A 72,089-nucleotide genomic window follows, 5' to 3' on the forward strand; every position below is an offset into this window, starting at 1 on the left:
TCCTAAAGATGTTAAGGAGGGTGAATTAATTGTCTGTAAGAAATAAGGAAGATGTGGAGTTTTGATCTTAGATTACAGTCTTACGTAGCTACATAAACAAAGGTGACTTTCACTGAAATAAGGATATAGTAAAAGGACCATGTTGTTGTGAAAATGTATAAGAAGGAGAGAAAATATTATGTGTTAAGATTCTAACATATTGAGTCTGAACTGTCCAGTATGTGTGTTCTTTCCACACCACCAAGCAAGTAACTCAGTTCTCTGTGGACACCAACCAGTCATTTCACAAATTTAGCTCAATTCTGACACTATCTATCTGGAGTTAACCATCAAATCCCACAGGTTAAGGGCTCAGTCCCACAAGACTGCCCCTCTCCCCCGCTCCCAATTCAGCACCAATCCCAAATCCAGGTTGTCACCTGTGCTTCTAATTCACAGGCTATAGATCAGAGGTTCCAACACCTGCCTCCTGGGGTTCCATTAATTTACTACAGCAGCTCACAGAATTCAGAGAGACATTTACTTAATAAATCACCAGTTCATTATAAAGGGTATTATAAAGGATACAGATGAACAGCCAGATGGAAGAGATGTATAGGGTTGGGTCTAGGGAAAGGGGTGGGGAGCTTCCATGCTCTCCCAGTGTACCACTCTCTCCAGATCTCCATGTGTTCACCAGTCTGGAAACTCTCTGAAGCTCATCCTTTTGGGCTTTTCTTGGAGGCTTCATTTCTTAGGCATGACTGATTAAATCATTGGCCATTAGTGATTGGACTCAATCTCCAGCCTCTCTCCCCTCCCCAGATGTGGGGCTGGGGTAGGAGTAGGCAGGAGTACTGAAAGTTCCAACCCTCTAATCACATGGTTGGCTCCACTAGCAACCAGCCCTCAGCCTTGGGTTACCTAGGGGCTTTTCAAAAGTCACTTCATGAGCATAACAGAATACACCCATTGCTCTCATCACTTAGGAAATCCCAAGGACTCAGGATTTCTGTGCCACAAATAGGGACAAAGACCAAATATATATTTCTCTTTATAAACCACACTATGGCAGCTGTCTGTTGGATCCAGAACTTGAGATGTTCAGGGGGCATTTAAATATATGTATCTGAATATTCTGGACAGAGATATAGGTTGGAAGTTTAAATGGGGAATCTTTGGTATATACAGAGATTGTACTAAAAACCATAGAAAGAAAGGAAATAAGCCAGAGAGCTTTAATAGAAATAAAAGACACGAAGGTCAAGGACAAAATCTGAAGGTGTACATGCAAATAGGCACTCACAGAAACACATGCAACCTCATGCATCGAGGGGTGGCTGGCTTAGCATTCATGAAAGGGATAAAAATTTCCACTGCACCTGGCTAAAACGATTGCCCATAACAGCATAATTATAAAGTAGAACAGTCCCCTTGGGAAGGCCATGTGCTGAATGAAAGACTTGGAATAAAGCCAGAAACTACTATCTTGCTAATATACTAGGTACCAATGTATCATAGCCTTTTGTAACTGTTACCCTTTAAGGAAAAACAAAAACAAAAAACACCTGACATTTACCAAAAATATAAAATTCTTTCCTTAGAGAAGTCTGAATTGTTGACATAATTTTGTGAGCCAAAAATATAGAAAATAAGATGATACAAGTTTTAACTCAGTCTGCTAATGTGTATCTCATCCTCCTCCTCCCAAAGGAGTCCGCTCTTTCTATAAATGTGTACACCTGAGCTATGAAACTTATAAGGCTAACATGTTTACCAAGTATGTGCAAATTTAAAAGTCCCGTAATTAAAGCATCATAGTTTTTAATATCCACTAAAGGCTTTTGTCTCACCCCACCACCCTGCTCTATTCTAAAGCATCACATGAGGGATATGGATATTCCTACTGATGGTTTGAAATGAAAGCTGGAATTACTTCTTAAAAGGGAATTGGTGAATGAGAGCAAAACTTAAAATTTTTAATTAAAAAATTTAAAAGCAGCAAGTTGTTTTACTGCATAGAAAACTACACATTTAATGACGTTTTACTTCAGTGAATGTGTCTTAATAGACTTTTGAACCTCTGTACAACTTAGCTTGTATACTCTCCTTCTTTCTTCCATCTGTCTTTTCTAATCAAATAACCAAGTCCATTAATGAACACCTAACTAACCCTGTGTTAGATTGTGAGAGTCTAGCAATGCTCCTGCTTTTATATGGCTCACTGTCAAGTTTATACAGTACCGCTCCAGCTGGATTTCCGTGCTACTTCAGTCCCTTCTGACTTTGACAGATCCTTGATTAGGGCTCTCACCTAGTCGACTTCTACCAAAACAGCCCTATCCTAATCCAGGACACTAAACCACCTGCCCTACCCACCCTCAAAAGCAGGCAAACCTACATGTCTACTGGCCTGTTCTGGTTCTAGAACTAGCTCTGCTTAGCATTTAGCTCCTTCTTCACCATTTGAGTTTTTCTCCATTAATTCTGGCTCCAGTGAGGAAAAAGCCTTTCTAGAGAAAGTAGCATTTGAGCTGGAACTTGAAAGAAAAAAAAGTATATGGATTCATTTCCAGCTGAGAAAAGAGAATGAAGAAAGGTATGGAAGTCTGTCCTGATGAGGCAGAGCAGAATTACACAGATAATTTTTAAATACTAACAATGTCTGGGGCCCCAAAAGGAATGGGATACAATAAAGACAGTATAAATACAGTGAGAGCATTGATTTTTGTAGGCTTTATTGTAATGGGAGAAACAATGTCTCCATTTTTGAGCAATATTTGCTTGGAAGCATGCACTGCACTTAATAATCTACCACGTCATTTAACCCACATAGACACAATTAAGTGAATGTTATAATTAGCACCATTTTACAGAGAAGGAAACTATCACTTAGAGAGGTGGAATTTGAATCCAGCTCTTTCTTACCCCAGAGCACTTGCTTTTACATTAAATTGCTTGGACAAGTCATGACACCTTCTGGCACCTTGAGAATCTAAGTCCTATTTCTCACATTGCTTCCTCAGGAAAATAGGTTATAACTTCTAAAAAATTAACTTTCAAATGAACTTCTAGAACACAATCTATTTATAACTAGATATAATTGTTTATGTAGTTTAAAATGCCCTCTCTACTCATGTAAGATGATGTTTCCTACAGAAATAGCAAACTCACTAGATACGTGAAGACTTGAGGGAGAATATATGTCCTTATATAACATATTTTCTAATTCTAACCTGTTTTGAAAATGTTTACTTATCATTTTTTTTCTGTTCCACTAATTCATATTTATCTAAGATATATCTTGAGTTAACAGTCAATGCCTCTAAAATAAAGTATACAAAAAGAGGACAGTAAAAGATAGCTACACTGTATGAACTTACCATTCACACCCAAGTTTGGATTCTGAATTTTTAATAAACTTTTACTTTCAAAGCCTTTGCCATTAAAACCTTTGCTTTACAAACTTTTTTCCACTTGTTATGCAGGAATGAATTAACCTCTCCCATCTAAAGACCACCCCTCCCCCCAACACACACACACAAAATCACATTTCTAGTGTTTCCATTGATCAGTCAGAATTTACCCATCCAACAAATATTAAGATCACCTATGTGCTCGACACTGGGTCAACTGCTGGGGTCCAGGGCTGGGTCCAGGGCTGGGTCCAGGAGGCAAGATGTATGTAATCCACACACATTTCAATAGATTCACATGCTGTCTTTAAATTAAGGTAGTCCTCTGAACAAGACAATTGTCTTTTAAGGCACAGACCTTCCTGGGATACAGCTACACTACTTAGACTGTGAAAGACTTCATGTTTCTCCTGTTTTCCTATGGGTGCTTTACAGTTATTGATTTAAATACACACCCCAACACAGTAAATGTTGGTATGTATATTTAAATGCTGGTAATGAGAATTAAAAATTGTGAACACCAACTACTTCAAGAAAAATAATAACATTGCCAGGGATGTTGTCCAAAGAATTAGTCAAGCATAAGTCTACAACCTTTAAAGGGAAAAATACATACATCCAATATTGTCCCCTAAATTATTATCAGTATAACACCTTGTTTTTAATTATCTACAATTCATATAAGAGCTTTACTGAAATTTTAATTGCAGGATTTTTTAAATATATACTTGCTATTTTATAGCACTGGACATAAGTACTAAATTTTGAGATCTGTACATTAATAAAATCAGAGGGATTCTGATTGTTTCATTCAAAACACTCCTAATTTTGTGAAATTTTCCACCAGATCAAGAGTCCTTATTGCAGCCATGAAGGGAAAAGAGTAATTGACCTCTATACTGTTAAGTAAAAAATGTTTAACATTTATATCCAGAATATTTCAAATTGCGTTTATTGATACCTGACAGAGCTTTTATTATTGATAACATAAATATAAACATAATTCTAATTTAAATTTGGAACTCTCAGTGATTTCAATATTAATGTGACATCTCTCCTTGTTGATTTATTGTAGAAGGACTTCACTCAAGTTAACTCAAAGGACCTAAGCTTTTGCTACATCTGGAAATCCTGTTGAAAAATATGGCAGAACTGCACTTGCTGCACATCAAGGAAAAATAAGAGTAAGTTACAGGTGTCCAGACTGAGAAGTATCATGGTTAAGAATTGGGAAACTAGAATAAGACTACCTAGGGTCAAATATTGCCATTAGCATTTACTGGCTCTGAGACCATGGACCCCATCTTCCAAGTAAGAGTGATAAGATAAAAAGACATAACTCACCAAAGGCACTTAGGCACGTGCCAGGCAAAAATAAGAGTTCAGTATAAACAACCTATCACAAAATAAACTGACATTGCTGGGAACATGCTAAGCACCTTATATGGATTGTTTCATTTAATCCTCACAACACCACCAAAAAGTATGTGCTATTATTATCCTCATTTTATATGTAGCTGATATTATGTTAAAGAAAGAGAGAAAGAGAAGGGTGGGGGGAGAAAGGAAGGAAGATTAAACTTCTTAAAATGAAAAGATTAGATTAACAGATAACTTGTTTATGGACGGTGTTTAACAATTCTGGATGTTATAAATTTATAACTAATGAGCTGAATATTTATAAGCAACTACATTTAACTACAGACATTTAGCTATTACTCAGTGCCTAATTATAAAGTCTACTTATTACCTGGGATTTTTATTGCTTCTCTTTTCCATCCATTTCATGGCGTATATAGTTGCTGTCAGGAAAACAAAGCTAAGTCAGACTTTAGATCAATTACACATACTTAGTTGGTATCTCTTATGTGCATAGCACTGTGAATATCCCTGTTTGGGGAGGAGGGGAGAAGTGAACCAGGGAATGATATTGTTAGGGATTAGGGAGAGACTGAACAAACAAAACCTGGTGGGGGAAATTAAAGACACCCATCATTATGAATAATCAAGATAGGTTTTTAAAAACTTAGTTAAAGCTTCAAAGCAAAAGAAAAGTTCCATTTAAATAACCATTCGCAGATTAAATACATTTGTTCTATTAACATTTCCTTGGGCATTTTTCTTCCCTAGCACTCATCTGACCTCCTTAAAATTTGTCTGCATCTTTTGTTTCTCAAAATTCCTCCTCAGGCAAAGTTCCTGTGCTACATCTCCAAAGACAAATAGAGGTGAAGAATGTTTCATGGTAAAATAATAATTTCCCCAGCATTATTAGTTCATCTCTGCTCACACTGGCTGTACTTAACATTGTAGATTGCTTTGTCACCTGCATGCACTTGATTTATCAATATAGATGTAGAAAATAATTTGTATATTTACATAGTGTATACTTCATTCTTTTGTCATTCCAATGGACCTCGTTTTGTGTCCTCCTCATAAAGCTGACTTTATATGTTTTATTAAAGTATATCTGGGATTCATTGTAAGGTTTAAGAAAAATCGGTAGCCTTAGAACTGGAAATATCTAGGTTTGCACCTTAGGGTTCCCCTCCCTAACTATGTGGCCTTAAGCAAATCATTTAACCATCTTAGATTCAGTTTCCTCTTTTCTAAAATTACAATAATTATCCTTGCCATAATTATCCCACAAAATGTCTGGAAAACCCAGATGTAATATATGTGAATTAAAAACAAATTTGGTATTACTAGAGTATCTCTGGTCCTGATGTAGTTTATTTTGTCTCTGACTTTAGTCCTAGAAATAAAAGATCTTTTCAGATAATTAAACAAAATGTGTTGCTGGTCATACTGTTGATAGAAGTCTCAGATGTTTGAACACTTATCCCACTAAGTGCTTAGCAATGACCCTGACAACTGGGAGAGAAGTCTTCAGTAGAATAAGTACCATCATACTCTTATTTATTTATTCCTTCTTCTCTTGATTGGGTTGAACCATAATCTTAAAGGCATACTTACCTTATTTGCAAAGGCACAGAGCGCCCACTGGTGCCAGCTCACTTTACCAGTGTTTGGACAAATGCACCCAGAGATTCAGACCACCCTCCAACGCCCTCTCCAGTCCATCCTCCAGGACCACTTCTCTGTAGGATCTTAGCTTCCAAGATCAGCTAATGTTATTTTCTGTGGTTAAATCCTCATGGCCAACCAACCATGAGCTGTCAGATCTGCCAGAATTATTCCACCAAAGTGAAAACCGCCATCAACTATCTGGTCCACCTGCAAATGCAGGCATCCTACACCTATCTCTCTGTGTTTCCATTTCCACCATGAAGATGTGGTCCTGGAGGGTGTAAACCACCTCTGGGCAACCACGTGATCAACCTCCAGAGGCCTGACAGCCCCAGAACGGACTGGGCAAAAGGCTCACCTTCAAGCCCGACAAGGAGCCTTCCAAGCCCAGCGGCCTTCCTCATTCCAGAGTCCCCTCTCAGGTGTGGACTAAATGGAAACAATAAACAATAAACTTTCCTTTTACATAAAAAAAACCCCACCCTTTGGAGGTGATTCATTTAGTTATTCATTCATTTATTTTTATCTCTCCAGTGGGAAGAATTTATTCCAACTTAAAAAATTGTACAAGGCTTCCCACAATTCGTTGGATTGAATTCTTCATTGCTTCCAGGATGAATTCCAAACTCCTTGCGGTGGCATTTAGAGAATTCATCACTTTTCCCAAAATATATTTCCAATCTTTATTTCTCATTTTTCTAAACTCTTATGCCACAACAATATCAAGCCACTGGATTTTCTGCAAACACAATATATATTTCAATCCCTTTCTCATTTCATCATGCAATTCCTCTACCTAGGGATGTCCTTCCTTTGCTTCTCCATCTGCTGCTTTCTTACCCCACTTCTAAGACATAATTCTCAAATACTTTCTTCATGGGGAATCCTCTCCTAGACGGCCCACCTTAACCCATCCTCCAGATTGACCCTGAGGAAGGTCAATGGCTGTTTATCAAGCACTTTATGGAAGAGATTTCTGCACTGAGCTAAAAATTGAACTAGATAATTTCAAAAGTCCTTTGTGATAACTCAATAAAATGCTTCCAAGCTTGGGAGGAGCAAATTGTCAGCATACAACTGACTTTTATACTGATACAAAGGCACAACACAACTAGAGTCTAGTCTATTTTGAATTTAGTATATTTCCAAAGTTGACAGCCACTTTTCAGTCCAGGACCAAAAGTTTTCATTTCAGGATTTCTTAAGACAAATTGTTCTAAAATGTTATCTAGAATTCTCTTTTTTGTTTGTTTGATTTTAATATCCATTCCATTTTAGCAGCAAAATGTTTCTTTTCATAATTTTAAGTGTCTAGGTCTAGGGAGTTTAATAATCATGGTTCCATTTTGTTTTGTGTAAACTAGAAAGTGTTAATTTGTTCCTAGAATTCACACCTCTGTAAGGAAGGTATGATGGGTTGTCATAATTTCTTATCGTGATGGGGAAAAAAATGTTAATGCATGAATGGTCACATCTTCCTTCACTCTCCTATCCTTGCTGGGCTTCTGAGATATTTATTATACTGATTCTTGTGTTGGCCAGATTATGGTGTAGGTATCAAGCGGCAAAGTAAAAACAAACAAACAAACCCAACTAGGTTACTTACTTTAAGGTAGGCAAAGTCTATTCTTGAAAGAAAAGAGTAGATTTGAAACAAAGGAGGGAAAGGAGAAAGAAATAGAGAAGACCAAGAGTGGTGTGAATTTTGAGAGAGAGAATTTGAAGAAGGACAGACAACGAAAGAGGAAGTGGGGAAAGAGCAAATAAACCAAAAGTTGGGGAAGGGGTGAAGAGAAAATTGAGGGCAGCAGCCTTACTGTGTTTATCAGCTGGGGGGATGGTTGGGAACGCAGATTTTTAGGATATTTTGCTGTGCTTCATGGGACAACCACTCTTGGCATTTTTCAAGAATACACACAAAAATAATTTAATTTTCAATTTTTAGATTGAGATTCTCATGCATGTCATACCCCATAGGACACCATGCTGTTGAAATGGGCTACATGGTAGTTCAGCTGTATTCAGGTTACCTACTATAATACTTACCATTATTGTAGTTGCCTCTTTAGTGGCTTGTTTTTCTTACTATACTACAATCTCTATGAGGATAGGGATTCTGTCTTAATCATTTTTGTAACCCTATCCTCTAGGACAATATCTAGCAAGTACTAGGTTCTCAATAAACATTCACTGAATGAATGAATGAATGAACATGATGCCAGAAGCCTTGACCAATTGCAGTCACAATACCATGGAAGAAGAGTCTTAAGATAGAAAATTTCTTCAAAGTTTCGGACGAGTTATGAAACAATATTTTTTCCCCAAAGGTAAGAACAGACACTGCCTACAGTTTTCTCCAGCAGTGATTTTCCTTTTTGCATGGGCAAATTACACAGCAGAGCACCCACACACAGTGTCTTGCAAAAGAGAACAAATATGATATACAAAGCATTCTGCTGATCATAAGGAGGAAAAGACACAAAGTAGACAGAGATAATAAATGTGTTGGTGTCTATAATTTACAGCACTTATGTGAGAATCCACTGTAGCTGCAAACTATATTTTCCCCAAAAGGTCAACATATTCAAATCAGATAGTTTTATTCTTAAAATATTCTGATTGATTATGAGTGAAGCCAGTAGAAGATTCAATGTATTCGTAACTCCAAAATTTGTAAGTCAAATTTTGTTGCATAGTAAATTATATTTTGATTGCTTTTGTTGAGGGTTCTAATCAGGGGGGTGCATTCATTCATTAGCCAGATATTTACTGAGAATTATAATGTACCAGGCACTGTGCAATGTACTACAGCCTGAACAAAGAACAGACGCAATCCATACTCTCAAGGAACCTAGGAACAATAAATGCAATAAAATGGGGATGTAATGGAAGTCTGTGTGGAGTAAATGGGCAGTGAGCCTCAGTCTGTGTGGAAAAGCCAAGAAGCGGTTCACATATAAAGGTAAATCTGGAGCTTCGTCATGTAAGGACAAGGAGCTCAGGATCAATTCAGTGCATTTAGTGAAAGACATCTTGTTCAGTATAGCTAAACACGAAAAAGTGAAGCATGACAGGACTTCAGGCCAGAAAGGTGACCAGGGGTCTTGCAGGCCTTGTTATGAAGCATGGATTTCATTCAGAGGGAAATCTTTGTATCCTTCTGATTGCATTGTGAAGGCTAAGTAGAGAGCAGTGAGACTGGAGGCAGGTAAGAAGACCCTTGGAATTGTCCAGATGAGGAGTGATGAGGATCTGAAATAAGACAGAATTGGTAGGGGAAGAAATGAATGGTGAGAAGGAAACATCTTTAGGAATTTTCAACACCTGGTAACTGACTGGATATGGGAAGGAAAGTATGGATGTAAAAAATGACTCCCAACTTTCCAGACGGGAGACTGTGTAAACAGCTGTGCCAATCCATGGATTTGGGAACACTGAAAAGGACAGGAGGCTAATGAGTCCAGTTTGGGGCATGTGGAGTTTGAGCATATTTGGGACATCCAGGTGGTGATCAGGAGCAAACTCCTGGCTGTAGAAAGAAACCTGAGAGTTTTTTAGGTACACATGGCCATTGAACATGTGAAGAACATGAGAAGTGTTTGGAATATCTTAAAGCTGTTACCTCCAATTTGTCTATTGTCTAAATCCAGATTTTCACATATGAAGGTCTGTTGAAACAGTAGTTTACAAACTTTAGTTCCCTTCTCACATTTGGAAAAGTGAAACACACTTAACAGGTACCAAAAGCTTAGTACAGCAGGATTTCCAACCTAGCTGACAAGTTCAGTGATGGTGTAGTCTCAAAACTTTGGGGAGATACAAGGTATGAAAGGCCCTCCAGATAACTGACTTCTTTTTTTTTTTTTTTTGCGGTATGCAGGCCTCTCACTGTTGTGGCCTCTCCCGTTGCGGAGCACAGGCTCCGGACGTGCAGGCCCAGCGGCCATGGCTCACGGGCCCAGCCGCTCCGCGGCATATGGGATCCTCCCAGACCGGGGCACGAACCCGTATCCCCTGCATCAGCAGGCGGACTCTCAAACACTGCGCCACCAGGGAGGCCCCAGATAACTGACTTCTTAATCCATGGCTTATCACTGATTAAAAGTAAGGCATATCCTTGTATACGTAACTATCAAAATGTATATTTTAGCAACAGAAAATTCCATGATTCCCTACTGATGTACTGTTTCATTTTTTTTTTTTCATTCAAATGTAAGAAATTGAGAAACTATGGACCACTTTGCTTTGTTCTTCTTCTGGGGTTTATCTTATTCCTTCATTTGGAACATATTCCTCTGTTGTCTCATTTTGCCTAATTCTCTGTTTTTATTTCTATGTATTAGGTGAGTTAGTTACATTTCCTGATCTGGGAGAAGAGGCCTGATGTAGGAGATTCCCTATGGGGCGCAGCAGTCCATTCCTCTCTGATGACCAGAACAATATTCTCCTGCGATGCCTCCTATGTCAACCGCATTGGCCCTTCTGTTAAGGTGGGACTGACAACTGTGGTAGACGGGGCTAACCCCTGGCGCAGTTGACTGCCAGGCCCTGTCTCCCGTAGAGGCTGCCAGCCACTGGTGGAAGGGGCCCTGTCCTGGCTCAGCTGGATGCATGGCCCGGGGAATCCCAGGGCTGGTGCCAGCCCACTGGTAGGTGGGGCTGGGTCTCATTGTGACTAGCTACTTGGACTGGAGTGTCCCAGGACTGGTGCAGACTAGTTGCAGGGGGGTAAGTCTCCGGCACTAATAAGTAGAGGGAGGACTCCAAAATGGTGCTTGTCAGCATCAGTGTCCTCATTGTAGAACCAGCTCCCCAAAATTGTTACGGCCAAGAGCTGGGTCCCCAGAGGATGTTCCAGTTGCTTCCTGCCTCCCTGGGAGGCTCTCTAATATCAGCATGTGAGTCTGACCCAGGTTCCTTTCAAATTACTGCCTCTGTGGTGGGCCTCAGAGTATGTGAGATTTTGTATGTGCCTTTTAAGACTGGGATCTTTGTTTCCTACGGCCCTCCAGCTCTCCTGTATGCAAGCCCTGCTGGCCTTCAAAGCCAGATGTTCCAAGGGCTCGTCTTTACAGTGCAGGACCCACAGGCCCCCCCGGAAATGAAAGCTTTTGCTCTGCTTTGAATGTTGTATTAAGAGAAGCCCTCTGATTTCTGCCACCATTCCACCCACTCACCATGACGCCCACACTCACCACAAGCCTACATCCACCTCCACACTCAGTCCCATCATTCCTCCTCATACCTTATTTCTTATTCCTTTACTCCAAGGACTTCATCTTCAGACATTGATTTTTTGTTCCTTTATCTTTATCTACCACCCGAAGGAAAAAACTATATTCAGCTAAGGAAACATGGGGAAAGATATAACCAAAGTGGAATCATGTCACATTTGGGTCACATGTTTGCTCAAAAGAAGTTTCTCTTAGGCTTCCTTTCCATAGCACTGTCAAACTATAAGTGTCTTTAGATTTACTGTAGGATTTGGGATGCCAGTTGAGCAGCTACAGTCTCCTTATCTAGATTCGGATTTCAACCAGTGAAACCGTTCCAAATAGCTAACATGTTTCTCTACAATGGCCAAAAAAGCTTTTTCTGGTAAACACTGCCAGATACACAAAACAGAGTCACCTAAATTGTCACTTCGAATATACAGCCATCTTTTATGCAAGAAGAGATCATCTCCCAAAGATGATCTGTTTCACTGGCACAGAAAGGACAGGTAAGGTCAGTATCATTAATGAAAAATATGAAGAACTATTTTATGGGGAAAAGAATAGTAGAAGAAACAAGTAAATGGAGAAAGGAAAGCGAGGCAAAAGGAAGCGCTAAATAATAAGGGCAATTGATTTGACCAAGAGCATAAGACGACTCACATGGTAAAGACAGGCTTGGAATTTAGATTTTTAGACCCCTAGTCAAGAGTGATTTTCTCTACCCACAGTTTCCTAATCAGCCTGGCAAGAATGGTCTATAGGTATACAAATATTGATTCCTTTTACACAGGCACATGGAGAAATGGATGGGAGGAATACATAAGCCAGTTGCCGCTGATTAAAAATAGACCCTTCCTAAGCTGTGAAAAAGCCAGAGAGAGGCATGGACATATATACACTACCAAACGTAAGGTAGATAGCTAGTCGGAAGCAGCTGCATAGCACAGGGAGATCAGATCGGTGCTTTGTGACTGCCTGGAGGGGTGGGATAGGGAGGGTGGGAGGGAGGTAGACGCAAGAGGGAAGGGATATGGGAACATATGTATATGTATAACTGATTCACTTTGTTATAAAGCAGAAACTAACACACCATTGTGAAACAATTATACTCCAATAAAGTTGTAAAAAAAAAAAAAAGTCAAAAGAAGAAACAAGCATTGTAACACTATTAATTTTCTGAGAAATCACTACCAATGGAACTTTTTGTACTTTAAAGTGTACTATTCTAGCCAAGTAAATCTCTAATAATTAAAAAAAAATAGACCCTTCCTATTTAAAAGAGGATGCTGAGTAAATATAAATTTCTTTGGGCTCTGTGATATAAAAAAATGTTTGGAAGCACTGTGGAGTCCACACCACAGTGAGACTTGGACGGCCAGTGTTTGACTGGGATAATCAGCTCCTTCTCAAAAATGTCTTGGGGGCTTCCCTGGTGGCGCAGTGGTTGAGAGTCCGCCTGCCGATGCAGGGGACACGGGTTCGTGCCCCGGTCTGGGAGGATCCCACATGCCGTGGAGCGGCTGGGCCCGTGAGCCATGGCCGCTGGGCCTGTGCGTCCAGAGCCTGTGCTCCGCAAGGGGAAGAGGCCACAACAGTGAGAGGCCCGTGTAACGCAAAAAAAAAAAAAAAAAAAAAAAAAAAAATGTCTTGTCTCATGAGTCTGAGAGGACATGGAGTCTGTGTCGGGAATCGTGAAACCAAGTCCCGCCAAGGTTCTGTGGTAGGTATGAGGACAGGCATTACTCCTGGAAGACAATATTATATTGAGGAGCTCTATATTAAGGAAGGAGATTCCTTGAAATTGTACTAAAAATAGTGTTGAAACCTGAAAAACCTTTTCATACATCTGGGAGTGAGTAATTTAACACTGAATACTTTAAGTAGGCTGACATGATGAAGTGGCCGTTTTTTGCTACTCCCTCCTAGTGGGTAACAGAGACCAATTAATGTGGCTGAGGCTAGGGGTCCTCACTGTCCATGCTAATCTAATGTTAGTGTGGAGGGCTTCCTGAAAGTAGACGTGTGAGAACCTCAGAGTAATTACTAAAGCCACACTTGGATAGCTGGCAGCAGCCACAGCTTAATTAGAGCTGAACCTTCCACAGGCAGCCTGATCTGGGTAAAGAGGGCAGAGTTTCTCACCATTTTCCTTTTGTTGTCCTCTTTTTTTTGATTTTAGAGGCCTTCAAGTCATGTAGCCTATGTCAGTTTTTTTTTGTTTTTTGTTTTTTAATTTTTATTGGAGTATAGCTGCTTTACAATGTTGTCTTAGTTTCTGCTGTACAGCAAAGTGAATCAGCTATAGGTATACATATATTCCCCTCTTTTTTGGATTTCCTTCTCATTTAGGTGCCTATATCAGTTTTAAAACATGATTCCAGGGCCTCCCTGGTGGCGCAGTGGTTGAGAGTCAGCCTGCTGATGCAGGGGACACGAGTTCGTGCTCCGGTCCGGGAAGATCCCACATGCTGCGGAGCAGCTGGGCCCGTGAGCCATGGCCGCTGAGCCTGTGTGTCTGCAGCCTGTGCTCCGCAACGGGAGAGGCCACAACAGTGAGAGGCCCGCGTACAGCAAAAACCAAAAACAAAAACAAAACATGATTCCAAATTATTTTTATATTCCTGTCATCAGGAAGAGGGGTCTCTGCCTCCTTCTCTTGATTCTTGGTAGGTTTATAACTGGTCACAATGGAAGTGATGCTATGGGACTTCTGAGACTAAGTCAGAAAAGGCCATGCAGCCTCCAACAGTTCTTTTTAGACACTCCCTTATGGAACCCTGAGCCATCACATAAAAAGTCCAACCACTCTAAGTCTTCTATGCTGTGAGGAGGCCCAGGTCACATAGAAAGGCCAAGTGCATGTAGTCTAGTCAGCTAGCTCCAGCTGAGATCCCAGCCAACAGCTGGCATCAACTGCCAGACATGTGAGTAAAGGTGGCTCCAGATGACCCCAGAATGTAGGTGTTGAGTCACTCCCAGAACTTGAGTTTTACCAGGTGAAACCCCGGGCATAGTGGAGCAGAAACAAACCACTTCTGCAACAGGCCTTTGTAACCTCCAAAGCATATCATGTAAGCTGTCATACTGCTCACTGCAGAAGGTCCAAATTAAATGTTTTGTTACTTTCCCCTATGTCCAATGCCTCTCTGCTGCAGATGTTTTAACATTTTCAAACAGTCAAACATTAATACTGAAGCCCTGTGAATGGTTATATTTAATAAGAATTAATTAATACCTTCTCACACTGTATCCCTGGATTTAGCATTAAAATCCATTTCCAGGGGCTTCCCCGGTGGTGCAGTGGTTGAGAATCTGCCTGACAATGCATGGGACACGGGTTCGAGCCCTGGTCTGGGAAGATCTCACATGCCGCGGAGCAACTAGGCCCGTGAGCCACAACTACTGAGCCTGCGCGTCTGGAGCTTGTGCTCTGCAACAAGAGAGGCCACGATAGTGAGAGGTCCGTGCACTGTGATGAAGAGTGGCCCCCACTCACCGCAACTAGAGAAAGCCCTCACATAGAAACGAAGACCCAACACAGCCAAAAATAAATTTAAAAAAATACGGGAGTCCACGTATTTAAAAAATAAAAATCCATTTCCAGATGGAGAAATGACATATGGCAAATAACTGATAAAGGTGGACTTATCAGAATAGCAAGAATCCAGTTCCTGATACCCAGCTCTTTGCTCCCTCCCCAGGGAATGCTTAGTGACTATAAACATAGGACAAAGAAGATAGGTACAATAAATGACCTCCATTCCCTGTCACTTGTTTTAATGCTTCCATGTTCAGTATTTTTCCCCAAGGAAACAATTCCTTTGCTAAAAATACAACCCCTTCTCCACAAAATCTATGTAGTTCTACAAAATATTTGACAACACTAAAAATGGTGTCTAGTCACAGTCTATTTATCTAGATTGTCAAGAAAAGATAAGACAATCTGGAATCTAATATAAGCATTGAACACTTTGTTTTTTTTACTAACTAGAGTTGAAAATAAACAATATATTTTTCTTTTAATCCAAAAGATTGCTAGTTAATACACATACCAGCAGAACTCTCAAACAACTGATCTTTTGGTGTGACAGCAGCACACCTGTACTACTACTTTAAGCCTGGCTTGGCAAACAGAGATAGGTCAATAAGTCATTGATTTTGTACTGCAAAAAAATCCTAAAAGCTAATTATTACTTGAGTCTCAAGCTTGATGCCAACTGGGAGATTCTCACATGGAAGTAAATTGTATCATCTCAGAGTTACTCTGGGCTTCCTACTATTAATACATCAAAATGCCTTTCACTATAGAAAGAACTAGGAGAATATAAAATAAAGGGAATCTATGAAATACAGCTCACAACATGATCTACCTTATGAAGCCAAAGTACAAATCATGAGTTGTACACTAATGACCTATTTGTGGCAATTTAGGAAGAACATGGGACAGGACTCAGAACGCTTGGATTCTAGACCCAGCTTTACATCAATATACATGGGACCTTGGGCAAATCTCTAAACTTCTCTGGCTTACAGGCATACCTCATTTTATTGAGATTTGACTTTTTTGCACTTCACAGTGTTTTTTGTTGTTTTTGCACACTGAATGTTTGTGACAACCCTGTGTTGAGCAAGTCTATCGGTGCAATTTTTCCAACAGCGTTTGTTCACTTCCTGTCTCTATATCACATTTTGGTAATTATTGCAATATTTCAAATTTTTCATTGTTATTGTATTTGTTATGGAGATGTGTGATCAGTGATCTTTGATGTTACTATTGTAATTGTTTAGGGGTGCCACAAACTGCACTCATTTAAGACAGTGGTTCTCTCTCCCTCTCCTCTGGCCTCTCTAATCCCTAGACACAACAATCTTGAAATTAGGCCAATTAACAACCATACAATGACCTCTAACCGTCAGAGTAAAAGAAAAGCCACATGTCTCTCACTTTAAATCAAAAGCTAGAAATGACTAAGCTTAGTGAGGAAAGCATGTTGAAAGCCAAGATAGGTCTTGCACAAAACAGTTAGCCAAGTTGTGAATGCAAAGGAAAAGTTCTCGAAGGAAATGAAAAGTGCTACCCAAGGAACACACAAATGACAGGAAAGCAAAACAGCCTTATGGCTGACATGGAGGAAGCTTTAGTGGTCTGGATAGAAGATCAAACCAGCCAGAACATTTCTTTAAGCCAAAGCCTAATCCACGGAGAGGCTCTCTCTGCAATTCTGTGAAGGCTGAGAGAGGTGAGGAAGCTGCAGAACAAAAGTCTGAAGCTAGTAGAGGTTGGTTCATGAGGTTGAAGGAAAGAAGCCATCTCCATAACATAAAAGTGCAGAGTGAAGCAGCAAGTGCTGGTGTAGAGGCTGCAGCAAGTTATCCAGAAGATGCAGCTACGATCATTAACGAAGGTGGCTACACTAAACAAGAGATTTTCAGTGTAGACAAAACAGCCTTATATTGGAAGAAGATGCCATCTAGGACTTTCATAGCTAGAGAGGGGAAGTCAATGCCTGCCTTCAAAGCTTCAAAGGACAGGCTGACTCTCTGATTAGAGGCTAATGCAGCTGGTGACTTTAAGTTGAAGTCAATGCTCATTTACTATTCCAAAAATCCTAGGGCCCTTAAGAACTATGCTCAATCTACTCCGCAATCTAGAAATGGAACAACAAAGACTGGATGATTATATTTACAACACTGCTTACTGGATATCTTAAGCCCACTATTGAGACATACTGCTCAGAAAAAAAAATACTTTTTTGCTAAAAATATGCTAAACTATTTTTTAACTAAGGTGCATACATTATTTTTTAGACATAACGCTATTGTACAGACTACAGTATAGTATAAACTTAACTTTTATATGCACCGAGAAACCAAGAAATTCGTGACTCACATTATTGCGATGGTCTGGAACCAAACCCGCAATATATCTGAGGTATGCCTGTACTTTAAAACCAGAAAATTGTACTAGATTGTCATATGGGAATGTGGATTCTCAAATAAGTTTGTGCATTTAAGCCAGTTTCTTATTCCTAGGATTCTCCATGCTTATACTACTCAGAAGTTTGTCCTGCCTTTCCTTTGTCTATGTTTTTCACACACACACACACACACACACACACACACAGCTTTTGTTATATACATGTTATATTTATTTTTATTTTTATAAATGTAGTGTAAGCCCTGAATGGGTGTTTTTTTTCTCTTTTGTAATGCAAGTGCCTGACTTAAGCTTTGATTGCTGTCATCCACTACAAAGAGTCATCCCCCTCAAAGAAAGCTATCTCAAATGAACACATTGCCAGTCACAGAAATAGAGCCAGGACATCACTGCCACCCCCCTGTAGTCTCCTTTGTTTTAGAGATCTTTGTTGATTTCTGTAACTGACCACTTGGGCTGCTTTTTTTTCTCTTTCTGTGCTTAAAATTTCCACTTATATTTAAATTCACCAATAAAGAGTGAGCCCGTGAAATCCTAGGCCCCCAGCCTCGATCCCCCAAAAAACAGAACCCCAGCCTCGTGCTCTCTCTCTACCAGCAACCTTGCTGTGTGGCCCCAGGTGTGCCATGTAATTTCCAGGACCTTTAAGTAATAAAACTTTTTTTTTTCCAAGTTTGGTGATGGTTATTGCTGAGGGCATCTTGCAGTCATAATAAGAACCATAAGGGCTGGTCCAGCCACAACACTGGTTATAAATAGACTGAGACCAGCATAAAACAATACATTTACATAAATTTTATAACATATATATATTTCAAGCATTCAGAAAACTTAGAAAATATTGAATGAAAACCAATATATCCATCATTCAATCTTAACAAATACTATTATTTTACCATACTTATTCCTGATCCTCCTTTTCTAAAATAAATAAAATGTTGCAAACATAACTAAAATAGCCAAACGGAACCACCAAACATAACCACCACCCCACTCCAATGCTATTCCACTTCCTCCCTCATCATACTGTAATATCCAGAAGTATGTACAGAGCTTCCAGTTTATATTTTTATATTTTACTACACCTGTATAGCATTACCAATGTAATATTCTCTGGACTTTTAAAACTTACATAGATGGGATGATACTGGCCATATCTTTCAACAACTTGCTTTTTCCCCCAACTTTGTTTTCCAGATTCGTTCATGTTCATTCATTTAAACACTAGTATGTTCATATGAACATATAACAACTGATATATCTATTCCTTTATTGCTAGACATTCGGTGCTTTGTGACTACCTAGAGGGGTGGGATAGGGAGGGTGAGAGGGGAACGCAGAGGGAGGGGTTATGGGGATATATGTATGTGTATAGCTGATTCCCTTTGTTATACAGCAGAAACAGCAGAAACACACCATTGTAAAGCAATTATACTCCAATAAAGATGTTAAAAAAAACCAAAAAAGAACACAACTTATTATTGGAGGAGGCTTTTAGAGTTCAGAAATCCTGTTCCTAGAGCTCAGAGTTTCTTTTGTTTTTGTTTTGTTTTGTTTTTTTAAACTACAGTGGACCCTGGAACAATGCAGATTTGAATTGCATAGATCCATGTATATGCCGATTTTTTTCACTAAATACATACTACAGTACTACTGGATCCACAGTTGGTTGAATCCACAGATGCAGAACCATGTATGCAAAGGGCCAACTGTAGAGTTATACTCAGATTTTGGACTGTGCAGAAGGCTGGCACCCCTAAGCCCCCCATCTTGTTCAAGGGTCAACTGTACCCGTGTTGGTTTACTAGGGTTGCCAAAACAAACTACCACAAACTAGGTGATTTAAAACAACAGAAGTTTATTATCTCACAGTTCTGGAGGCTAGGGGTCCAAAATCAGGGTGTTGGCAAAGAGGGCAGATGTTCCTCTGAAACCTGTAGGAGGGAATCCTTCTTTGCTTCTTCCTAGTTTCTGGTGGTTTACTGGTAATCTTTGGCATTCTTTGGCTTGTGGCTGCAACACTTCAATCTGCCTTTGTTGTCACATGGTTTTTCCCTCCTGCATCTTTTTCTTGTAAGGACACCAGTCATATCAGATAAAGAGCCCGCCCTACCCCAGTCTGACCTCCTCTTAACAGATTACATCTGTAGTGACTCTTTCCAAATAAGCTCACACACTGAAGTACTAGGAGTTAGGACTTCAGTATAATTTGGCGGGGGGGCACAATTCAACACATAACACTATACATGTTGATAATTTGTTAAAAAGCTTAATGATGATAGACTTATTAAAATAGGATGTTCCCAAACGATCAATGAGAACTTGTGCCTGGTCCTACAAGATAGTGTATGACTAATTGAGTACTTATCCATTTCATCATTTTAAGTAGTTTTATAGTATTTGTCATGGGTTGAAGTGTATCCCCCCAAACTCATGTCCACCTGGAAGCTGAGAATGTCAACTTACTTGGAAATAATGGTCTTTGAAGATGTAATTAGTTAAGGATCTTGAGATGAAATCATTCTGGATTTAGTGTTCACCTTAAATCCAATCACTGGCATCCTTGTGAGAAAAGGAGAGAACACACACAGACACTGGGAAGAAAACCATGTGAAGACAAAGCAGAAATTGGAGCTATGCTGACATAAACCAAGGAATGCCAGGAGCCACCAGAAGCTTGAAGAGACAAGGAAAGATTCTCCCCTAAAGCTTTCAGAAGGAACATGACTGCCAAACCTTGACCTTGGACTTCTGGCCTCCAAAAGTGTGAAAGAATAAATTTCTGTCATTTTAAGCCACCAAATATGTGGTTATTTGTTATGGCAACTCCAGGAAACTAATGCAGTACTCCTTTTATGTAGACTTGGAAAAATTTATTTCAGCAATCCCTTATTGTTGAACAGTTAGGTTGTTTCCAATTAAAAGAACATAGTAAGACAGGGACTTCCCTGGTGGTGCTGTGGTTGAGACTCTGTGCTCCCAATGCAGGGGGCCCGGCTGGGTTCAATCCCTGGTTGCGGACCTGGATCCCACATGCATGCCGCAACTAAGACTTCACATGCCACAGCTAGGACCTGGTGCAACCAAATAAATAAAATAAATATTTTTTTAAAAAGAGAACATAGTAAGATGCTAAAAAATGTACTTGATGAAAAGAAATGGAGAAGATATCCAAATAACCTTGAGATAGGCAATTATAAATAGGAAGAAGCTACCAGAAAAGAGATTTCAACTCAAAATAAACTTTGTCTAGTAATCAGTACAGTACAAACTGGGAAAATGGCAGCCTTGGGAGGTAATAAATCTTCAATCTTCAGGCACAGAGGGGAGTATTTGGTGCAAATGTTTTAGAGGATATTTGAGCACTGAATCGTGGGTTGAATTTGATGGCCATTAAATTTCCTTTTATTCTAAAAGTTTATGAGTCTATCCCTTAGGGGATAGTGCCATGGGGGAAAATGTATTAAAGAAAAATATCACAACTGAAGAAATTTAGTGAAAGGGCAAGCTGAACCCCACACAACTCTCCAGCTCTCAAGAACATTACCATTTTGTCATTTGGAAACAGGAGGTTTAAAAAAGAAATTAAAAAAAATAATGTTAATGGCAAATCACATCTGCTGTGACAGGCTTAGAAGGAATGATTCATCGCACATTAGAGTTAGGAGGGATTTTGAAGATCTTCCTGTTCTATCCCCTCAATTTATTATATGAAGGAACTGAATTCAAGAAAAACTGAGTGGTCTTAAGTCACTTAGCTAGTTAATGATAGAAGCAAGACTTCAATCTAGATTTTTAGATCCAACTGTCAAACCGATTTTAAAACTTGTTTACATTTTCAGGTAACATGAGACCTAGAATTCTCTGGCATTTGTTCTTTTAAATGACATTTAAAATCCTAGTTCTGAAGGTTGCAACAAATTACACTTTACCAGAGGATAATTGTATAGATATTTTTTTCTTCCTTTAGGGCTTTCCAAATACACAGATCCTTTATTTTTCCAATTATGAATCACACCAAGGTGGTGAGATATGGAAATCTTGCAAATATACTGAAAGGATATAATCATCTGCATACTTGTGAACTAGTCCAACATTAAATATATTTATGCCCACATTAGCTAATCTTAAAGAATTATCATGTTCAAGTTTTTTACAATTGAAAAAATTATGATTCTTTTTCCCTCGTAAATGAATGTGAACTTAATATTGTGGAAATTTCATGTTTAATTATTTCTCCTTCAGTGTATAATACTGTTACTATTCAATCACCTTTCAAAATACCCCCAAAAGACTATTCATAGAATATAGAAACTTACAGTAATTTGATTATGAAATAAAAACATAAAACATTTTGTCAACAAAAATGCATAGATATAAGGCAACAGTCCAAAATGTTAACAGTATGAGATTATTTTTCCCACTTCTCTGTGTTTTTCAAATTTTCTATAATGATTACATATTTCACATCGACAACAAAAATAATCTTATATTCTACAGATTAAAATGAAGCTAAAAAACAAAACAATATGAAAATCTGATTTTCTAAACTAAATCAAAAGCCTATCCATTCTCTACCTAAGTGGATAAAATTAATACATAGGATATGATTTGATATAAACAAAGTCATAAACCTTACTGGATGCTTCTACATAGGGATGTTAAAATATTTATCTATATGTCCCTTGGGTAGTGCATGATAAGAAACTAAACAATGTCATCGAGTTTCAAATGAATATGGGTGTTGAAGGTTGACTGATTTCATGTTAATATAGTACCTGGAATTAAGAAGTTTATTCGCCATGTTTTCCTTTTTCTTCTTAGCTTCCTTTGCATCTAGTCAAATTATGAAGAAAGTTTCTGGATTTTATTCAGTATGAATCTAGCTCGAGATCATTTTCAAACTAACATGCAACTGATAGGACCATTAAATTTATGAATTCTTAAAAAGGAGAAATAATATAATGACTTACATTATAGAGGCCTTTGCTTATCAAAGGTTACAGTAACTTGGTTTTCCAAATTACTATTTCCTCTCCAATTTTGCCAGGTGAAATTGGTCTTTCAGACATATTAATGGTTTATTCTAAAGAAATTCTGTTAACATTAAAGCGTTTTTCCATTATAACTAAGCTGAACAAAGACAGAACACCTATGAGATAAACTAAAACTGGTTCTTAACCTACAGTTGTCATGTTGGGTGTTTTTGGATATTTAAAGAATTTATTTATGGAAATGCATGCTAATTTGAAATATATTTACAAATATCACCTCCCATGAGATAATGGCCAATTAAAAAATAAACACCTATTTTAAAAAATTGTATACTTCTCAGAAATATGATGTTTGCACCTTGAAAAATCCTGTGCAGAAAGAAAATGAGCAAGATAAAATATGTGCTATGGCTAGTAGTTTATAGACACACGTTTCTATTGATTATCCACTGCATGTTATTAATCAACATCAAAAATATCAACTAAGCCACAAATTATGTATAGCTCATTACAAAGAGTACTACAGATGGGGTACCCACTGGCATCCAGAACAAGAAAAAATGGGATTCCTAAAAACCTAGCTTGATCCTTCATTTCCTTCCCTAATAGTCTCCTTATTTCTAAGCTCCTGTATTCAATTAACATATATCCTTATTTATCCTCTCTCTACACTACTTCCATTCTTCTGGGCATGGGTAAATATCAACCCTTCTTTATTGGTAATGGCAGAGTAAAAAAGTTTATGAAGACAACATTCATTATGGATATTTTATTCTGACTTTCCAATTCAGGAATTCTCTCTTCAGTGGTATTTATAATCTTTGGTAGGCAGACTCTAAGAATCATTTGTCTCCAATGATTCACACCTCCTATTCATGACCTTGTGCAATCCCCTCCCCTTGGTTATGGACTGGACACAGTGACTTGGCCTTCTGACCAACAATCTTGTTAGCAGACTCGCTCTATATGCTCTTTCTATTGTAAGCTGCTCTAGTGGAGAGGCCCATATGGCAAGGAACTGAAGGATGTCCCTACCCAATGGCCAGTAAGGAACTGAGGACTTCAGTCCAACAACCTGCTTGCAACCACACAAATTTGAAGCAGATCTTTCCCTAGCTGAGCCTTCAGATGACACCCTTCCCCTGACCGATACTTTGATTGCAGCCTTGTGAGACTCTGAATCAGAGAACCCAATTAAGCCATGGCTGAACTCCAGATCCACAGAAACTGTGATAATAAATGTATGTTGTTTTAAGAAGCTAAGTCTGCAGTTATATGTTATGCAGAATAGACAACTAATACAATGTTTTGTGTCCTTAATTTTTTTTACTGTTTTGTTTTTCTAGTTCTTGAATATTTGGCTCTTTTACAAATCTGCAATGACATTTTTTATAGTTTCCAGTTCTATACTGAAATTTTCAATCTTTTATTCTATCTCCTTGAACATAGTAAACATTAATTTTAAAGTCTATTTCACAATCCAAATATTTGATGCCCCTTTGGGTCTGTTTCTATTGTCTATTGTTTCTGCTGATTTTCATTCTGACCGTCTTTCTCCTCTTGTGCCCAATTATTATATGAATATATTGTATTTGAAAAAGTTTTGTAGAAATAATTTGAGACCTAGGAACCTATTCTCCTTCTCCAAACTTGCATCTTCCAGATTCCCAGGGCACTAAAAATCTCAGATCATGTTAATCTACTTTCAAAACTTCAGATTTTTCTAAGCTATCTAGTTGACTCAATTCTAAGCTATATTCTATGTGAATGGTTTGCTTCTAGTTCACCTTTATACCTTGAATGTGATCCTTCAGGGTCTCAAACCAAGGAATTCTACCCAAGTCCCAAACTTGGAGGTGCTGTGCTATAACTTCTGTCCTTCTAATCTCACAAGACTATTAAAATTCTACTCAACCTTTCAGCCTCCTCTTCTTGGTTAACAAATTCCCCCTCCAGAGCAAAAGCAGACCCAAGATTAGGTTCACTTTTCTGGATTTCCATTTTCTTCCTGATATCAGTCTAGCAATTACTCACTACCTTGTTACCTCTCTAATTGCCTTCAAGTGGATATTTGTTATATTTAGTCAGATATTATAGCAGGAAGATTGAACCAAATAATCTAGTTTACCATTTTGGGACACAGAAGTCAAAGGTTTCTTTTCTTTCTGTTTTTGTTTTTTAATAGGTTACTTCACAGCCTTCTAACCAGTCTGTGTTTGACCACCATTTGGGCATCTTCTCTAGTCTGATAAGGGCTCAACCCTGTAAGAGCATCCTAACCATTCTGCCACAACTGGGGAGGGTGATACTGTAGACAACCCAACACAGACTATAAAGGGAAACAAAATACTCCATATAGTGTCCAAATATTCTCTGGTTGCCAACTTTGGTTCTGTGAAAATAGACAAAATTTCTCCCAACCTCATGATTAATAAACTGTCAAAACAAAACAAATCAGGTTTCACTTTGCCTTTCATTCAGCAAAAGAGGTAGGGAACAGAAGTTCATGTATTTTGCCAGGTAACTAATATATCTTCTTTCACTCAAAGACCAGGTTTCACTTAATTATCTCAAATGAAATTGAACTCTTCATTTGAATTCAATTTATCATTCATGTATGTTGATAGAAAACTGAGATCCTAAAGCCTGAAAAGTAATCATAAAGGTTGAATTTTACCACTAGTAATACAAGTTTTTAACGGTAATCTGGACCTCAGGGGTCATAAACTCAATGCCTTAGAGACAAAACATTTAACAGAAATTAGTGAAGCATAACAGATGATGTTGGTCAAGAGAGTAAAAATGACGAGTGGGTGGTGGGGGGACTGGGACAAACTGGAGAGAGTATGTCCCCTCTAAAGGGACCCAGAGCAGACAAGTTCCAGAGTCTGTCTATTGTTAACACAAAAGAATGTAAACCTAGAGTCATCAGATTTTACTATTTTTCAAAAGAACTTGAAACCTGGATGTTTTAAAACCTCTCTCCCTTTTAATGTTGCCAATTAAGACAAAAAACCTGCACCGTCTGTGGTAAAGATGAATGACATAAACAGAACTCAGCTGCCAAACTAAATGATCCCTGATGTACATTCTGGCTTTAAATCCTGCCCACCTTCTTTATTAATGATTAATGATTAATTACTGATTAAGAGAGGAAACTTATTGGAATGCTTCAGAAGATCCTAATAAAGTGCTTATAACAAAAGTACTGTTAGTTTGCAAATAAAAGTCAAGTTTTACATGAACTGAAGACCCAGAGAAATACTTTCCAAGTGGCTAAACATCATGTAAGCTTTCATTTTCCTAAGATCATGACAGGTTCTAGTAATTCAAACCTAGAATTAAAATGATAAAAAGTACAGGTAGCTCATTTATAACGCTATTTGGTTACATATTTCTGCAGTATATACCTCTACAAGATGAATAAGGCCATAAGGCCACAGCAAAAATGACTATGACAATTCCCATTTTATATATATATTTATCACATCTAAAAAATGCTACAGGTGTGAATATCTTATCTTTATATCAATACAAAACTTTTTTTTTTTTTTTTTTTTTTTTTTGGCAGTATGCAGGCCTCTCACTGTTGTGGCCTCTCCCGTTGCAGAGCACAGGCTCCGGACGCGCAGGCTCAGCGGCCATGGCTCATGGGCCCAGCCGCTCCGCGGCATGTGGGATCTTCCCGGATCGGGGCACGAACCTGCGTCCCCTGCATCGGCAGGCAGACTCTCAACCACTGCGCCACGAGGGAAGCCCAATACACAACTTTTATAAAAACATTCTGAGGGTGTTTGTTTGAATTAAAATATTAAAGCATCAAGTTTATAATCATTTACACAGTTATCCATTCAAAAATAAAAGATGGGGGCTTCCCTGGTGGTGCAGTGGTTAAGAATCTGCCTGCCAATGCAGGGGACACAGGCTCGAGCCCTGGTCCGGGAAGATCCCACATGCCACGGAGCAACTGAGCCTGCGAGCCACAACTACTTAAGTCCACGTGCCACAACTACTGAAGCCCACATGCCACAACTACTGAAGTCCATGCACCTAAAACCCATGCTCCACAACGAGAAGCCACCGCAATGAGAAGTCTGCGCACTGCAAAGAAGAGTGGCCCGTGCTCGCCGCAACTAGAGAAAGCCCGCTCGCCGCAACTAGAGAAAGCCCGCGCGCAGCAACAAAGACCCAACGTAGCCAAAACAAAATAATAAATTAATTAAACATTAAAAAGAATAAACAAAAATAAAAGATGGTTACTTTCTTCTGTCTTCAGCTTTTCTAAACTGGTTAATATATAAGTTTTTGCTATATGTCACCGATTTAAAACTTCATTTATTTTGTCCAAAAACTAAAAAGGTAAAAAAAAGTGATATCCCATTTGCATGCATCAACTTGGACTTCCCATTAATTCAATTCATTTCTAGAGAACATTACTTGTGTTTTAAATCCAATGGCAGTTCCTTTACATAATTTTAAAAATAAATCACCTTATAACCATAACTTTCTTTTAAAGATGCAAAAAGCCAAAAATACAACCTACATATTAAACCCCAAACTTATGTCCAAACTACTATAAAGGTTTCAAAAGCCAATTTCAAGCATCAAAAGTTAATTACAAAAATTTCCAGAGTGAAATGCAGAATTCTGTAGGGTGACAAAGAACACAAAATGTAATCAAGACCTGAGACAGAATTCCATATTTTTACATAGAGGGAAAGAAACAAAGAAATGTGATTGAGCTTAATTTTGTTCTAAGGATGACATCCAGAACATTATTTAAAGCAGGCTAATTATGAGAATACTCTTAAAGCTACATAGTCTTATAAGCTATATTTAATGAAGAGATAAGCTTATTTGGATAGTAACTATTGCTGAATTTTAGTCAACAGTGTGCTTATTACACACCAAGACAGTGATCACGTCTGTACATTTGGAATATTATTACCTGTAATTCTCACCCTTTGTGGAGTCTTATTAGTCCCTGCTTTTTATTTTGTACTATTATTGTTGTTTGTCTTACAAAAAGTTTTTTACCAAACTTTGGAATACTAAGACCTTTCATGAGAAATTCAACCTTGTCCAATCAAATATTGTCCAATGTCAATGTTGTTTACCCATGGGTCTTTGATTTCTATTCTCAATATTGTCTGTAGCATTTTTTCCCTTTTATTTTTTATTTTTTCCTGCCTCTGTCCAAAGCAACGATTTTTTCCGATTTCTGTAACAGTAAATGAGTAATTAAAAAATTATTGTGTGGTGGGAATGTGAATTGGTACAGCCGCTATGGAGAACAGTATGGAGGTTCCTTAAAAAACTAAAAATTGAACTACCATATGACCCAGCAATCCCACTACTAGGCATATACCCTGAGAAAACCATAATTCAAAAAGAGACATGTACCAAAATGTTCATTGCAGCTCTATTCACAATAGCCCAGAGATGGAAACAACCTAAGTGTCCATCGGATGAATGGATAAAGAAGATGTGGCACATATATACAATGGAATATTACTCAGCCATAAAAAGAAACGAAACTGAGCTATTTGTAATGAGGTGGATAGACCTAGAGTCTGTCATACGGAGTGAAGTAAGTCAGAAAGAGAAAGACAAATACCATATGCTAACACATATATATGGAATTTAAGAAAAAAAAATGTCATGAAGAACCTAGGGGTAAAACAGGAATAAAGACACAGACCTACTGAGAATGGACTTGAGGATATGGGGAGGGGGAAGGGTAAGCTGTGACAAAGCGAAAGAGAGGCATGGACATATATACACTACCAAACGTAAGGTAGATAGATAGTGGGAAGCAGCCGCATAGCACAGGGAGATCAGCTCGGTGCTTTGTGACCGCCTGGAGGGGTGGGATAGGGAGGGTGGGAGGGAGGGAGACGCAAGAGGGAAGGGATGGGGGAAGAGATGTATATGTATGACTGATTCACTTTGTTATAAAGCAGAAACTAATAAAAAAAAATTATTGTGCCTTACATTTTATGTGAATTAACCATACCTAAAATTTAATTTAAGCATTATCCAAAATGTGCTAGAATTTAATATAAAATGCAATATGCATAGCAATTAACTTGACTGGTCTATTAAAATATCTCAAGAAAAAAATCTAAGGTCTTTGCATCTAATAAATAAGTTTTTAGTTTATAGGGATCAACTATTTAGAATAAGTTAAATATCCTTATGATGAAACTTATGTGAATTTTACTGAACAAATTTTTCTTAAATAACAAATGTACTCAAGAAATGCTTTTCCAAATACAATTTCACAATAAAGTTGTTTATGATGGAGTACAATTTGACATAAGACGGTGGTTCCATGTTGGAGTCCGTTCAGGAAAGAGAACTAGGTTCTTTAATTAAAGTGAATTTTTTATTATAAAAATAATATGTATTTTCTGGGAAATTTATGAAACTGAAAAATTAATGAAAAATCACCCTAATTTTAATCACTCAGACCTATTCAGTTACAATGGTGATGTTAACAGTTCAGATATGAAACACAAAATTGAAACAGAATTGCAATTTTGAATGTGCTTATAAATATATTTAAATCCATGAAACTTGGTAAGGTCATCTAAGGAAAGATGGTGGATAAAAAAAGATGGAGTCTAGAGCAGAACCCTGAGGTATACCAGTATTTAAAGAAAGATTAGAGGAAGAACAGCAAAGGGGAATGTGAAAGAATGGTCAAAGAGATAGGAGGAAAATGGAGTATGTTTCATTGAAGGCAATAAAAGACACCACTTCAAGAATGAAGGGGTGGTCATCCACACCAAATGTGACAAATGTACTGAGTGAAGTAGTCAGAGACTGTCCAATGATTTTACTACATGGAGGTTGATGATTAGCTGTGCTGATAAGCAGTTTCAGAAGAACCCAAGACAGACTGGAGCTATATACCTCATGAGACTCAACTAAAAAATTCCTGATTTAATGAGCTAATTAAACGGCCTTTTACAAAATATATATAGCAGTCAACAACAGCTATTACAAAGCCTTTTTTGAAGCTATAAAAAATAACTGAAATGAAAAAAATTAATTCACAATTACAGAAGAATCTAGGCATGGAAATCTTCATAAAGAAAACTAACTTTGCTGAGATATGAAAAGTGCAAATAAATGGGGAGGTATACCTGATTTCAAACTAGAAAGACTGACTACCTTAAGTTCATTAATTCACATCTATTCAACAAACTTTGGAGTGCTTGCTTGTACGATTCTAGGCACCTGGAATGAATCAGCAAACCACACATAAAGGTCAAAGCTGGCAGGCTTACCTGAGTGCAGTGGGAACATCAGTTATTGTTCACCATAAAACATAAATTGGGGGTTGACTAACATAAAACTCTTATTAAAATATACTTCTATTAATACCCATTTTTCTTTGTTTTTTAACCAAGAGTAAGAATTTTATCAAAAGCCTTATTTTTTTTCCTTTGAACTACTGATGTTAGCTATTAGCATGTTTCCTAACATCTGGTACTGAATTTCCATGATTAACTCTACCCTATTAGGGTGGATTTTTCAATTACTGTTGAAGTTGGTATGTGGTATTTCATTTGGAATTTCTGCATTTATATACAAATGTGCATTTAACCTGTATGTTTTTAGAGATTTTTTAAAAACTTAGGATGAGTTAATAAGACGAATTGGGTAGCACTCCAAACTTTAGTTTTGTTTCATGGAAATTTTAAAGAATTCACAAATAAACTGTACTGCTCTGGACCCTTGTCAGAAGGTATCTTAGAAATATTTTCAGTTTCTTCCACAGTCCATTTAAGCTTTCTATCTTTATCATTTTTGTATTTCTCAGCAGAAAATGTCCAAATTTGTTATATATAGCATTTTCCTATCTATCTAGAGCCTCCACCAAGTATATTACTTCCCCTTTTCCAATTCTAAATGTTTTTTTTTCTTTTTTTTTTTTTTTTTTTTTGTGGTATGCGGGCCTCCCACTGCCACGGAGCACAGGCTCCGGATGCGCAGGCCCAGCGGCCATGGCCCACAGGCCCAGCCGCTCCGCGGCACGTGGGATCCTCCCGGACCAGGACACAAACCCGTGTCCCCTGCATCGGCAGGCAGACTCTCAACCACTGCGCCACCAGGGAAGCCCTCTTTTTTCCTCTTGATTAGATTTACTAGAATATAAACTCTTTTACTGATATGGGAGGGGCTAGGATAAAGAACCAGTTAGTGCATCTACTTGTCAAGTCTGCTTTCTCTTCCAATTCAGTCTTCTACATTTATATTTTCTTCTTCTGATTTTCTTTAGTTTGTTTTTTTAAACTCTTCTAGCAAATACAGATTTTATTTTCTTACTTTACATAAACACGTAACATTATAAATTTGCCACTAAGTATACTACTAAACAGGCATCAAATCAAATGTAAGACTGCAAAAAGCAAGATTTGATGTTCTTCCAGAGTTCTGAGATTAGTGAAAATTTCTCTGAACTTCATGTTTTATCTTTTAAAATACATGTGGCTTTCCCCATTCTACTCCATGTGTTTTAATACAAAAACAAAAAGTACTAAAGCAAAGTTAGTTGACAACTGCAAAAGAAGAGATTATGTTTATTCAGTGATTCTCTCCTACAGCACCTTCATGCATCCTTAGGAGTAAATGTATTCAGAATAACTGGTTATATCCCACTAGCTTTTATAGGCAGGATTTGTATTTTAGTCTAAAGTTTTACTTACACCAATACAATGCTTTCCTGCTCAAAGCATAGGAAAGGAAGAACTGTCCAGATCATATAAAAATACATCTGACAAAAATGAAAAGGCAAGTAAGATAACTAGCTCTCACTTTTAGATTGTGATATAACTCTGGGAGTGTTTGATTTTTATATTGAAAATTCTGTCCAGGCAATAACCACTGAGGAATATACTTTTACTTTCAAATGATTAGGTGTTCCTGGTTTAAAACTATACTAACAATTTCTGGGTATACTGCGGTGTGGATAGAGTCCACGACCTATGTGATTCCCACTTTTAAGAATTTCCTGACACTTTCTGTGGTCTAATAAATGATCTTGTATACATGTTCTATCACATTTTAAAAGATCTATTCTGCTTGTAAGATATCAAATTTTATTAAGTCACCTTTACTCATTATTCCTCATTTTCAGTTACTCCAACTTCTCAAGACTAAGATTAACATTTCGTACACTGATTACAGTTTATAACATAAAATGACCTTTTAACACTAGATTTCTTTTCTTGGCTTGAATTGTTTGAAATTGTAGGCACTAACCCTGCTTTATGCTTACTTTTGCCTGATACGACTTTGTGTACTCATTACATTTATTCATCTTGATTCCTCCATTCATTGGTTCCTCTATTCAATCATGTGCTAATCAACTGCAATACATTTTTGATGAACTGGTAAGAGACTTGGGTGTTCTAACATTTTTTTCAATTATCCTAACCTATCTTTATCTTGACTAATTTAGATTTCTTCTGATGTAATGTTTCCCCCTGAAGTCTAAACATTGCTACACTGTTTCCTAATGTTCAGTGTTATATGTAGATGGGACACCAATTAGATTTTGTTTCTTAGTAAATAATTTTTTTCTCGAAATGCTTTTAGACTACACCCTACTTGGGTAAAGCAAGTTACCGCCTGCTTCCCAGGTAAATCTTGAACTTTTCACCTTCGTTCACAGATCTATCCACTTACTCTCCTGTTTTTGGAAAATGCCATCTATCAGGAACCAATTCAAATGCTACTTGCTCCAAGGCACATTCCTATGATTCATATCAGTCAGTATTAACATTTCCTTTATCTAAATTTATACCACTGATACACTGCTGTAGCACTGACTACATCTATAGTGTATTACTGGGGAATATCTACCATAGGTTCTGGAGTCAGACCACCTGGGCTCAAATTCTAATCCTGCCACTTTCTAGCTGTGTGACCTGCAATAAGCTGTTGGGCTCTCTGTGCCTGTTAACTTACCAGCAAAATGAGAATAACAGTCCCTAGCTCACAAAATGGTTGTGATGATTAAGTGAGCTAATATCGGTAAAATATCTAGACCATGCTCTAGAATATCGGAAGTGCTCTATGAAGTCCTGACATGTACGTACAGGCGTGTATATCTGATATGTGTGTTGTCCACCATTAGTAATGAGAAAAATTGTTGTGAAACAATGAAACAGGTGCTACCATAGAGGAAGAAGTATTCAAAGGATGGGACAATCAATTACAATCTGTTTAGGAAAAGAAAAGTATTTCAACTGAACCCTCGATATTTTAACTACGTAATATTTTAAAAGCACTTTCATATACACTAGCTCATTTCATCCTTAGACAAGTTTGTGAAATTATTTTGTTTTATGGAGGCAGAAATCAAGGATGGTAACTCAAATTGCCCAAGGTTCAATTAGTTAGAGTGAAGATTAAGAGATATTTTATTTGGAGCTTGATATGGCTGTTCCCTCTATACCTGCATTTTTCTATGAAGGATGAATGAGAATGCAACAGACAGGTTGAAATAAACAGGACAAGGGGTAGAAAACAGTATTCCAAGCTTTGGAAACAGCTTAAATAAAAGAATGGTGGAGTGAAATTACATGGCATTCTGCAAAAAATGAAAGTAAAGATGGAACACTTAGCACAATGCCTTGCAAAGGAGGACTTGCCTGAACTGAATTACAACTTTCAAATAATATTCCTTCAGTTTAGCAATCATTTGTAGTAAATAATCCCTTCTAGCTGAGGCATCTATTCCATATAACTGTGACCTCTGTTTTGAAAGAGCGGGAGGAAGGGAGGGAAGGAAGAAGGAAGAAAGAAAAAACAGCATTTGTCATTAACTACAGTAAATAATGGATTATTTTAGATATCTACAACAGGAGGTTATATAAAATCGTGTTAGCATGGTTATACAAAGGTAATTAGGGAAATTGCCTGGTGGTCCAGTGCTTCCACTGAGCACAGGTTCGATCCCTGGTCAGGGAACTAAAATCCCTCATGCCGCACAGCACGGCCAAAAAACAACAACAACAACAAAGGTAATTATTTTTTCTCACTAAAAATAGTTTGAATGAACCTTAATTCTCAACAAGATTAACAATTTTACCAACATTTTGGTAACATATTTTGAAACATATCAAACCTAGTTTCCCAATCTTTGGAATAGAACAAATGAAACTAGCAGAAATATATTAATGTTACTTCTAAGCTCTAAGGAAACTAAGTTGCATATAATTCATCAGTTATATTATTAATCATCTGTGAAAACTTATTAAAGTCACTTTAACTCCTCTGTGCCAGTTTCCTATATGTGCAAAATACTGTTCATGTTTTGAAGGGGTTTGTGTAGGGTTTTGAAACTCTATACGATATTATTATAAAAAATTAAAAAGAAAAAATATAACAAAACATCTAAATATTCTCAAGCACTGAATTGTCTTTATATTACTTTTAAAACCATAGAAAACTGAGCAGGAACTGCAGAGCCTTCCAGGGTACAGAACCCCCATATCCCCTGCCTCTTGTTTGTAGAAAAGCTTCAGCCTCCAAGGCCTTCCCTGAGTTCCAAACAGCAAATTTAGTCAGAGAAATGAGACAATGTAGAAAAAAAGGAAAATAGTCAAGCAAGACAGAATAATTGTTTAGCCACAAAACAAAGTCAAAAGACCTTTAGTTCCTCCTTGAGGGCTATAGATAATATTGAGCCATATCCTTCATTTGTTTTATAGATACTAAAATTCTCACCAGGTAGAAAAAGTTAACTACATGCTAACCACAAGCACGTACACCCCAGCCAGGTTAGAACCAGAAGGTTGATTAATGTTGACTCCCAAAATACCACCTGGTTATCTCATTACCAACCAGTCAGAAGACTGTCCACAAGCTTATCAGGCACCCTGCTTCCCCCTTCCCTAGCATAAAAGAAGCTAGAATTCTACCCTGAATTAAAATAATTCTTTAGGATGCTAATCCGCCATCTTGGCTCACTGGCTTTCCAAATAACGTCATTTTTCCTTACGCCAACACCTTGTCTCTCAAATTACTGGCCTGTCATGCAGTGAGTGGTATGCAGCAAGTAGTACGAGCTTACACACACAGTTAATAACAGGTATTGATGATTGCTCAATTAGTCTCATCAGTTAGTCACATATAAGTAAAATTATTTTTAATCGACATACTTTATCTAAAATTAAATCCTTTAGTGATGTATTTTGAGCCAAATGAAAGGTCTAATCAGAGGTTAACATAAGAAATATATGTCTCAAAATCAGTACATTCAATATTTGACAGAAATCTCATTATCAAAATTCCTTTTATTGTTCCTTCAGTGAAATTTAAGTATTCCCAAAGTCTCAAATCAAATGTTTTTTCTTAGTTTACCAACAGCTGTGATTTGTCTTCTTTTGGTCCATTCAGTAGGAAGTGAACTATCTGAAGTAAAACATCATCATTAAAACCTTTCACATTATTATCTTCGATTGTTTCATAAAGAGGCTTACTTTGTGTCCCCCAACATATGTTTTTACGAGGGTTATTTTGATCAGCTTGTGCAGTCAGCGCCAAAGTGTTTAACTGGTAGCAGAAAAAGGAGAAGTATTTTCCATCTGTGATCACACCCTGGGAGACAAAAGGTCGAGTAACGTCTGCTTCACTCCAGAATCCTATAGAAGAAAGTTATGCTGAATCTTACATATATATGTTACCAAAACAAAACACACACGTTAGAGGATATAAAATATCTCCTAAAACCTATATATTTTACCTACCAAATTCCTAAAGATATCAAAGTTTTCCCTATCTTCTCCATTCTAATCCTATATTCCATTTCTGCATCAAGAACTATTTCCTTCCTTCTACTATCCCCAACGTTCATGATACACCTTTTCAACAACTTTGGACTTCATCAGCTTTCAACCTTAACTCACTTCATCTAAGAAGAGCAGCAAGCTCTATCTATGCAGATCTCTCCTACATCTGGTACTAACCACATGATTACTCACAACCTCAAATATGTTCAAATCTTCCTTATACCAGCAGCATCTAATACCCAATAACCACTACGGCCATTTACTTTACCAAATCTACCAAAAAAACGCCCTTCAGAAAAAAACTTGACTTTCTAAGAACTTCAACCATGTAGTTACTAGATGAATTCTGTGTCTTAATTTATAATTCAAAATTGATTTTATGAGTTGCTTTCATTTTGCCTAGTGTATTTTACATCATCATAAGGTTCCAGGATATCTTAATACCTTTACTACTCAAGTTTTCTGGCTGCTTCTTGTTCCAGGCTGACTGGCTTTAATACTTTTAAATCCAACTGCCAGGGCCAAGGAGTAACTTATAAATTTTGCCACACATATTTTATATCAGCTTTAATGAAGATAGCCAATAAATAGTATTGTTAAAATATAGAATTACACTGTGAAAAGAAGTATTTTATCTTTTATGAATAAACAATGCCATTCTAGTATCTTCAAGAAAGTTTCCTTCTACTTTTTCTGATTCTGTCTACTCGTATTCCTACTTTATCCATTTATTTCTATTACAAAAATGTAAGTCAACAATTGTGAGTGTAAGGTTAAATATATATGTGTGTGTGTGTGTATATATATATATATATATATATATATATATATATATATATATATATATATATATAAAGGAAAAAGGTGAGCCTGGCAGCAGTTAAATCTGTATTAAAATTTCTCACGGATGCCTATATAGGAGTAATCTAGGTATATACTGTATTGTAACAAAATCCAAATGCTTCACAATGGGCTGGCCCTACAAGTCCTCCATGGCATGCCTCCAGCTTCCTCTCTCTCACCCCCTATCGCTTTCCATTCTCCCCCTCCCTTTCTTCAACAGCCTTCAGGTTGTTCCTTCAACACTTCAAGTCCGTTCCTAGCTCAGAGTTACTTGCATTCCTTTTGCCTAGAAGTGTCCTTCTCCCAGGTTTGTGCAAAGGCAGCTCCTCACCATTCAGGTCTCTGTTCAGATGTCATTTTTTTAGAGACCTCCCCTGAATTAACTCTGTTCAAATATTCTGCCCCACGCCTCATTTATACCTGCAACCTATGAATCATTCTACCCCTCATCTAGTACAGTCTCTCCAGAGTAACACCACTAGCTAAAAATACTACATGTTTATTAGCTTTTACCCTCCTTACTATAACATAAGCTCCAGAAGAGCAGGATCTGTCTCTCACTCAACACTATATCTCCAAGGCCAACAGCAACTGGTATGTAAAAACCATAAGCCATTAACTGAATGAACAGTCTCCTAACTCACACCCTAGATATGGCCTTCAAAGAAGTTATATATCGTAAGTGTCATTTAATCTAAAATGTAATCCATGAAAGCATTTCATTTTCTAGTTTCAGAAAGCTGCTGTCATCTACAGAGCTGACTCAGTTAGGTGGTCTTTGAAATGCTTGAGAACATCATCAGAAAAAAATACATTCACACAAAAATGGTCAAAGTAAAAGATCAGAGTAACTACCAAAGTGCCACTTACCAACTACAAATGTAAAATATTTAATTATGGACTTTAAAACAACTGCATTTTGTGCCAATGCAAGTCTTCAAAATGTGAAGATTCAGCCTACATTTTAACCCAAGGAAAACAATTTGATCTATTAAATTCTTAAAATGTCTTCCAATAACTATAATGCCATAAAACTAGTTTTACCTTGATACATAGCCTGTGCTCCAGTCCAAGCAAAAAGGCTTGCAATAGCATTAGCTCTAAAAACAACTTCTATCTGATTGGCACAGTTTTGTTTCAAGAGCCTTTCCCTTTTTAATTTGTCAGGTAGCAGATGAAACTGGGTATGTCCATAACAGTGTGGATCTGCTGTCTTTGTGCCTGAAGAGCAAAATAAAAACATTTCAGATGAAATACACAAGTAGAATATCTGGACCACATGTCCTCAGTATTTGCTTCAAGGCTATCTGTCTCCTCTACTCATTATGTGATCAGCATTCAAAATACACAAACAGGGGCCTCCCTGGTGGCGCAGTGGTTGAGAGTCCGCCTGCAGATTCAGGGGACACGGGTTCGTGCCCCAGTCCGGGAAGATCCCACATGCCGCGGAGCGGCTGGGCCCGTGAGCCATGTCCGCTGAGCCTGTGCATCCGGAGCCTATGCTCCGCAATGGGAGGGGCCGCAACAGTGAGAGGCCCTCGTACCTCAAAAAACACAAACGGAAAGCTTGCTTTACTTACTTATTTTATTGATTATAATAAATTTCACCTGAAAGTACAGTCTGCTAGCTATCATCAGCTCACTATGACATAGGATAAGTCAAAAGAATATATGTAAAATTTATCTAAAATTCCCTATTATTTCAGTTTTCTCAAACTCCTCGGTCATCATTAGGAGCTTTGTTATTCTGCTGGTCATAATCACCAAAGGATACACATGCTTCATGACTTTAAAAACCTCCTTTATAATGCTGACATTCTTGGTTTTAGTGGTAAAGTCTTTTCAACCAAAAGTTCCCCATAATTCACTCTCTAAGACCACAGCAACTGAGAAGGGACTGATAAAACAGTTCTGGAGGACCAGCAGAAAGCTGCTTTCTTAAAGATCTTCCTCAATCATCTAGGAATTAATAAACAAAGAAAAAATAGCCAAAGTATAAGCTGCATGAGCACAGAGATCAGGCCTTATTAATTTTTGTATTCCTGATGGCTATCAGTGTGTGGCACAAATGGGAGGCTTTTGTTAAAAAAAAAGCCAATCACTACCTCAAATCCAGTTCTTACCTGTTTACTTTTGAAAAAACACTAATTACTTTTCTATATAAATAATAAATCAACAAAGCCTAATAAACATAACTATTTGTCAAATACTGTTAATTCAGTAGAAACAAGTAAAATTTTAAATGGCAAGCTGAAAGAGTATTTTCTTTCCAATTTTCATGCAAACTGCAACCTGAGATGAATTACATTGCTTATAGACTATCTGAACCTCTTGGTCATCAAGAATTAATTACACAAATTTGCACAGGACACTTTGAACTCATTTATTAAAAGAGGAAACTTACCAATAAATATGGTATTTTCATATTGCCGTTTGAATAATGGAAGTTTGTCTGGCTTACAATTCATAACAGGGACTTCTACAGGTACAGAATAATCCAGCGGCACAAACTTAAAGAAAAAGTCATAAGTGAATTCACAGCAACACTAGCATATGTTTTAGTCACATTCTTAATAGATGTAGAAATCTTAAAAATGAGATGATTTTACAAAATGATTTAACATTACCATCTAGTGATGGGCCAAATCCAGCCAGCCACCTGTTTTTCCAAATAAAGTTTTATTGGAACACAGTCATGCAAATTCATTTACCTGTGGTACACGGCTGCTGTTACATGATAAGAACTGAGAGTGCAACAGAGACTTATGGCCCCCAAAGCCTGAAATATTTACTATCTGGACCTCTGCAGAAGAAATGTGCCAACCTCTGACATGGACACACAGATGACACTCAAAACACACTTGTTTTCTCCAAAAGAAGTGTATACACGTAAGATGATAGCTTATAGCTGTAAAAATGCCTTGATTTATAATTAGGTAGGGTAGTTTACCGTAAATTACAATCATAAACTATTATCCGTATTTTCATATTAAAAAAAGATTTGTATGGTCCTAAAAACTGAGGACTTAACCCCACTTAAAACGATTATTTGACCTCTGCAAAATATATATACTACAGCAAGTTAAAAAGCTGAAAAAGAATTTCAGCTGAGATATATTCCAAATACACTTGAAAGAAAAGGGTTCTATCCAAAACTTTTTATCCTACGTAGCCCATTACCTAGCCTGCTATGACACTTCCTTCTCAACTGTCAACAGCAACATATGCAATAAATCCTTACCTCGGGTAGTTGTTTGGATATTCGAATCTGGTTGTGTGGTTTATCATTTATTTGGTATCTCAAAGCATCAACTCGACCTTTCCGATGACCACGAGGAATAATTTCTTCACCACGCAACCAGTAGAAGTGAACTGGGCGTTTACAATCTATCAAAAGATATTCAAAAAATTTTTATCTGATAATTTAGATGAATTTAGTTATTGTAAGAACACCAAACTCAGCAATACAGAACTCAAGAATGACTGTACTAGCTGAAAATACATCAAAAATTACTCTTTGATATAAGATATAGAGTCTGGATTATGTAATAATTTAACTTAGACAACCACAACTTTAATACAACGCTCAAATCTTTATTGTCTACTTGTGCCACACTACACTAAGCATTGTAACCAAAGAGGTTTCTCAGTTAAAAATAAACATAAAATAAGACCAACAGCAGCATCATTCACCAGAAATAAAAAGTTTATTAAGAGTCATGAATTACTAATTCAATCTTCACAATAACTCTCAAAGGTATGTATAGTTGTTATCATCTCCATTATATAGAAGAGGAACCAGGGTTTTGACGAGATTGTCAACTTTCCCAGGCCATCAATCATGAGCAAAGCCTGTGAAGCTTCTCTCAAGACCACTTCATTCCCAACTGGGAGGGAAGAAACAAGAACACTACAAGACTCAGCTGAGCACACACCTACAGTCACAGTAACGTTAATTCAATAGATATTTATTAAGATACCTACTGGGTGGCTGATATAAAATGATGAACACGTCAGAAACACTGATTTTTAAAACTGTCTATCCATTAATTATTTTTCATGCCTGCATGTAACAGTAAAACAGAAGTTGCTGATTGTTTACTGGGAACCCAGAATGGCTGGGTTTGAAGCCCGTCCTCCAAATCTACCAGCTGTAGGCTCTTTAACTAGATACATTTTACGTTTCTGTGCCTTGGATGTTTGTTTTTTCATTTATAAAACAATGCTGCCTACTGTAAAGTTACTGTGAGGATTAAATTTGGCACATATAAAATTTAGAACAGGGCCAGGCACATAAAGAGTACCGAATACACGTTAGGTATTTTAATCAATATCGCTTTTAATCTTAACAGTTCTATGACCAAGTAGTACTATTATCGTATTCTCATCTTGAAAATGAGAAAAACTAGGGCAAAATCGGTTTATAAACTAACATAAGGTCAGTAACTTTTTGATGGAAGAGCTAAAAGGCAACCCCAGGCCTGTCCCGCTCTCCAGGAGCCCCTTCTCTTAACCAACACTTGTCTGGACCTTCACAAAGCAGTCCTGGAGGGCTTAGGCTACTTAGCCTAGGGTTGTACAGTGAGCAGGTGGCAGCACAGGCACGAGAACCCAGTCTCCGGACGCTGTCGCCAGCCAGGAGCGAAAGGACTGGGGAAAAAAACTGACCAAGCAGAAAGAAAGGAAGAGGGGGCAAATCTGGCGCAGAGAGGTCCCCTACCATCCCCACCTCCCCCGCCCGGAGTGGCGGGCCCGAGGCTCACCGAGGGCGGCGGCAGCCAGGGCCGGATTGTGAGCGCTCAGCAGGCCCGTGAGGGAGGCAACCAGCTGGTCCAAGAAAGGCGAGGCGATGGCCTCACGTTCCATGTAGAGAGGCACACGCTTCTTGCGCCGCAGAAAGAAGTGCTCCTGCAGTAGGCAATCGCAGGCGGCGGCGCGCAGGGCCGCTACGTCCAGAGCCGGCGCGGTCTCGGTATCGGGCTTGGCAGGCGGCGGCGGCGGCAGGCCCGATAGGAACACGGTCTTGGTAAAGTTCTGGTACCAACGGTCGGCGTTCAGGGCGAAGGTCTGCGGGTAAACTACGTACTTCATGAACTGCATCTTGGTGAGGATTCGCAGCTTCTCGTCCACCGACTTGGCCGCGTGCACCGTGGCCTGCCATCGCTCCACTCGCCGCTGCCGTGCCGCCTTGCTGTCGGCAGTCAGAGAGGCTACGAGCGGCGGGTAGCGCGCGACTGGGGCCGCCGCGACATCTGGGCCGGTCACTTCGGGAGCCGTGACGGCGGCCTCGGCCGCGGTGTGCAGTGACAGCCCTGGACCACGGAGCACAAGCCTCCAGCACCTGGCCGCCGCCATATTTGCTGGGGTTCCCGACCCAGAGGTCAACTTCAGCAATTGTCCCCTCCTTCTTGCCGTAAGAACCAATCGGAAAGCGGAATCTGAGCCAGGCTAGGGGAGGACGATTCTCAGTGGGCTTGAGAAATCTTACGTCATTATTTCTTAGCCAATCAGATAGCTTCTGCAACTTAGTTTATCGTGAACCGTAGAGTTTGTTGCTGAAAGGAAGAACTCGTGCGCCAATAGAATTTCCGCGGATGTGGCGGGGAGCAGTGAAACTTTTAAATAGGAGAGGCTGCCTGTTTAGGACCAGGGCAAACTTTTTGCCAGAAACCCTTTAGGAGTACTCTGCACCGAAACCTCTGGCCCTTGGCTAAATTTACTGGTTTCATTTATGGCTATCACGTCACTTTTCTATTTTAGTTCTTGGGGTAGAGTCCTGTTATTGAAAATACTGTTCTAACATGTTTTGTGATACATGCTTATTTTTTAAATGATGCAAGCCTCACTCATAGATGACTAGTGCTAATTTGGGGGAAAATAATTACACATATATCTCTATGCTGGTCGATATATAATTTGTTTAATGAGAATACTTTACAAAAAGAGGAATATACTTTTACTTGGATAATTTAAAAAGGGAAATAAATTAAAAACTACCAAAGAATTGTATTTAAATTTTGCTTTGTGTTAAAGCCAATTATTATTTTAACATGAATTGGTTCCTACTAATCTGTGAGCTGCTCAAAGTAGGGACTATTTTATTTTTGATCCTCAGTGGCCAGTCAACCTTGCATAGTGGGTACTTACCAAATATCTGCTAAAAAAACTCATCTAAATCACTAAAAATATAAGCTCATTTCAGGTGATCTAATTTATTGACTCTCATTCCTATTATAATTAGGAACTGGAATATTATTTGGATTTATTGCAATAGTTCTTGAGGGTATTGAAAACCAAACATTTTGTTGGTAAAAGGAAGTTATAACTTAAGTATTCCTTTAAGCTATAATGGATGATACAATCTAACGATAAAGTTGCAAATATATTAAACTGACATTTAGAAATAGATGCCCCAAATGCATTATTTTTTTCATTAAGTCATTAATTTTTGAGCAAAGGAAGCTCAAAGGAAGTGAGGAGTGAATCGTGATAGTACTGAGAAAAGAGGATTCTGGCAGAAGGAACAGCTGGTGCAGAGGTCCTGAAATGGGAACACGCCTGGTGGGTTCAAGCACAAGAGAGGAGGCCAGTGTGGCTGAAGGAAGTGATGGATGGGGAGGGTAGTGGGAAATGAAATTAAGAAGGAAAGAAAAGCCAGACTTTATAGGTTCCTAAAGGCAATTTCTAGGATTTTTAGGACTCTTAACTAATATTCAGAAGAGTAAGAAGCCAATGGAGGGTTCCACACAGAGGGATGGCATGGTGTAACTTAGCTTTTAAAAGAATTACTCTATGTATTAGGCAGTTTAGGCTTACTAGTACCATAGACTGGGTGGCTTTAACAATAGAAATTTATTTTCTCTTAGTTCTAAAGGCTGGAAGTCCAAGATGAGGGTGCCAATGTTGTTGGGTTCTGGTGAGAACTCTCTTCCTGGCCTGAAGTCGGCTCCCTACTTGCTGTGTCCTCACATGGTGGAGACAGAGTTCTCCCCTGTTGCTTATTATAAGGAGAGAGGCCTATCAGATTAGTGCCCTAACCTTATGACCGTATTTACATAATGTTAACTACTTCTATAAAGGCTCTGTCTCAAAGGCTGTGTCTACAGTCACATTGGAGGTTAGAGCTTAAACATATGAATTTTAGAGAGACACAGTTCAGTCCATAACACGCTGGCTGATTTGGAAATAGATTGTGGAGAGGCAAATTTGGAAGTAGAGAAACCAATTAGAAGACAATTTGCTGTATTTCAGGCAAAAGCTCATTGTGGCTTCAAGAGACAATAGCAGTGAAGATCGTGAGAGTAATCATAGATCCTGAATTGAATGTAGGTATGAGAAAGTATCCAAGATTTTGGTCCTGAGCAGTGGAATGAGAGGAGAAGGCCAATGGGCAAGAAATGCATTTTTCCTTTAATCTGTCATCTTTTTCTGGAAGGGTACAGGGCAGCAGGAGAGTGGGTTAAGATTTGGGAAAGGAAATAGGAGAATCTGTGAAACATGTATTTATCTATTATATATGTTTATTTAGTTGACATTCTCCTAGAATAAATGGATATTAAGATCTCCCCTATTAAGGTTGCCACTGATCTTAGATTTAAAGTATTATAGTTAAAAGCCATGACATTCTCCAATGGCCTTTTGAAACCTCTCTACTTGATTCATTCAACAAATATTTATCAAGTTACTGCTACATAGAAACACCTTTCTAGGTACATAGTATACAACAGTGAAATAAAGGCCTTCATAGAGCTTACAAGTTAGTACGTGAAATCTAACCAAATTTGTCAAATATACATGTTCTATGCTAGATGATGATAGGAGCCAAGAAGAAAAATAAAGCTGGGAAGAAGACTTTTTTGGGTTTCGGTGTTGTGTAGAGTGATTTCAATAGACTGAGCAGAGAAGACCTCCGTGAGAAAGTGACACTTGAATAACATCTGAAGGAGATGAAAGATAGAGCCATGTGGATATCTGGGGGAAAAACATTCCAACCAGGGCAAAGGTCACAATGTATCTGGAAAGTGGGAGGAACAGCAGGGAGGCCAGTGGGCTAAAGTGGAATAGGACATTACCCTTTTGCCAGCAATAGTCAATATCCAATTCAGAAACAGGTTCTGATGAGTTAGGCAATATTTATAACTCACTTTTTATTTTCCTATTGGGAACCTATCTCAGTGTCTCCTGTCTGGGCATGAGTTCTGTTGATGTTTGGATGAGACCATAACCTCCCAGTTGATTGAGGTCCTTATCAGAGCTTATATCTCAAACTGGAGGTATGGGAAGGAAATGGAGACTGGATAGTTCCTATTTACAGATGTGGATGAGAATAACAGCTAGTCCTTTTGAGTTGTTTCCTTCACGTGTATTTCTTACTGAAGGCATATTTCTTACCTGGTTGCATATATAACACATTTACATAAAACAGAGAACATAATATACAGTATTACTGGGGGAGAGAGTCTGTGTGTGTGTGTATGTGTAGGATTTTTGATGGTTGTTTTAGAATCAACAGGAAGAAAGCTACGTGTCTGCATCATATGCCAGGTACTATACGAAGTACTTTCTATGTGTCAGTGCCCATAATCTCACAATCACCCTCCAAAGGGAATATTATCCTCCCTCTGGGTTTTTTTTGCAAAGTCACAGAGCTCTTTCTCATCAACAGATGAAGAACAATTAAAACAATTTTGAAAAAAAAAGAATGAAGGGGGAGGACCAGTCTATTTGATTTTAAGACTTACTATTTAGCTATAGTAATCAGTGGAGGAAAGATAGATTCTTCAACAAACAGTGCTAGAACAATTGAACATCCATAAGCCAAAAATAAAAACAAAAACAACGTCGACCTATTTCTTACATCTTTTGGAAAAATTAACTCAAAGTGGACCACAGACTTAAATGTAAACATAAAATTATTAGAAAAAAAAAAAAGAGGAAAAAATCCTCAGGTTCCAGAGCTAGGCAAAGAGTTTTTAGTGTTGACACCAAAAGCATGATCCATAAAAGGAAAAATTGATAAACTGGGCATCATCAAAATAAACCTTTTGCTCTGCAAAACATACTCTTAAAAGGATGAAAAGGCTACAAAGTGAGAGAAAATAACTGCAAACCATATATCTGACAAACAACCAGTATCTAGAACACATAAAAAGGAACTCTCAAAACTCAACAGTAAACAAAACAATCCAATTAGAAGATAGGTTTTTAAAAAATGACTATCAAAGAGAATATACAGATGGCAAATAAGCACATGAAACAATGTTCAAGATCATTAACCATAACGGAAATGCAAATTAAAATCAAAATGAGATTTTATTATACTCTTATCAGAATAACTAAAATAAAATAACAAATACTGATGAGGATTAGGAGAAATTAGATCACCCAGTACTTTTCTGGGTGAATGTAAAATGGCACAGCTACTCCAGAAAACAATTTGTCATTTTCTTCAAAAAATTAACCATACAGCTATCACATGACCCACACTCTTAGGGCTTCTATCCCAGAGAAAGGAAAATTTATTTTCAAGCAAAACCTATACATAATATAACCTTATTCATTAGAGCCCCAAATTAAAACAAACAAAAAACCAAAACAAAACCCAGGTGTCCTTCAATGGGTGAATGGTTAATCAATCTATGATACATCGATACCATGGAATACTCTCGGCAATAAAAAGGAAAGACCTACTGATACATGTAATACCTGGATGAACCTTCAGAAAATTAGATTGAGTGAAAAAAGCCAACCCTTCCAGAGGAAGCTTGGCGGCCATGGCTGCTGTAAGCAGGCCAGACGCCTGCTGGCTGACGGGATTTCCCCTAAAGCTGGCGAAGGTGGAGCCGCAGTCCAAGCTGCCGCAGCATCTGGACCCATGGCGTGACAGGTTCCAGCAGAGAGGGACATAGCTGCGTTCAGATCTCATTATGCATCAGAAAAATGAAAAAAACAGATGAAAATTCTATGGAGGAAAGGAATCCACTTAGCCTTTTCTTAGAAATGGAATACTGGGTTTGCAGGCTTTAAGAAGTTCTACTTTCATCAACAGTTGTGCATTCTGAAAGCCAAGTTGGGAAGGCCAGTTACTTGGAGCAGGCATTTGAGGCATTTCCAATGCAGAAAGAAGGCCCTTCAAATCCAGAAAATATGGATCCAGGATGAACCCCCTTTTGCTAAGACAAAGTCCAATATGGCTGTTCAGAATCTTAGTACTTTGTCCTCTAACGTGAAAAGTAAGGACACTAAACACTTCATTTCCTCCTCAAGTACCTTCCTGAAACTCTAAGCAGAGAAGTTGCTATCATCAGCAAAGAACTCTGATCATGAATACTCTGGAGAGAAAAGTCTCTTGAAGGCAGCTGCTGACGTACCAGCAAATAGTGTTTTAAGTCAGGCCAGTGGTCACAGACCTAGGACAGAGCCACAGGCTTCTGATCTTCCTATGAAGTTCAGTGGGGAGAGCCAGAGTCCAGGTGAGAGTGGCACAATTGTGGTCACCTTGAGCAACCATAAGAGAAAGAGCTTTTGTTATGGCTGCTACCAAGGGCTGGAGCACCACAGGAATGGGGGACCCCTGATTCCAAAAAGCTTCCAACAGAGAAGAATAAAAGTATCTCCTCATATGATGTATGAGAAATGATCCATGATTAGATTTCGGTACAAGATTCTCAGATCCCAGCGCTTCAGAACAAAAAGCAAAGTTTGCAAGCTAAAAAACGCCCAGCAAAGATGGGTGCAGGTCACTGGGGACCATCAAGAGACCCTTATGGAGAACAGTGTGGGTGGCAGTTGCAGCCCATTCCCTTCCCCAGAACCTGAAGACCCTTCTTGTCGACATTAACCATACCTTCCAGATATGGACAGCAATGCTGTGGTGAAGGAAAAGAACTCTCATGTGCCTCATGGCCACACTAAAGGAAGCCCTCTCTTGGGCAAGGAACTTAGTTTAGATGAAGCATTCCCTGGCCAACAGAATGGCAGTGCCACAATGCACCTGGGACCAGTCATCCTCTTCCTCTCCTAAGTGGGAGTGTACAGAGCTGATTCATGACATCCCCTTACCAGAACATCATTCTAGTAACATGTTTATCTTGGAAACTGAGACAGAAGTTATGGCTCTGGGTCAGGAAAATCAGATAAGTACTGTCAATGATGACAGAGTAAAACTGTCAGTGTCAGAGGCAGATCAATCTGTGAGTAGTGTAGATGGGCCTGTGTCTGAAGAGACTATTTAGAATGAGAGCTCACGCCAGAGGGATGAGGATGGATCTTTCAAGCAGACATTCTTAGTTCTAAGTTGCTGTACCACCCTTACTGTAAAAGTCCACTGGAGGCTCCTCTGACGTGCAGTGGACTCAAACTAGAAAATCAAGTGGGAGGTGGAAAGAACAGTCAAAAAGCATCTCCAGTGGATGATGAACAGCTGTCAATCTGCCTTTCTGGATTCCTGGATGAGGTTATGAAGAAGTATGTCAGTTTGGTCCCACTCAGTGAAAAAGATGACCTTGGAGGATTAAAAGATGTCTTTAATGAGGACTTTTCTAATAGAAAACCATTTATCAATAGGGAAATAAGAAGCTATCAGGCCAGACATCAAAAATGCAACTTCCGCATCTTCTACAATAAGCATGTGCTGGATATGGATGATCTGGCAACGCTGCATGGTCAGAATTGGCTGAATGACCAGGTCATTAATAGGTACAGTGAGCTGATAATGGATGCAGTCCCAGACAAAGTTCACTTCTTCAACAGCTTTTTTCATAGACAGCTGGTAACCAAAAGATATAATGGAATAAAAAGATGGACTAAAAAGGTTTATGGATACAGAAACTGAAAAGTAGAAGTGGTTTGTTACAAGGTCATGTAGACTAGAAGAAGATTCTTCTGGAGCAGGACATTATCTGAATATCAGAAAGGAAAGAAGGCTTGAGAAATAGTTTCTAAGAATCTAGTTTAAAATAGCCCTGTAGGGACTTCTCTGGTGGCACAATGGTTAAGAATCCGCCTGCCAATTCAGGGGACGCGGGTTCGATCCCTAGTCAGAGAAGATCCCACTTGCCGCCAAGCAACTAAGCCCGTGTGCCACAACTACTAAGCCACAACTACTGAGCTCTAGAGCCGATGAGCCACAACTACTGAGCCCTCATGCCACAACTACTGAAGCCCGCGTGCCTAGAGCCCATGCTCCACAACAAAGACAAGCCACGGCAATGAGAAGCACGCACACCACAACAAAGAGTAGCCCCCACTCGCTGCAACTAAAGAACGCCTGCACAAAGCAACGAAGACCCAACACAGCCAAAAATAAAATAAATACATTTTTTAAAAAAGAAAAAAACCAATCCCAAAAGGTTACATACTGTGTGATCCATTTATGCAACATTCTTGAGAAGACAAAATGGATAACAGATCAGTGGTTGGCAGAGATTAAGGCATCAGTGGAATGAAAAGGAAGTGGAAGTATCTATAAAAGAGCAACATGAAGGATTCTAGTGGTGCTGGAAATGTTCTATATCTCAACTATATCAATGTCAATATCCTGGTAGCATTATTTTACTGTAGTGTTGCAAGACAATACCATGAGAGGAAACGGGGGAAAGGAGGCAGGAAATTTCTTTGTACTATTTCTTTTAATTGCACTCAGATCTATATCTTAAAATTATATATATAATTTAATGTATATAATTTATATATATTGATATAATGTCTATAACTTATATAGAATTTATATATATGAAAACAAATGAAGTAGAGTATTTGGACTTAGAAACTATTGTTCTGTCTTTAGGTTAAATAGGATTCAGTAGGTATGTATCTATAGCTGTTACAATCCTGGTGGTCTATATATAGGGATGTTCATTATATGTGATTTCTAGTGTAATTATGCCTGAGCATTTTGTTTTAAAATACAAATTATTTCATTAAATTGCTATCCTTTCATTTCTCCTTGTATTATAGTGGGGGTATCAGTTAGATAGGTAGGTAGATAGGCAGATAGATAGATAGATAGATAGATTAGATATAAATTCCAGGGTATAGTTAGGTAGATAGGCAGATAGATAGATAGATAGATAGATTAGATATAAATTCCAGGGTATAGTAGGTTATCTATAAATATTATTTCAGGATAGTAAAGGGAGGGTTACAATTTATTGTTATATAAAGGGAGCAGTGGGTCGAATAGGGTTGAGAAACTTTAATGTAGATAGTCTACATTTAGAGTTAGATACAAGAAAAAAAATAAAGATAAATGTTCTTTTCCTACAGGTTTAATATATAACAATTTATATGCATCTATGGAAGTATGTTCTTTGTCTTCCCTAACCATTCTCTCTGCTGATCTGGTTGTTTTTTTTTTTTTTTTTTTTTGTATCATAAAGAATTTCATGAATTTACTTATATGTTTTTTGTTTGTTTGTTTGTTTTTACACCTTTATTGGAGTATAATTGCTTTACAATGGTGTGTTAGTTTCTGCTCCATAACAAAGTGAATCAGCTATACGTATACATATATCCCCATATCTCTTCCCTCTGTGTCTCCTTCCTTCCCACCCTCCTTATTCCACCCCTCTAGGTGGTCACAAAGCACTGAGCTGATCTCCCTGTGCTATGCAGCTGCTTCCCACTAGCTATCGGTTTTACATGTGGTAGTGTATATATGTACATGCCACTCTCTCACTCTTTACTGATTTGAAAGATCTCATTTGAGATCCAGGCCCAGCTCTGACACTTTCACTTTCCTTATTTAGGAGACTAGATTAATAAAACCCACTTTACAAGTTTTCTATGGGGATTTAATGAGGTGGCATATGTAAAATGATGCAAAACAACATTTGCCAAGTACCAAACACTCTATAGGTGCCAATGTTTTTAATTCCCTCGGCAACATACTTTAAATCAGAACACTAATTTTCCTGAGGTAAGGGATTTGCTCAAGCTCATTAAGGGTCAGAACCAGCATTAAACCATGATCTCTGACCATGAAGCCCATGCTCGTAAAGAGTGGTTTTGTAAACTAGAACGATGAGATTCAGGAATTCTTAAAAGGTAGGAAGTCAACTTTCTAAGATTGTATGCACAATCCAGAAATAATAGGAAATTGGGATAATATGAAATCCACCTATATCTACTTAGCACAAAATATTTCAGAATCTTGTGCATTATTTTGACTAGTCCATGACTTTTCCTATCTCACAAATAAGCAATGTGAGGGAAACTGAAATATTTTCTCTTGGCCTCAAAAATCTTATCAGAGATACAGGAGTCATAGGACAGCATAGCAGACCTTTAAGTTTGCTAAACTACAGAAAAGGAGGTCACAGTGGACTTCTCAGGAATAATGAGTCAACAACCTAAGTCAACTCAAAATGACATAGATCGTGGGGAGAATGGAGAAAGTTGACTGCCATGTCAGCAAATAATCATGTATCTAATTCTGCTTCTAAGAAATAAGAGCACTTTAACTTCCATGATCAGGATATGGTCCTCCACTGTGGGCAAATAATTCTGGGGTATCAGTGTCCTAAAACCTATATAACAACAGCAACAATAAAATATGGTCATGGCAAAGAAATTCATTAAATGAAAAACAGTAATTAGGATCAACTTCTACAGTCCGTATCAATAGCATAATGTCCCAAAAATTTTCCCACAGAAATTAAGGTTAATATGTCTATAGAAAAAACCTACAAAAAGTGTTCACTTTGGTGCACTGTCAAAGTTTGTAGGAATAAGGTGGGGTGTTTTTCTTATTGACTAATATTTCATGATTATAATACAGCACTGAGCTTGCATGTTATAATGATTTGCTATAAACGATTGAGTGGATAAATAATCTGCAAAGTAGACTTCTAAGAACTTGAAAAGTGTAAGTTTGTATTTATCATTGTTGCTGTTTGTGGTCAAGCAGTACACAAAGGTATAATACGTGTTTTGAAAAAGTATATATGTTGATCATATTTGTGATTGGAAATTTCAACCACATACAAAAAATTATAAAACGAAAACTCTTCTATGATTTTCACGCCCTAAGATAAGTTTGATTAAAAAGTAGATAGCATTTCAGATTTCAAAGAAACTGCTAATTCAGCATCCTTGAACTTCTTGTTTAGCTCCTTTTATTGGTATTTCTATTGATCAGACCTTGCTACGTCTCAGCATGTTTTTTTTTAATTCTTAAAAAAAATTTTTATTAGAGTATAGTTGATTTCAGCATGTTTATACAATTTGTAATTGATGCTTACAGAGATAAATCAGAGCCACTGCAAAATTCCAGTGACCCTTTTAAAATCAAATTTTTCTTAAATAATAAAAGTCTAAGGTCAATAATTCAGAGACCAAAGGATGGGCAGTGAAAAACTCTCCTCCTTCCTCACTTAGTTCCTCCTTTTCCTTCTCCAGAGGCAATTACTGTTACCAGTCTCTGGTATATCCTTTTAAAGAACTCTATTCCTGCATATGAATTTCGACATATACATACACAATCAGAGGGTCAGATGTTATTTGCTCTTGTCACTGACTGCTTATTGAAATCTGCTCTGAAGAGCTATTTCCTTCCTGCATCTTGGAGAAAATGTAGGTCAAGATCTATTATTTTTATAGTTGATCTCAGATAAATCCTCCAGTTCCTTCTAGTCACAAAAATGTCTTAACCCTGTAACTCCATGTTCAGTTCAATGCAATAAGAAACAGAAACAATGCTGTCAACTTCATTTAAAGTTCTATCCTCTCTCTCCAGCCTTAACACAAGCTGCCTTAGCCTGGCTGGCAGAAGCCTGGGTGGGCTTCCTCTGCTTCCCTACATCAGCTTCTCCCCAGCTCACTAGGCTGCTCCTGACAACTCCATGTTTTAAGTTGTGACTCAGACACCACTGTGACCCCAAACTCCAAGAAACCAGTATTAAGCTCCTCCAGGGGGTCTGATGGTCTTTCTAGGTAGGCTTGAGATAAAGGAAAGTCGCACCTCCTGCCCTCTCAAGTATGACGTTGGGGTGGGAGAGACTCTTAGTGTGTTCTGAGTCTCTCCTCACCTTTGGATTGGGGGAGGGTCAAGAAGTACAAAACCAAAAAAAAAAAAAAAAAAAGAAGTACAAAACCGTGTTTTATAAACTCCTTTGCAATTGCTGCATACTTAGCCTGGCACTTACTTGGAAACATGGAACTACTTGGCACCTAGTGTTTTAGGGCTTCAGCTGAAAACAAGACAGAGATAGTGTGTGTGTATATACAGAAATAGAGAGAGAGAGAAATTTACCTTCTTTTTCTAAATCATTTTAGATGTATCATCAAGGAATCAAATATTCTCATTATAATTTTTAATTGAGTTATTTTTCTACACTCTAATATGAGTATTGGTCACCCACTAGCATGTAGGGTCATTTTATAAGAATAAAAACATTTGGTTAATCAAATCACACGTTTTTGCCATATTAAGAATGTCCCTGGAGAGGACAATCTTTCCTAAATAAAAGGCAAGCTTCACAAGGAGAGGATCTCCCCTCCCTTTTTTTTTCTTCCTGGACCACAGATGCAAGAAGCCATAAACCAGGGGGGACAAAAGCCCATTTTGAAGAGTAAGGAAACAGAAAGATAGGTGTGGCTGGGACCTTCTTATCTTTTCGAAGCCATGCATTAGTCCAGATGCTTGTCTCCAGACTTATTGTTATGTGAGGAAAAGAACCAACAATACAGGTTCATTGCTCTGCCATAGATAGATTTATCTCCCACTCGTGGCTTCAGAGCAGCAGACCCAATAATTGTCTCCCACAGTGCTCATAAAGCTATAAATATTTTCTATAGATGCTTATATTAGAGACAAATACTTACAAGACACTTATTTTTTCACTTTGGGTAGGATAAGTTTTAAATAAAAACAGAATTAATCTAATACGTAGGAAGAGTCCTCTAGGTCAATAGATAAAAATTTAACACTTTTTTTGATAGCTGCTTTATATTCCTTAGTATGTGTCTACCATAATTTATTTAGACAGTCTTGTAGTCGGGCATTCAGGTGAATTCAATATTTTTAAATCTCTTCTCTTTTTTACATTACAGGCAATTATATAATAAATATGTTTAAGTACTACTGCTTTTATTTTCCTAGGCTAGACTCTGAAGAGTGGACACAGGTTATATGCCCTTTTGATTTTTAGACATATTACCAACAATTTACCCTCCTACCACAGTGAAGTGCACAGTTTCTCTCATTCTCACCAACACTGCCTTTTTAAAAAGTAATTTTAACGAAGCTTAATAGATTATATAATTGCTTTAACTTTTATTTATCAGATGTTAAAAGGTAAACCAAGGCACATTAAAATTTACAAGGTTTATTTCAGCAAACATTTGTTCGAATTGGGCAGCACCAAACTGAAAGTGTTTAGGAGTGCTCTGCTGACAGAAGCCAAGGGAAAGACTTTTCCAGAGAAGATCAGAGGCAAAGAAAGAAATTATCTGATTGGCTACAGCTTAGGCGGTTGCCTTATTTGGGGAAGCCTGGTTGGCTCTTCATGATTAGTTGTTCTTCAGTTTTGTTTTCTTGGATTCGAGTGCATTGACTCTGACTTAGATTTCGGTTTGCTTACCTAGGTTACCAAGGCATAAGAGACACCTCAGTCTAACTGCCTCCTTGTTTAATTACTATAACACAGACTGCAACTGAGGTTGAGCATCTTTTCATATATTTGTCCACCACTTGCATTTCTTTTTTATGAATAGGCTTTGCCCTTTTTTGGTCTTTTTCTTTGAAGTTCTTTGCCTATAAAATATTCACCGTGTGTTATTAACCTTGTTAATTTAGAGTCTTGCTACACAAAATTTTTATCTATTCAAAAATGTGTACCTTCTTTCTTATGACTTCTAAGTTTTCTGTTTTGCTGAAGAAAATCCTCCCACCTTATGTGAAAATTTAGATTTTAATCTAATTCATCTGGATTAGTGGTCCTTGAAATAAGAGAAAGTGTTACAGAAGTTACAAAGAATAGCCCAACTGGATTATGCATGAAAAAGTTCAGTAGAAACATTTCTATTATTGTACAATTAGAGTTGTATAGTTGATGCATGTCCTAAATTAATTTAGACATGGATTTGAATTGAGGAGGGGAGGTCACTTACATGTGACTATGTATACATTGATGTCTCAGTGTACCCATAGTCATAATACTCCAATTCATAATACTCTAAAATAAATACAGAGACACAGTATGACTCTAGTATGACCATACATCATTCTACTAGATTTTGTATGTTCCAATGTAGATGATGTAGAGATGTTCATTAAATATTGGGCTCAGATTTTGCTTTGTTATATCTCTTAGGTGTATTGATCAAAGTCTCCTGCCAGGTGTCCTTTTATTTCTGGCTACCTTGAGCACATTGCCTCTCAAGCAGCATGTGATGCTAGAACTTGTGTAAGAATCATATCCACTTTCCTAGCTCCATTCTACATTTTTTCCCCTTTTATACCCTAGGCCATGTCCTCTTTTATCAACATACAATTCAAGATAGTGTCACTGATGTCACATTGAATATTTTCTATGGGAGAGGATACAGATTTATAACTCTTCTCTATTTTAATGGAAACCTGTGTTAATGACACTTGCATATCTACCAATTTTCTTTTCTCCTATAAATCGTATTCTTTAGTATAGTACCCTATACAAAGGGAAACTTAAGGGATAACACCCAAGGGCTGTCTTTCTCAATTTGAGTAGATTCCTTTTCCTCTAAGTGTAATTTCTCAATAATCAAGTAATCTCCTAACTGAACAGATACCCCAGGAACTTGTCTTTCCTCCCACATACATTTTTACTTTTCTAGTACAATTTCATCATGTTAATTCAGCTGAACATTTTAAAGAACCATAAATGCACTGTAGGCCATGTTGTCTTTGAGTACACATTCAACCACCCATTACTATGAACAAGAAGCACAGGTCGTCAGATATTCTGCTATCGAGTTAGATAATGATTAGAAATTTAGATAATTAAATCTTTGCAAGCTAGAGAATTAGATTAAATCTATCCATTTTTTTTCCCCCATTACTGTTCATGCACATCATTATGCACTTAGGGAAAGAAAAAGAAGATTGATATGGGAAAGAGGTAGAAAAATTTAGGATAGGAACTACTCAGCCAACATTAATTAATTAACTCATTAATTACTTAAGAACATATTTCTTTATGAATATTACAGTTGCATACATTTTAATAATAATTTGGCATTTTGAAATAGTACTAGCTTGTATTATTTTGGATTAAGTAAATCTAACAAAACAAGGGAAAGATGTAATTGTGATAAAGTAAACCATTTGTCCAAAAATCTGGTCCCAACCCACAATCTCTTGTTGGTAAGACCAACCGCACTGATCACAACCCTGCACTCTGTAAGAAAACAGGCATTCCTTGGGACTCTATGAGATAGCCAAGGCTGGCCTCTTGCAAGGGCTGACCACTTTTCTGTTAGTGCTTCAGTGTAACACAAAGCTCCAGACCCTAAAACTGTCCTATCACTTTTTCCCTAGGATTGAAATTCTCCCATGAGAAATTCCTTGCTTTTTTGTCTCTGGAAATTCCTATCGAAATGTAACTGTCTCTAGAATAGATGTGCAGACATATCTGGAATAAAAGTCCCTTTACCACCAAACATTAGAATAGTTAATGGATATTTGTTTTAAAGGTAGTTACATAAAAACTTTAAATTATCTTTAAATCATAAATCAAAATTATAGGAAATGTTGCCAGTTTCTGATGTACTACCAAGACTTTCTCTATAAATATGAATTTCCTAATTGGGATTCCCAGATAGCTTTTTGTATAAATCACATCCATAATGTATCATTTATGATGTCCATGTTTGCATTATTTAATGTAGGGCTGTAGCATATATTTGAAAAGTAACTTGAATATAGAATCTTTCTAAACTTTCATGTCTTCCTGTCCCCCTTTCTCCATATTTTACCTCTCCTAGACTCATCTAATTTAACAATAATATTCTTTGGGCAACTCACACTTCAATCAGATTTTTTAAAGCTTAGTTTTCATAATTTTATAGTTTAATTTTCTCTATTTTCATACTAATCTTAATCATTTTAAGCAATTTTAGTTAAATTACATAGTTATAAATAAAACTGGTTTGAACAGGTCTGGGAACAAATTGATAAGTACATATTGGCTGGAAGTAGAGGTGCTCTGAGTTTGTTCTACATGATGCTGTACATCTTACAAAATAACAGAGAGTGAGAGTTAATCTTGAAGCGGGGTGGAGGAGATTTTTGAATGATTCCTTGCATCTCAAATAATAATTCATTAAAAGTAGAGATGAGATTTGCAAGATTTCAGGAAGGATTCCCTGCTGGTTTGCGGAAAGGAAACAAAGAACATGGGCAGGAAAGAGTGATCAGTATTGTGAAGTGTTGTGATTAAGAACACGAACTCTGGGGCTTCCCTGGTGGTGCAGTGGTTGAGAGTCTGCCTGCCGATGCAGGGGACATGGGTTCGTGCCCCGGTCTGGGAAGATCCCACATGCCGCGGAGCGGCTGGGCCCGTGAGCCATGGCCGCTGAGCCTGCGCGTCCAAAGCCTGTGCTCCGCAACGGGAGAGGCCACAACAGTGAGAGGCCCACGTACCGCAAAACAAAACAAAACAAAAATAGGACTCCACCACTTTAATAAGTTGTGTGACTTTGGTGAAACTCTCTAAGCCTCAACTTCCTTATCTTAAAATAGGGACTATTATCACCTGTTTTTATTTCTCATAGGGTCACTCTAAGATAATAATATAATAAGATGCACTTTAAGCATTATGCTTTTGTTAATATTATTATTTGGGGGAGGTAAAGGAAGAGGAAGAGGCTCATTATTACCACTAGAAACTAATTAGTTCTCATGATATAGCAATCTCATTTTTTAAATATCCAATATTGGAAGAGTATGTAAAGTTTATTTTATATTAGCAAGCATTTTATACTAGGCTCCTCTCTTAAACAACTGTTATCAAATGGATGATGGAAAATTCACCAACTGCCAGAGTATCCCTATTTTGGGGGCTATCCTGCTTATTTATTTATGTGTTCTCTTCAAATATTTTTTTGAAGGTTAACTGTATGTTAAGTGTTGGGCATAGATACAAATGAATATGATTAGACCCTGTACTTGAGGAGCTCAAAAGCATAGCAGTCATGAAGACAAATTCATAAAGAAATAATTAGAATACAGCATAATAGGTGTTATTTTACACACATACAAAATAGTGTGTAAAACAGTGTTTTTCAATACACTGAATTGAGATGGATATTCCTATATCTTCTCATCTATTCAGTTTTCTGGTTGTGGCATGTTTTTGGAATTCAGTGACCATCCTTCTCTTCTTCTTCTTCCTGAGTGGTAGAACCTTAATCGTGTTCAGGCATTTATCATCCAATATGCTCTGCAAAGCCAACACTTCCCTCAGTCCATGGGGGTGGATCATGATTACCTTGAGCCAGTTGTGGTAATTCTAGCCAATGTTCAATGATGGCTCAGGAAAGGGCATATGACCCAATCCTGGTCAATGAAGCCTGAAGGGGAATTCCCCATGAGGCTTCTAGAAAGGTTTTACTCTTCAATAAAAGGAGACACCATATTCTTCCCCAGCAGTTATTGTATTGGGTTAGCCAAAAATTTCGTTCGGGTTTTCCTGTAACATCTTACAGAAAAACTCCAACGAACTTTTTGGCCAACCCAGTATCTCCATGTGATGCTTGAAATTGCTTCAGCCATTTATAACCATGAATGGAAACATCACAGAAATGCTAAAGATGACAGAATGGAAAGATGGTCCTGATTCCCTGATGATATTTTCATATTGTTGAGTCAACTGTGTAGTAAGGCATTAACTGACCAGGCTTGGAGTGTTCAAACTCTGAACGTTCCAAAGAAAAGACTGGCTAGAGGAGGGGGTAGGGGTGGGTCCTGGGATTTAACCTCAAAGCCCTTGGAATATCCTGCTAGATGAGTATGTTTTTGTATAACTGGAGTCTTGGACCATACAGTATCAATTTGACCTCTGAAGAGGCTAAAGTGTAAATAAGGTCAGTCAAGCAAGTACTCTGTGCCTATGTGACTGACCCTCAGTAAAAATCCTAGACATCAAGGTTCAGGTAAGATTTTTTGGTTGGCAACACATCATATGTTGTTGCTGGGAGAATTACACATTGTCTGTATGACACCAGTGAGAGAGGACAACTAGAAGTTTGCACCTGTTTTCTCCTGGCCTCTACTCTATGCACCTTTTTCCTTTATTGATATTAATCTTTATCCTTTTACTATAATGAGCCATAGCCATGAGCATAAAAGCATGTGCGTTCTGTGAGTCCTTCTTGAAAATCATCAAACTTAAGGGTGGCCTTGGAGACTCCCAACACAAGCCCGAAACATCTCCCTTCACATTACTTACACCCTGAATTAATGGTGTGGCCAAGGCAGACCTGGCAGACATTTCTGTCAATTCATAGTTTCTGTCAAGCTAACCCTAATGTCTCATGTGAACTATGACTAAGCTACATCTCCTGCTCTGTAGTTATAACCATTGAATCTCAAATTCAACATCTTACATCTACTCCCTTCAGTGTCATCTTATTCAAGTCAGACAACTCTATCTTTTCAAGATTTTTTTAGGTCCTGTTTCTGTTATTAGCATTTTTGTTATCATTCCTTCCTTACTATTTGCCAAGGTGTATGAGATGTCACCATTCTTGATCATATCTTTATATATCTGGTATAATGTAAATTCCATGGGCAGAAGTTTCATCTGTCTTGTTTACAGCTGCCTTCCTAGTGCAGAAAAATATATATTTCTGTAGTAAATTAATGAGAAAAGATTTTATCTCTGGGAAGATTCTTTTTAAACACATACCCTAATAATAATAATATAATTACCCTTCAACATTCACACACCATATAGATTATCTATTATCTACAACCAGGTAAGAGAAGAACACTGAGGAATAGAATGTATTTAAGACTTATTTTGGGGTTGGTGAGGTAAGAAAGTTGAAAGGCTTTGGAAGCATGAAAAAAACAGTCCGTGGAGGAAAGGTCTGGTTGGAGAATACAGTAGAAACTTCTGATTTTTTTGGTGACCACATGAATATGTTACACTTCTGAGCAGAGAAGGGGAGAAAAGAGTAGTTGGGGGAGGCACATTGAGTCAGGAGTAAGGCAAGTGTCTCACTCACCTCCAGTGCAGATTTTGAGTGGTGCAAAAACATCAAATATTATATAAATGGTATTTTAAATAAAACATCTTTAAAAAATCAAAGTTAATACCAAAAAGTTCATCGTGAACAAAATGTCAAAATTTTAAATGAAGACAGGATCAGCAGAAGCACTGATCTACTCACAGTCTATTCCCAGTCTAGAAGTGAAGCCCCTAAGAGGCCATGCATCTGATGCTTCCTTAAATATTAGATTGGTGAGTTTCCCCTCATCCTATTCTCTATTTGTACATAGGTCTCGTCCTTCCTCCCCAACAAAGACTTCTTGAGGAGATACCAATGAAATTGAATATACTTTTCATATATAGGATCAGATTTTAATGTGGCTTATTGTCCTACCGAACTGATTATTGGGTTATATATTTTCCTATTTCTCTGTATGAAATGTTTTTGAAATAAATACAAATTAAAAAACCAAGACTAAAAAAAACTGCGTAAGCTTCATGATCCATTAAGAAATATAAGTACACAAAGACACACAGAAAAGCCCAGGAAAAAAGTGCAATAAATGTTAAAAAATGTTGAAAATTGGTGATGGAATTATTAGCATTTTTCCTCCCTATAATTTCTAATTTATCTTTATTGGATACAGATTGTTTCTTTCTTTTACAAATCAGAACAAAACTTAGAGATTAAAAGTTAGGAAAAAATGTAACAGGTAATCAGAATCTGTATAGATGTACCATTTCTTATTATATCAGATAGCAAATTCCTTGTTGAATAAATTTGATCATATAGTAAAATTCTAACCCAAAGTAGAATTCTTGGTTAGATTGTACTGATCTTCCATGCCAAAATCTAATATTCTGCTCACCCAAGTTCAAATTTGGAGAGGATAAACTAGTAAATTCAGTGCTAGGAACTGGAAGAAACTATCAGACACCGAAGAAATGTCAAAAGTCAACAGAGAATAACCTGAAAGAAGCAAGTGTGGAATCAGAACAGACAACAGCTAACTTGGAAGAAGCTCACCTCTTGTTTAAGTGCAGGTTCCATGGCCTACACATTGAGCTGACAAAAAAAACACAGTTGCAGAGGCTTCCCAGGAAGACAGGGGGCAGAAAGAGAAAAAGGATAAAAGGCACAAATTGTGTTCAGCTAGTTTGCTCTACATTGGTGGGAGAATAAACAGAATTTTAGACTTGTGCCCAAGAAGTGTCATTCTGAACTAGAGAGAAAGTGATATCTTTGACAAAGTAGCTTCTTCATTTATAGCTATACCTCCATGATTCCCTGAGCCCAGCAACTAGGGCTGGCTTGTTCCCACAGTAATAGGAACATGAAGTCTTGATGTAGGATGAAGATTTTGGACCCGAGTTTATCCTTTATGTTGTAATGACTGTATCTTTATGTAGAGTCTTGTATGCCATAATAATTTTGCTTGTGATCCTTTAGGGGATGGACAATCATGGCAGAACTATAAGCAGAGAAATTATTACATATAGGAAAGATAACTCTGATGGCAGCAAAGAATAAATATGAGGGATCAGAATGGAGGTACACAGAGCATTAATAAAGCTACTGCAATTGTCAAGAGAAAAATGATGAGAGTCTGAACTGAAGTGGTGATGGAGAGGGTGATATATAGGAGAGAAATTTTGGATGTATAATCAACTGAACTTATAAAGGAACATGAAAAATCTCCTAGAATAACCCTCAGGGAAATGATACTGATGTTGGCATCATTATTCAAATGTGGAGGGAACTATGTTTTAGTGGGGGAAGATGATGAGTCCATTTTTGGATATCCTTCTACCAATTATTAGACATATGACAGTGGAGCTCAGGACCAAGGTGTAGTCTGGAAATACAGATGTGGAGGTCAATAAATGTGTGGTAGGTTTAAACCATGAGCATAAGTGAGATTGCCTTGACACATTACTGAGAATGAGAAGAGAGTAGTTTGGACTTTGGTGGACACCAATATTTCAGAGGTTGGCAGATTAGAGGATCTTTGCCAATGTAAAAGAGAAACATCCTCAGAGATAGAAAGAAGGCCAGAAGAGTGTAGTTTTATAGAAATCATGATAGAGGATCCCAGATAGTGTTGAATCTTGAAGAGAACTTAAATAGAAACAGATAATTCGTATTGATTTGATAACAAGGAAGCTACTAGTTACATTACTGAGAACATAATTGTTCTCAGTAATGGATATTCTTACTATAAGTGGATATTCTTAAATATTTATTCTCTAAGTGGCAGCCATGGATTTGTGCAGTGAACAACCTGTGTGAGCATTCAAGGCAGTCCTGACTACATATTGTTTAGTTTTGCATGTTTTGAACTTTAATTGTTTAAGAAGCATTTCTCAACCCTGATGTTACAGATATATTATATTATCATCCAAACATTTTATTACTTATTTTTTCACATTTTAGTCTTTAATTCATCTGGAATTGATTTTTGTGTATGGTGTGAGATAAGGGTTAATATTCATGTTTTTCCCTGTGACAAATAAATCATTTCCTTCTGTACAACAGCAGCTGAGACCAATGGTGGGGACATTCCTGTAATAGTTGCATTTCTGGATTTTCTAAAAGAAACCTTCCTGCCTCTAATTTCCTCCATTAAAACTCTCTCTGGTCTAAATATCTAGGCCGAACTCTGACTGTTACAATATTGTTGAGGGACTAATTAAGTGTAGAAACTTAAATTTGCTGGCAGCAATCTAGATGATTCTAACTTTTTTTCCAGCAACGGAGTAGAAAAGACAGCTGGGAGTCGCACAGAAGGCTATGCCAAAATTTAAGCGAAGATGGAACATTAAGGTTTATAAACTGAGTTATTAGAATAGTGCACCATGGGGTTTAGGTTGGATAAGAGGAAAGTCTATGTTTACATGTGCACACATGAGCACACACACATATGTATACATAATGGCAACCCTCAACTTTCTCATATTTGGTTTTTGTACATTATTTAGCAAATATTAATATCCTCCAATTGCCTTTTTTTAAAAATTAATTAATTTTTTGGCTGTGTTGGGTCTTCGTTTCTGTGCGAGGGCTTTCCCTAGTTGTGGCAAGCGGGGGCCACTCTTCATCACTGTACGTGGGCCTCTCACTATCGCGGCCTCTCCCGTTGCGGAGCACAGGTTCCAGACGCGCAGGCTCAGTAGTCGTGGCTCACGGGCCTAGTTGCTCCGTGGCATGTGGCATGTGGGATCTTCCCAGACCAGGGCTCGAATCCGTATCCACTGCATTGGCAGGCAGATTCTCAACCACTGCGCCACCAGGGAAGCCCCCCCAATTGCCTTTTGTACAGTGAATTTGAACTTTAATCATCACTAAAGAGAAGAGACTTCAATCTCTAGTTCAAAAAAATGGGTGACAAAGACTTTTTAGAATTTATAGCACTTAGAGATCAACAAGGACCATTATATTTCATTCAAGGGCTTGAATTATTTGGCTATTGAGTTCACTAGGAAATATCCTCATGACTACAGTGTTGTTGTGTGAAGAGAGAGGTAGAATTTTTATGACTGTGACCTTTATGTTATTAGAGAATATTAGGAATAAAACCTCTGGTGATTATTCATCCAACAACATGGGTTAGAAAGGTGACAATGACCCAAGTGCTCTGATCCCAGGAGCACTTCTTTTTCAGATTAGTGGATAAGTATATCCACTGGAGTCAGATTGCCTCAGTAAAAGTCATGGTTCTACAATATTTTAGCTTTGCCGACTTGGGCAAGTCACTTAACCTTTCTGTGTCTCCTTCATTCATCTTTAAAATGGAAATAATAACATATCTACCTGATAGGGTCATTGTTATGTTTAAATGAGATGATACTACTTCAACATGCCTGGAAGAGTGACAGGAGCATTGTGAATGTTCAATAAATTTTAGCTGTTATTATGGTTATCCAGAATTTCCACTCTGATATTTGTGGTAGGAAGCAAGAAGACGAAGTAGTTCACACATCCTAATGAAATTAAAACACTCTTTTTCCTGACCCTGCTCTCACCCCTCATCCTCCAGCACTCACAATTTCTATTTCACTTTTGTGGGAAGTTTTCACTATAACACCCCCAACACATATCACTTAGGATCATAAAAGAATACTCTGTAGGGCAGTGATAACACTGTGTGATCCTCAGACTAGCAGTATCAGCATTCATTGCCTGGGAACTCATGAGAAATGTAAATTTGGGGCCCTCACCCCAGATCTACTAAATCAGAAACTCTGGGGGTGGTGCCCAGCAATCCATATTTTAGCAAATCTTCTAGGTCATTCTGATGCATGCTAATTTTTGAGAACCACTGCTCCAGGCTACCACTCTGGGTCATGGCAGTAAAAAGAATGCACCCCACATGGTACAAATGAAGAGATTTTAATTAACAGGCTACTTACAGAGGTGTGGGCAGGGTTAAGAGAGCACACTAGGGATGATGAAACACTCAGAGACCAGCAACAGCAAACAGACATGCCTACCTCAAGTTGTGAAGAGACAAAGGAGGAAAGCGCATTACCTGAGCCCAGAGAGACCTGTCCCCTGAAGGAGGAACCACCTGATGGTACCTGTCATCATGGGATATCTGGGTACAAGACAGGGGGGACACAGAAGAAATACCTCAACTTCTCACTTCTCATGCCCTTTATCCAAACCCAGATAGAAACCAGCCAGTCAGGGAGCCCAAGGGAGGCAGTCATCGGGGCTCAGCTTCCCAGTGCACAAAAACATGGCAGAGAATAGATATGGGAGCTGGCTACAGATAGAGAGTAAACAGTGCATATCATGTGGAGCCTGAGCAGAGGAAGACAGAAATGGGAGCTGAGGGCATCATAAATGTAGGCTGAAATGGGCAAGAGATATCAGTTTTCTCCTCCAGTGAGAAGAACTGGAACAATAGACACCAGTTTTAGAGGAGATTTTAGCTTCATTGAACAAATACTGTTGAGTGTATATCATGTACTGGACACTGGGCTGCCCTGGGCACTGGGGATTCAGCCATGGACAAAACAAGTAAAGTTCTTAGTCTCCTGAAGCTTACATGCTGCCCCAGAGAGATAGAAAATAAACAAATATGTAATATTCACATGCCTGATAAGCATTCTGGATGATTATAAAGTAGGGCAAGAGGACAGAGAGTGATGGTGGAGGGTGACTTTTTTTTTTTTTTTTTTTTTTTTGCGTTACACGGGCTTCTCACTGTTGTGGCCTCTCCCATTGCGGAGCACAGGCTCCTGGACGCGCAGGCTCAGCGGCCATGGCGCACGGACCCAGCCGCTCCGCGGCACGCGGGACCCTCCCAGACCGGGGCACGAACCCGCATCCCCTGCATCGGCAGGCGGACTCTCAACCACTGCGCCACCAGGGAAGCCCCAAGGGTGACTTTTTATGTAAGCTGATCAGGAAGGACTTCATTGACAAGGGACGTTTGAACAGAAAACTGAAGGGAATCAAGGAGTGAACCATGAAGATACCTGAGGAAAGGGAGTTCCAGTCAGTCAGAACAGCAAGTGCAAAAGTTTGTAGGTGAGGAGGAGAGGGGGGAAGGAAGGAAGAGGAGGTGGAGGGGGATGAGACATAGGAGACAACATCAAAGGGAGCAGGAATTACTTCCATTGTATTTATAATTTCATAATGAAATTGTCTTATTTGTGTGGGAAAGATCCAAGGAGAGGAATTCAGGAATGTTGTATCTGGGTTTAAGCCCTAAGGCTTTCTGTAAAGAAATCAGGTTTTTATTAATTGCATTTGCATAGCAATATAAGTTCACTACATAAGACCTGGAACATTTAGAAATTGCAAAATCTTTATTTTTTGTTTCTTATTTTTGGAAAGGTAAACATGTCCCACCCAGTAAATCCAGTGACCTTTCATAGCGTGAAAGTATTTTTAAATTTAAATAAACTTTTTAAATTTGGGGAATAGTTTGAGATTTACAGAACAGTTGCAAGGATGTTATAGAATTCTATTTCCATATACCCCTCAACAAGTTTCTCCTAATTTTTGACATTTTACATGACCATGGCACATATATCACAACTAAGAAACCAGCAATGGTGCATTTCTATTAATTAGGGTCCAGTCTTTATTTGGATTTCTCTAGTGTTTCCATAATGTCCTCTTTCTATTCCAAGATCCCATCCAAGATATCACATTACATTTAGTTGTCATGTCTCCTTAGCCTCCCCTGGTCTGTAGTAGCTTCCCAGATTTTCCTTGTTTCTGAAGACTTGGACAGTTTTGAGGAATACTGGTCAGTTTTTGGAAACTGCCACTCAGGTTGGGTTTGTTTGATATTTTCCTCATGGTTAGATTGGGGTTATGGATTTTGAGAAGGAAGACCACAGAGGTAAAATGCCATTCTCATCAAATCATATCAAGAATACATGCTATCAACATGACTTATGCTTTTTTGATTTTAAACAACTAATTTAAAATTAAAGATCTGCATAGAGGATAAGCACCACAAAAATATTTGGAAGTGGAAGGAGAAACTAGATATTTTTGCAGTGAAACAAAAGGGCATTATTTCTGTACTTTGCATACACACCCACAGCCTTCTTTAAGAGTAAAAACTGGAGCCGGAGGAAGATGGCGGAAGAGTAAGACGCGGAGATCACCTTCCTCCCCACAGATACATCAGAAATTCATCTACACGTGGAACAACTCCAACAGAACACATACTGAACACTGACAGAAGACCTCAGACCCCCCAAAAGGCAAGAAACTCCCCACATACCTGGGTAGGTCAAAAGAAAAAAAGGATAAACAGAGACAATAGGATATGGACGGGACATGCACCAGTGGGAGGGAGCCGTGAAGGAGGGAAGGTTTCTACACACTACAAGCCCCTTCGAGGGCGGAGACTGCAGGTGGCGGAGGGGGAAAGCTTCGGAGTAGCGGAGGAGAGCACAGCAACAGGGGTGTGGAGGGCAAAGCAGAGAGATTTTGGCACAGAGGATCGGTGCCCTCAGGCACACACCAGCCCGAGAGACTTGTCTGCTCGGCCCACGGGGCGGGCGGGGCTGGGAGCTGAGGCTCGGGTATCGGCTTTCAGTCGGAGCGCAGGGAGAGGTCTGGGGCTGGCGGCAGGAAGAGACCCTGAAGGGGTTAGTGCTAGCCCGGAGGGAGTCCGGGGAAAGGGTCTGGAGCTACCGGAGAGGCAAGAGACTTTTTTCCCTTTTGTTGCCTGGTGCGCGAGGAGAGGGCATTCCCCTCCCTCCCCTCTGCCTGAGTGAGCCAGAGACCCCGAATCAGCGGCTCCTTTAAACCCGTCCTGTCTGAGCGAAGAACGGACGCCCTCCGGCGACCTACGCGCAGAGGCGGGGCCGGGTCCAAGGCTGAGACCCGGGAGCTGTGAGAGCAGAGACAGGGAAATCTCTCTGTGCAGCCTCCGAGGCAGCGGATTAAAGCTCCACGGTCCATTTGATGTGCCCTGCGTCTGTGGAGTGCATGAATGGACAGCGAATCATCCCAAATTGAGGAAGTGGACCTTGAGGACAAGATTTAAGACTTTCCCCCCCTTTTTTTCCCTCTTTTTACAACGAATTATCTCAAATTAAGGAGGTGGACTTAGCAAGATTTCAGACTTTTCGCCCTTTTCCTCTTTTTACAACGAATTATCCCAAATCGAGGAGGTGGACTTGGAGAGCAAGATTTTTGATTTTTCCCCCTGCTCTCTTTTTGTGAATGTGTATGTGTAATCTTCTGTGTAAGATTCTCTCTGTATAGCTTTGCTTCCACCATATGTCCCAGGGTTCTTTTGGTCCGTGTTTTTTTCCAATAATTACTTTTTAATTTTAATAACGCTACTATATTTCATACTTTATTCTATTTTACTTTACCTGATCTTTCTTTTTTCCTCCCTTCCCTTCCTCCCTCCCTCCCTCCGCTCCTCCTTTCCTTCTTTCTTTTTCTTTCCTCCATCCCTCCCTCCCTCCCACCCTTCTTCTTTCCACTTTCTTTTTCTTTCCTTCCTCCCTCCCTCCCTCCCTCCTGTCTTTCTTTCTTTCTTTCCTTCCTCCCTCCCTCCCTCTCTTCTTCCATTCACTCTTCCTTTTGCTTTCATTCCTCCCTCCCTCCCTCCTTTCTTTCCTTTCTTTCCATCCTTCCTCCCTCCCTCCTTTCTTTCTTTCTTCCTTCCTTCCTTCCTTACTTCCCTTCTTCCTTTCTTTCAATCTCTCTTTCTTTCTTCTGCTAATTATTTCTTTCTACTTTTCCTCACTGTTATTCTGAGCCAGGTGGATGAAAGGCTCTTGGTGCTGCAGCCAGGAGTTAGTGCTGTGCCTCTGAAGTGGGAGAGCCAACTTCAGGACACGGGTCCACAAGAGACCTCCCAGCTCCACATAATATCAAGCAGCGAAAATCTCCCAGGGATCTCCATCTCAACACCAGCACCCAGCTTCAGTCAACGACCAGCAAGCTACAGTGCTGGTCACCCTATGCCAAGCAACTAGCAAGGCAGGAACACAACCCCACCCATTAGCAGAGAGGATACCTAAAAACATAATAAGGCCACAGGCACCCCAAAACACACCACCAGACGTGGACCTGTCCACCAGAAAGACGAGATCGAGCTTCAACCACCAGAACACAGGCATTAGTCCCCCCCACCAGGAAGCCTACACAACCTACTGAAACAACCTTAGCCACGGGGGACAGACACCAAAAACAATGGGAACTGCGAATCTGCAGCCTGCAAAAAGGAGACCCCAAACACAGTAACATAAGCAAAATGAGAAAGCAGAAAAACACACAGCAGGTGAAGGAGCAAGATAAAAACCTACCAGACCTAACAAATGAAGAGGTAATAGGCAGTCTACCTGAAAAAGAATTCAGAATAATGATAGTAAAGCTGATCCAAGATTCTATTTCCCAGATCCAAAATCTTGGAAATAGAATAGACAATATGCAAGAAACAGTTAACAAGGACCTAGAAGAACTAAAGATGAATCAAGCATCGATTAAAAACACAATAAATGAAATGAAAAATACTCTAGATGGGATCAATAGCAGAATAACTGAGGCAGAAGAACGGATAAGTGAGGTGGAAGATAAAATAGTGGAAATAACTGATGCAGAGCAAAATAAAGAAAAAAGAATGAAAAGAACAGAGGACAGTCTCAGAGACCTCTGGGACAACATTAAACGCACCAACATTCGAATTATAGGGGTTCCAGAAGAAGAAGACAAAAAGAAAGGGACTGAGAAAATATTTGAAGAGATTATAGTTGAAAACTTCCCTAATATGGGAAAGGAAATAGTTAATCAAGTCCAGGAGGCACAGAGAGTCCCATACAGAATAAATCCAAGGAGAAATACGCCAAGACACATATTAATCAAACTGTCAAAAATTAAACACAAAGAAATCCTATTAAAAGCAGCAAGGGAAAAACAACAAATAACACACAAGGGAATCCCCATCAGGTTAACAGCTGATCTCTCAGCAGAAACTCTACAAGCCAGAAGGGAGTGGCAGGACATAATTAAAGTGATGAAGGAGAGAAACCTGCAACCAAGATTACTCTACCCAGCAAGGATCTCATTCAGATTTGATGGAGAAATTAAAACCTTTACAGACAAGCAAAAGCTCAGAGAGTTCAGCACCACCAAACCAGCTTTACAACAAATGCTAAAGGAACTTCTCTAGGCAAGAAACACAACAGAAGGACTATACCTACAATAACGAACCCAAAGCCATTAAGGAAATGGGAATAGGAACATACATATCAATAATTACCTTAAATGTAAATGGACTAAATGCTCCCACCAAAAGACACAGAGTGGCTGAATGGATACAAAAACAAGACCCATATATATGCTGTCTACAAGAGACCCACTTCAGACCTAGAGACACATACAGATTGAAAGTAAGGGGATGGAAAAAGATATTCCATGCAAATGGAAATCAAAAGAAAGCTGGAGTAGCAATTCTTATATCAGACAAAATAGACTTTAAAATAAAGACTATTAGAAGAGACAAAGAAGGACACTACATAACGATAAAGGGATCGATCCAAGAAGAAGATATAACAATTGTAAATATTTATGCACCCAACATAGGAGCACCTCAATACATAAGGCAAATACTAACAGCCATAAAAGGGGAAATCGACAGTAACACAATCATAGTAGGGGACTTTAACACCCCACTTTCACCAATGGACAGATCATCCAAAATGAAAATAAATAAGGAAACACAAGCTTTAAATGATACATTAAACAAGATGGACTTAATTGATATTTATAGGACATTCCACCCAAAAACAACAGAATACACATTTTTCTCAAGTGCTCATGGAACATTCTCCAGGATAGATCATATCTTGGGTCACAAATGAAGCCTTGGTAAATTTAAGAAAATTGAAATTGTATCAAGTATCTTTTCCGACCACAATGCTATGAGACTAGACATCAATTACAGGAAAAGATCTGTAAAAAATACAAACACATGGAGGCTAAACAATACACTACTCAATAATGAAGTGATCACTGAAGAAATCAAAGAGGAAATTAAGAAATACTTAGAAACAAATGACAATGGAGACACGACGACCCAAAACCTATGGGACGCAGCAAAAGCAGTTCTAAGGGGGAAGTTTATAGCAATACAATCCCACCTTAAGAAACAGGAAACATTTCGAGGAAACAACCTGACCCTGCACCTAAAGCAATTAGAGAAAGAAGAACAAAAAACCCCCAAAGTTAGCAGAAGGAAAGAAATCATAAAGATCAGATCAGAAATAAATGAAAAAGAAATGAAGGAAACGATAGCAAAGATCAACCAAACTAAAAGCTGGTTCTTTGAGAAGATAAACAAAATTGACAAACCATTAGCCAGACTCATCAAGAAAAGAAGGGAGAAGACTCAAATCAGTAGAATTAGAAATGAAAAAGGAGAAGTAACAACTGACACTGCAGAAATACAAAAGATCATGAGAGATTACTATAAGCAACTCTATGCCAATAAAATGGACAACCTGGAAGAAATGGACAAATTCTTAGAAATGCACAACCTACCAAGACTGAATCAGGAAGAAATAGAAAATATGAATAGACCAATCACAAGCACTGAAATTGAAACTGTGATTAAAAATCTTCCATCAAACAAAAGCCCAGGACCAGATGGCTTCACAGGCGAATTCTATCAAACATTTAGAGAAGAGCTAACACCCATCCTTCTCAAACTCTTCCAAACAATATCAGAGGAAGGAACACTCCCAAACTCATTCTACGAGGCCACCATCACCTTGATACCAAAACCAGGCAAGGATGTCACAAAGAAAGAAAACTACAGGCCAATATCACTGATGAACATAGATGCAAAAATCCTCAACAAAATACTAGCAAACAGAATCCAACAGCACATTAAAAGGATCATACACCATGATCAAGTGGGGTTTATTCCAGGAATGCAAGGATTCTTCAATATACGCAAATCAATCAATGTGATACACCATATTAAGAAGTTGAAGGAGAAAAACCATATGATCATCTCAATAGATGCAGAGAAAGCTTTCGACAAAATTCAACACCCATTTATGATAAAAACCCTGCAGAAAGTAGGCATAGAGGGAACTTTCCTCAACATAATAAAGGCCGTATATGACAAACCCACAGCCAACATTGTCCTCAATGGTGAAAAACTGAAACCATTTCCACTAAGATCAGGAACAAGACAAGGCTGCCCACTCTCACCACTCTTATTCAACATAGTTTTGGAAGTTTTAGCCACAGCAATCAGAGAAGAAAAGGAAATAAAAGGAATCCAAATTGGAAAAGAAGAAGTAAAGCTGTCACTGTTTGCAGATGACATGATACTATACATAGAGAATCCTAAAGATGCTACCGAAAAACTACTAGAGCTAATGAATGAATTTGGTAAAGTAGCAGGATACAAAATTAATGCACAGAAATCTCTGGCATTCCTGTACACTAATGATGAAAAATCTGAAAATGAAATCAAGAAAACACTCCCATTTACCATTGCAACAAAAAGAATAAAATATCTAGGAATAAACCTACCTAAGGAGACAAAAGACCTGTATGCAGAAAATTATAAGACACTGATGAAAGAAATTAAAGATGATATAAATAGATGGAGAGATATACCATGCTCCTGGATTGGAAGAATCAATATTGTGAAAATGACTCTACTACCCAAAGCAATCTACAGATTCAATGCAATCCCTATCAAACTACCACTGGCATTTTTCACAGAAGTAGAACAAAAAATTTCAAAATTTGTTTGGAAAAACAAAAGACCCCGAATAGCCAAAGCAATCTTGAGAACGAAAAATGGATCTGGAGGAATCAGGCTGCCTGACTTCAGACTATACTACAAAGCTACAGTAATTAAGACAGTGTGGTACTGGCATAAAAACAGAAAGATAGATCAGTGGATCAGGATAGAAAGCCCAGAGATAAACCCACGCACATATGGCCAACTTATCTTTGATAAAGGAGGCAGGAATGTACAGTGGAGAAAGGACAGCCTCTTCAATAAGTGGTGCTGGGAAAACTGGACAGGGACATGTAAAAGTATGAGATTAGATCATTCCCTAACACCATACACAAAAATAAGCTCAAAATGGATTAAAGACCTAAATGTAAGGCCAGAAACTATCAAACTCTTAGAGGAAAACATAGGTAGAACACTC

At 38.3% G+C, this 72,089-nt stretch overlaps 1 protein-coding gene and 1 pseudogene across 2 annotated transcripts; one reads left to right on the plus strand and one right to left on the minus strand.

Annotated features, from left to right (window-relative positions):
* Positions 1-34,867: 34,867 nt before the first annotated feature.
* Positions 34,868-41,580, minus strand: MRPS30 (mitochondrial ribosomal protein S30; the record flags this gene model as incomplete). Its single annotated transcript, XM_079703278.1, has 5 exons — positions 34,868-35,235; positions 37,270-37,446; positions 38,630-38,735; positions 39,467-39,612; positions 40,989-41,580. The coding sequence occupies 5 exons, from the start codon at positions 41,578-41,580 to the stop codon at positions 34,946-34,948; spliced, it is 1,311 nt and encodes a 436-aa protein (XP_079559404.1). The 3' UTR covers positions 34,868-34,945.
* A 4,591-nt stretch (positions 41,581-46,171) lies between these two features.
* LOC307051304 (sentrin-specific protease 5-like) lies at positions 46,172-48,058 on the plus strand (annotated as a pseudogene). Its single transcript has one exon. The product of its transcript is annotated as a sentrin-specific protease 5-like (transcript).
* Positions 48,059-72,089: the final 24,031 nt, after the last annotated feature.

This window comes from Hyperoodon ampullatus (genome assembly GCF_949752795.1).
Source record: "Hyperoodon ampullatus genome assembly, chromosome: 4".
In the NCBI taxonomy this organism is placed as follows: Eukaryota; Metazoa; Chordata; class Mammalia; order Artiodactyla; family Ziphiidae; genus Hyperoodon; species Hyperoodon ampullatus.